This window comes from Beta vulgaris, chromosome 7 (assembly GCF_026745355.1).
Source record: "Beta vulgaris subsp. vulgaris cultivar EL10 chromosome 7, EL10.2, whole genome shotgun sequence".
Lineage (NCBI taxonomy): Eukaryota > Viridiplantae > Streptophyta > Magnoliopsida > Caryophyllales > Amaranthaceae > Beta > Beta vulgaris.
This window is the reverse complement of record NC_079208.1, coordinates 8869483-8936735: the sequence shown is the minus strand read 5'-3', so window position 1 is coordinate 8936735 and position 67253 is coordinate 8869483. Positions and strand designations below refer to the sequence as shown.

General features: G+C 36.5%; 2 protein-coding genes across 3 annotated transcripts; one reads left to right on the top strand and one right to left on the bottom strand.

The window, feature by feature from the left end:
• Positions 1-6592: 6592 nt before the first annotated feature.
• On the top strand, positions 6593-19390 carry LOC104908843 (alpha carbonic anhydrase 8). Of its 2 annotated transcripts, XM_010698007.4 has the most exons (5): positions 6594-6749; positions 9780-9882; positions 9997-10158; positions 18853-18906; positions 19022-19390. In XM_010698007.4, the coding sequence occupies exons 1-5, from the start codon at positions 6637-6639 to the stop codon at positions 19139-19141; spliced, it is 552 nt and encodes a 183-aa protein (XP_010696309.2). In that variant the 5' UTR covers positions 6594-6636; the 3' UTR covers positions 19142-19390. The 2 variants fall into 2 exon arrangements, with proteins under 2 accessions (XP_048504617.1, XP_010696309.2); XM_048648660.2 differs by lacking the exon at positions 18853-18906 and having other exon boundaries at positions 6593-6749.
• A 40270-nt stretch (positions 19391-59660) lies between these two features.
• LOC104908845 (aquaporin TIP1-2) lies at positions 59661-62742 on the bottom strand. The gene is made up of 2 exons (XM_010698008.4): positions 62266-62742; positions 59661-60405 (listed from the first exon to the last, which is right to left on the bottom strand). The coding sequence occupies exons 1-2, from the start codon at positions 62647-62649 to the stop codon at positions 60025-60027; spliced, it is 765 nt and encodes a 254-aa protein (XP_010696310.1). The 5' UTR covers positions 62650-62742; the 3' UTR covers positions 59661-60024.
• Between the last annotated feature and the right edge of the window lie 4511 nt (positions 62743-67253).

The window sequence follows — 67253 nt, the reverse complement described above, 5'->3', positions numbered from 1 at the left end:
TTACAAAACGCTAAACAACATATTCATTCATTCAAGATTCTTTCTAACCATTGTTTTCCCTAGAAGAGACTTTCTGAGGCATGACTAGCTTTATTATGAGTTGCACAAAATTCTTCATTCGTTTGAACAATGTCTCAGGCCCCAGACTACTTGATTCCACACAGCTTCATTTCTTGCCCACCATATACTATATACCAAACCAGAGAAGACAACAACTATTACTCTCTTCTGTAAGCCAGTTCTCCTACTTTTCTGTAGGATGAACCACTGTCTTTGTAGCAGAACTTGTGCGGAAGAAAGGTGCAGCCAACTCTTAACCAGCTCAAGGCACTAAACTGAGTAAGAGCATTGAAAAAACAAGTGATTGTGAGACTCCTCACCATCAGCACCTAACAGGCACTTATTTTCCTCCAAACTCCTAACATAACCAATAGGTCTAAGGTTCTCAGCCTTTGGTGCATAACCAGCCAACATATCATTCTATACTTAGGAATAGATAACCTATTCCAAACCAGTTGATCCCAATGAACCACATTACTTAGTCCAATCATCCTCTGGTATGTACTACTAATGCTCATTCTAGGCATATTCTTAAGTAACTGCTCACTGTAGTACCTCTTTAGTTCAGTCTTAACTTTGCATACTTGCTTCCAGTACCAACAACAATTTGGTGCCTTGTATATTACTATTCCAAGTACCACTCACTGAAATTCTTGAGGTTCCATGGTTTTCTAAAGTTTGAAACATCCATTGCATCATAGATAAGTCTATAACCCCTCATCACCTTCCTCGTCCCCTAGGTACGGTTCAAAGTGAAGATCTGGTAGGAATTGTGAGATGTTCCTATACAAAATGATTTATGCTATCCATAGCCTTATACACGCGACGCATGTGTTTATTGCTTGTGTCTGTTCTTAAATTTTATCTAAATATCATTTTGAAAGTGTAATTTATAAACATTATAGCATAGACTAATGTAATTTTTAAAGTGTAGAAATTGTCATGAACACTTAGATGTAAAGTCTTATAGTCAAACTAAACTTGTGAAATTTTTTTAATTGAGAAACCATTTTTCTCATTATATCAAGTTACTTTGTTAATGCTTATTTAGTTTATTATTATTATTAGAATTTTAAGGAGACACCGATACACACCATGACCCCATCTTTAAATTTGGAAAGGATATAATTGTAGAAAATCTAAGAATATACAATTATATATTTAACTAAAGATAACAAATAAAGACATTTCATGGGGACACCATAACTCCCCGCGTAGCTTAAACTAAGCTACTCATACAAAATTTAAATGTGTTATATTAACCTTACATCAAGGGTGTTTAAAAAATCCGATTCAACCGATCCAATCCGCAATCCGATCGATCCGATCCGAAAACAGATATTTGATCCGATTTTTTAAGTTTTGGATTTCTCGTATCGGATACCAGAAAAAACGGATCAGATACTAATCGAAATATATTAGTTCGGATATTTGAAATATCCGAAACTTTTAAATGTATTAAAATTTTCTTTCAATAATGTTAACCTAACTTTCAGATTTACTTCCTTACTTGCAGCCCACTTCCCCATTTTTTCAGTCTCAACTCTCATATAAAAGCTCTGCTAAATTACAATATGATGATATTATATTTGGGAGCATTGTTTAAGAGTAAGAGATCAATGCACCCCCAGTCCGTTAATTGCATCAACCAAAAGTTTTGTGGGATACCAATTTAGGACTATTCATTTAAATATTACTAGAAATGGTTTTCACTTTTTGACCAATTGTCATTATACGTTTCCTTTTACCTAAATACAGGGCTCCGCCTGGTTGATGGAAAGTAGGATGTTCATGCAATGCTTGACGACCAGTTGACTATAAACCTTAAAGAACTATAATCAGAATACCTACCTAAAAAATAAAATGAGGGATTATTCTTTTTAGAGAAGCATTTTAGTTACCTAAAATAATAAGGTTCTAACATATTTTAGCTACTAAAATTATTAGTAGTGTTTGGAGAGTAGACATCGTCATAGGCCAGGTGGGGTCGGTTCGTAGGTCGGGCCGGTTCAACTAGGTGTGAAACTGAACTGGACTGGTTAGCTGACCGGTCGGTCAGATTCAGGTTAAGGGTTGGATTTTCTCAAGATGGAACTAGTTCGGCCCTAGTTCAAGGCTCGAGCTAGGCCGGTTCAGGATTGGTCCACCGGTTTGGTGTTTTCTTTTCTAATTGAAAGAAAATGCGTTTTGATTTTCAAATTGTAATCGTATATGCATTGCATTTATAATACTACCTCCGTTCCAACTTCCACTATATAAGTCTTGATTCTATTTTTGGGAAATAAGTTAAGTGGAATCTTATTTTATTTGGATAAGTAGAGCCATTTTTATTGGGAAACACTTATATTAATTTTTTCTTTTTAACAAAAAAAAATGAACACTAAATGTTGCACAGTGTAACATGTAGAGAAGTTCAATGGGGTAAAAGATTTCATTTTATCATTAATAATGGTACATTGGGAGCTGAAATTATGAGGATATTTTGGAAATTAAAATTTTCATGTGGATTTTCTGGGCATAATTATTGATTGACAATAGAAATAGAACTTACATTTTCGGACACCTTATAAGGAAATAAGACTTATATTATGGGACAGAGAGAGTATATGATTTTCGATACATTTTCTCGACTGGTTTGACTGACCGTTTCAGGTTTAGTACGGTTTAAGATCCGGTTCAGGATTGAGTGCGGTTCACGGTCCGGTTCAAGTCTTGGGTTCACTAGAACCCATTTGGTTGTCCTGTTCCGGGTCGGTTTAGGCCATCTGGTGGTTTGGGTCAGGCCGATCTTTTAACGATTCGGTTCAAGGCCGAGTCTGGTTAGACCCGCCCAATAGCCACCTTTATTAGAGAGCAGCTGAAATAAAATTTCATATGGTTAAGATGACTTAGATGATAAGTTAAAATTTTCACCTTTTCCAAATCAGGTGATTGAAATTATGAAAATCCTTTATAGATTTTGATATCAACTAATTTTGCTAAAATAATTTATCAACTAAAGCAACTACTTTTGTCAAACACTTAAGCTTTAAGCTACCTTATTATCACTTCCAACACCTTATTAATTTCAGCTTTATCTTATCAGTTTTAATTTATTTTCAACTACTATTGCCAAATAGAGCCATTATGAAATATATATATATATATATATATATATATATTATGGGATCTTGACTATTGGATCGAGTTAAGTCTATATATATGAATAAAGTTCACATGATTGTACTTATTACTACTCCTTCCGTTTCCTAAAGATCTTCCCTCTTTCCGTTTAAGTGCGTTTCCATAAGATCTTCCCTCTTTTACTTTATTCCTTATTTGAAATTTTTTTCCCTTTTTACCCTCTTATGTCCCTATCATATGGTCCACCATTACATTATTAATTCAATTTTACTCCCTTTCTCTCTCCTATTTTAACCTCTTTTATTTGTTTATTTTTCTTAACCCTTCTCTCTCCTACTTTACCCACCTCACACCCCACATAAGTGGATCCTCCTTGATATCTGTAGGAATAGTAACAAGGAAGATCTTTAGGAAACGAATGGAGTATATGACAACAATGAAATTGTAATACGGTACATTTTAGTGAAAATTTAATCCATTTTAAGATATTACATGATAATCATTTCAAAGATTGGTCCCGTAAGAAATAAAATATTATAATTTAGCCAAAATAAATTACATATTGGCTGAAAAAGATAATAACATAGTGTTCTCATGTTATATTTACATGAGAACTTTTTATATGAGAACAACAAAAATATATTATACTTTAGTAAAAAAATAAATTTGACATATTACATCATAATCCTTTTTCCTAAAAATTGAAATTCATTTGGAAAATTAACTCCGTAAGACAAAAAAGTTTTAATATAGCTAAAATAGAATATATATTGGTTAAATTGAAATTATAACAAAGTGCGCTCACTAAAAAATTATTTTCATGGATCTATATATATATATAAAGGGACAAAATCACATGAGAATGCTCCTTACATAAGAAATGAGAATGAATCTCAACCACACGAGAGCAAAGTATAACTATTCTTGCCTCTCTAGCGAAAGTAATGTAACATGAGAGGCAAGGGTAGTCATAGTTTCCTATACTCTATTGACAATAACATAATACAAACAAAAGAAATTGGGTTCAAAAGAAAGTTAATTCCCTTGCAACCAAATAAAGAAAAATTAATTAGAATTGAGTTTTCTTGTGGAAAATGATTTTCATGTAAAATCACTTTTCGTGAAAAATGTTTTCCATCCAACCAAATACACCCTTATGTTTTCTATAGTAGAATATGTTAACGAATTGGAGATTATCTAGCACCTGTGGCTTCTTCTTGTATAATTTTTCTCAAATTTCATTTTCTGCTAAAATCAAGGATGGAGCTTGTCGGATGCTCAACTTTCTTAAATTGGGGTTAATCATGATGATGACAAACTTTTTTCAATTTCTTGTTTGAATTCGTGTTTCTAGCAGTGAAGATGATAAAATTCTTTATATTTCTCGTTCGAATTCAAGAAAAAATTCTCTTCTACTATATATTCCAAAAAAAGTTTTTCCTTTTATCATTTTTAGATGGGTAAGCTATAGATAATTTGCATGTGGGAAGAAAAGATGAGAGGTTGTTGATGACTTGATGGGTAATACTCAAGTTCCATTTCGTTGTTGTTGTAAGAGACAAAGTTTGGAGAAAAAAGAAAGATGAAGAAGGTGGCACTATTGGGAAAATATTTTTTTTAGCCTCCTTCTAGAAACTCTTTTGTTAAGAAGAATGTTCATCTTATTTCTCTTGTACAGGGTCACTCACTCAAAGGTCCAACAAGTACTTCAATCCCTTCCACCCCTAATATTGAAACTTACTTCCACTAATATTTAAACCTTAGTCTCCCATGTGTAAAATAGAAAATTATACAATCAGACACAATGTGAAAAACTTCATTGAGCCTAACGCAAACCCATGTAGCAGGATAGTTTGACCACATACAAGATTGACAGAATTTTATCCTAAAACCAATTGGTATAGGTGGAGTAACCCACTAATCAATATGTTAGTCATTCTCTCTTTAATTTTTCAATGTGTGATAAACAATATCTATCTCACTCGTATTATACTCTTAACACTTCCCCTCATATGTGAGCCACCTTTAATCTTGCAATTTCGATAGGTCAAAACATCCTCGCTGGGCCTTCTTTAGACTTCCAACATAAGGTCAACCGAGTTCCTTTTTATGGAATTTATCACTTTACTTCCAACATAAGGTCAACTGGGTCCCTTTTTATGGAATTTATCACTTTTCATCTTGCATTTCATAACGGATTAGGACCGTTCGCTCTGGTGCCATGATAAATTTCATTGGACTTGATACAAGCCCATGCAGCAGGAGAGTTTGACCAAATACAAGTTCCCAGGGTTCTATTCTATAAAACTGATTGACGATAGGTGTTGTGACACACCAATCAATATGTTAGTCATTCTCTCTTTAGTTTTTCAACGTGGGACAAACTATTCCTAACTCACATGTGAGTTATACTATTAACAAGAGTCCTTGGTAGTATTGGGAAAATATATCACCACCTGAAGTTACTCTTATAGTTCCTCTATTTATTTTTAGAGGCTACACTTTTGGAATTATGGACTCCTATGTAATTTTAGAGAGGAGAGAGATAAAGAGAAAGAAAATTAGAGGACCCGTGTGATAGGAGAGAGATAGAGAGGATTTATTTCTCGAAAAAGAAAGTGATGCATATAATTTGAATTATTTTTAAAAAATGTAGCATCGAAAATTAAATGGATGAAGTACTAGTCAAAGTTACTCTTAAAAAAATTTACTTCAAGTTATCCTTAAATAATAAAAGTATGCTAAAGGTGGTAAAGTTACTCTTACAAAATAAATTAGCCCTTGAGATATAATAAAGTTATCCAAAACTACTAAAAGTTATCCTTGTATTCAGTTTTCAACATAATACTTATTTTTAGTTAGCAGTATATACTACCTATATTCTCTATTTTCAAATAGTTGAATTAGAATCCATTTTGAAAAGAAAAAAAAAATCCTTTTTGACATATTACATCTTAATTCTTTTTCCTGGATATATAATTTTTTTTTTAAAATGTTACATAAGGAAGAAAAGATTATAGTTTAGCCAATTGATTATATATTGGTTAAAACGAGTCATAACGAGATGTTCTCATGTTGTCATATGTAATTTATGTATGTGTATGTATATATGTGTATAAATGTGTATGTATATATGTATGTGTATTTTTTTTATTATTGGGAAATTAAGTCAGCCCAAGGGCTAACCCCTACCAAGGCTACTAGCCTTGTAGTAACTACCAGCACATTGGCTGGTAAAGCATGCAAAGCATGTTAAGGAAATACCCCAACATAATGATGGGGGTAAGGATCGAACCCCTGACCTCAAGGATCAGAGGGGAGTGCTCTACCACATGAGTTAGCTCCTCATCCTTTATGTATGTATGTGTATGTATGTATGTATATGTATGTATGTGTATGTATGTATGTATATGTATCTATGTGTATGTATGGCCCACTATTTTGGTTATTTGCATGCAGCTTGAATGGACGGAAGGAAGCAGCAGCATTCAAATCAATGGCGTTGATTATATCCTTCGCCAATGCCACTGGCACTCTCCCTCAGAGCACGCAATAAATGGCAGAAGGTATGTGCATGATATACTACCTCTATTCTCTATTTTCTTATAGAGTTATAGATGTAATATTTTGATTTTTATATTTGTTAATATATAAGTTTAATTATCGATCTCCAGTCTCCGACATATCCCTCTCTAAGGGCCTGTTCTCTTCGGCTTAAAACAGCTGAAATGAACTGAACTGAACTTATCAGAGCTGAACTGAACTGAATGGAATTGAATTGAATTAAATTAAACTAAATGTAATAAATATATAAATAATATTTTAAACAAGAATAATATGAATATTAAATCATGAATATAATGATAAGTAATAATAATGAATAATAATAATAGTATTTTGGATATTTTTAAATGATAGTTATAAATAAATAATATTAATAATCATAAATTAATAATAATAATAATAATAATTAATGATAATAATGATAATTAATAATAATTAATAATAATTATTTTATATTATTTGTATTAATATATTAATACTTGATGATGATATATAATAACAATAATATCTAAGAAGTAATTAATATTACTATTTTAATAATTAGATTTAATAATATAAAAATATTTAGTAATAAAATAATGATTGGGTTGGACCGCAAAGAGTACATCATAAACCGTCTTGACGCGATTTGATTGGTTTATGGGCTAAAAAAAGTGGGTTTATTTGTGCTTTGACCTAAATCATGTTCCTCCTAATAATAATAGTAATAATAATGAGTAAATCTATAATAAACAAAATAATATATAGAAACAACAACAACAACAACAACAACAATAATAATAATAATAATAATACTTAATAGTAATGATATATATTTAAATAATAAATAATAAATGATAATAATGATAATAATAATAATAATAATATTTAACAAAATGGTTATAAAAGAATGGAGCTGAACTTAACTGAACTGATCTGAACTGAACTGAACTGAAGAGAGCTGAACTGAACTGAACTGAACTGAAGAGAGCTGAACTGAACTGAAAATAAGCTGGGGAGAACAGGCCCTAATTATCTATTATTCTACTCGTCTTTTTCTAATTGCTACATTCTACTGGTGTGTACTATTCACATGCTAATTTTGACCTTCTTTAAGTTCATATACACAAAGAATTACATAGTCATACGGGATCTTGTTTGATTCTCCCCAATTTGTACATTCCGAAAATATAATTTTTATAATTTTCTCTTATACATAACTCAACATATTAAGGTTTAAAGTTGTATACTTGTATTATCTCATACTCCTTACAACATTTGCATTTAACTACTATTCATCTACCAATTTTATCTCATATTCTCTTAAAAAAAAAAAAAAAAAACTAGTTAAGTGGAATCTTATTTGATTTGTGTTAATACTTTCATAATTTTTAACTTTTTGTAATTGTTACTTATACAAAATTAAAGATATCAACAAACAACATATGGTGCATTGGATTGAGTGTACAAGGCATTTGTTGCATCCTTTAAAGAACATAAGACTAAAGGGTTATGATTTTTTGGCTTTTAAAAGTGATGTTTATTAAGGGCCTGTTCTCTTCGGCATAAAACAGCTGAACTGAACTGAACTGAAGAGAGCTGAACTGAACTGAACTGAACTGAACTGAACTGAATTGAACTGAATTGAATTAAATTGAATTGAATTAATTTAATGTAATAAATATTTAAACAATAATAATATGAATATTAAATAATGATTAATTATAATAATAATAAGTAATAATAATGAATAATAATAATACTAGTATTTTGGATATTTTGAAATGAGAGTTATAAATAAATAATATTTATAATCATAAATTATTAATAATAATTATTATTTTATATTATTTGTATTAATATATTAATACTTGATGATGATTATATAATAACAATAATATCTAAGAAGTAAATTAATATTACTATTTTAATAATATAATAATATTTAGTAATTAAAAATAATGATTGGATTGGACCGCGAAAATTGCATCATAAACCGTTTTGACGCGATTTGATTGGTTTATGGGCTAAAAAACGTGGGTTATTTGCGCTTTGACCTAAACCATGTTTCTCCTAATAATAATACTAATAATAATGAGTACGCTATAATAAACAAAATAATATCTAGAAATAATAATAAATAATAATACTTAGTAATGATATAAAAAATAAATAAATAATAATAATAAGATAATTAGTAAATAAAGTATATCCGACATAATAATATTATTTAACAAAATGGTTATAAAAGAATGGAGCTGAACTGAACTGAACTGAATTGAACTGAAGAGAGCTGAACTGAACTGAAAATAAGCTGGGGAGAACAGGCCCTAAATCTTGTGACCAATTTCTATGTTTTCACTTATTATGGAATGGAGGAAGTATTACCTAATATAGGTATTTTATCAGCTTATGTATAGTTTTCGTCAGTTTATGTTTTTGAATGTCATTAACTTATAGGCATTTTCTATCATTAGTTTTTAGTTCTTTTTTGTATTGTATTAGCTTATCGACAAACCTTATTAGTGTATGAGCTGTGAGTAAGGGATGCAAATTCGGACCGCAATCCGGTTCCTTTTAAAAATTTACTTTTATGAAAAAAAAATTAATTATGTATATTATTAATATTAAGTTATAATGTGTCTCATACAATATTAAATTTTACAATGTGTTTGTATTACGTAATATATATATATATATACAATTTAATTTAAATAAACAATTTCAAAAATTAATTCTTAAATGTAAATCACGAAGCGGTCTAAAATCGGACCAGACTTGATATTTTTCGAGTCCAGTCCAGTCTCTAGTCCAAGGAAACCTTGGGTTCAAGTTTGCCGGTTCAACCGGTCTCGGTACAACACATCCTTAGACTACCTATGAGCATAACTTTTTTATTTTTTTGAGGGAATTTCATGAGCATAACTTTTAGTTCTGAAATTGCATTAGTCTTGCATTTTCTAGATTCAACTTTATCTATATGGCTCCCTACACTACAATCCTCAATCCCTATTATATTTTTGTGTGATCTGTGGCTTATCGTGACAACTTAGGTATGCATTGGAAGCGCACTTCGTACATCAAAGCCTAGACAACAAGGTGGCAGTAATTGGTTTTCTTTACCACTATGGCAATCCTGATCCTTTCCTTTCTTCGGTAATGAATTTATGGATCATATAATATTAATATACTCCTAGTTTGATTGGTAGTTCTAAAATAACCAACTCATTTCTCTGTTGATGGAATTTGATGAATGAAATGAATTTGCAGATAGAAGATAAAATAAGATCGATTTCAAACAATGCATCAACAGACGCTGGGGTAATTAGTCCATCACAAGTGCGGATGGAAGGATCGCAATATTACAGATATAGTGGGTCACTCACCACCCCTCCTTGTGATGAAGGTGTCATATGGACAGTCGAAAATATGGTAATTTCAACAACCCCGATCTCCCAATATATATGTTGTTTCTGTCTAGAAATTAAGGGTACTGATTCCTTTGCTTAGGGAATACCGGGTCAGATTCGAATGTCCTGAGTCCAAAGTCCGTACGCCGGAATCCTGCAAAAGTAATGGTTAGACTGCCCCGGGGGTTGTTCCGGGATCGCCTCTCCGACGCTCAAGTCAGTGATCAAGCTTAGAGAGATAAAGTCTAGAGAGAGATGCTCTGGTTTGTTAGGTAGGAATTCAATACTTTCTCATTGATGAGGGGGTTGAGTATTTATAGTGCTTGGGATATCCCAACTGTAAGCCAGCTGGAGGGCACTGACAGCTGGGAGGCACTATCACAGGTGGGGCCCTTTGGAGGTTTGAGGCTCTATTGGGTTTAATTGTCTCTGGCTGGCTTAGCCCAGGAAGCTGGCTTAGCCCAGGAAATAAGCCCAAACAATTAGCCCCACGCCAGGAATGGGAAACATCGAGGCCTTGCTGAAGTGTCTCCCGTTCGTGGCGGAACCTAGACAGCCCTGAGCCCAGGCTGACCTGGTCTCCTGGAGGAGGGAGGCACGTGCCGACCCAGTCTCCTTGAGGAGAGGGAGGGCATGTGCCGACCCGGTCTCCTCAAGGAGTGGGGTGGCAAGTGCCGACCCAGTCTTCTTGAAGAGAAGGGCGGCATTGCCGACCCGGTCTCTTCAAGGAGAGGGGTGGCATGTGCCGACCCGGTCTCTTCAAGGAGAGGGGTGGCGAGTGCCGACCCAGTTTCCTTGAAGAGAAGGGAGGCATGTGCCGACTCGGTCTCTTCAAGGAGAGGGGTGGCATGTGCCGACCCAGTCTCTTTGAAGGGGGGGGAGGCATGTGCCGACCCGATCTCTTCAAGGAGAGGGGTGGCACGTGCCGACTCGGTCCCTTCGAGGAGAGGGGAGGAGAAAGGATGCGCCGACCCGGTCTCGTGGGAGAGAGGGGAAACGTGCGTACCGAGCTGGTCTCGTAGAAGAGAGGGGAAGCTTGCGTGCCGACCCGGTTTCATAGAGAAATGGAAGGGTATCATTCATACATGTCTCGGACCAGGGGCCATTGAGCCCCATGTTTGTCCGAGCCGGTGCCTACTCTTGTTAAGCCAATCTGGAACTTAGGAGAATTCATCAACCAAAGAAGAGGGCCTCCTTGGTCCGAGCTGGTTGGACGCGGCTCGGATGAGGGGCCAATGAGCCCCATGCTTGTCCGAGCCGGTGCCTGCTCTCGCTAAGTCAATCGGGGACTTAGGAGACTTACTCAACCAAAGAGGAGAGCCTCCTTGGGCCGAGCTGGTTGGACGCGGCTCGGATGAGGGGCCAATGAGCCCATGCTTGTCCGACCCGGTGCCTGCTCTCGCTAAGTCAATCTGGGACTTAGGAGACTTACTCAACCAAAGAGGAGAGCCTCCTTGGGCCGAGCTGGTTGGACGCGGCTCGGATGAGGGGCCAATGAGCCCCATGCTTGTCCGAGCCGATGCCTACTCTCGCTAAGTCAATCTGGGACTTAGGAGACTTACTCAACCAAAGAGGAGAGCCTCCTTGGGCCGAGCTGGTTGGACGCGGCTCGGATGAGGGGCCAATGAGCCCCATGCTTGTCCGACCCGGTGCCTGCTCTCGCTAAGTCAATCTGGGACTTAGGAGACTTACTCAACCAAAGAGGAGAGTCTCCTTGGGCCGAGCTGGTTGGACGCGGCTCGGATGAGGGGCCAATGAGCCCCATGCTTGTCCGAGCCGGTGCCTGCTCTCGCTAAGTCAATCTGGGACTTAGGAGACTTACTCAACCAAAGAGGAGAGCCTCCTTGGGCCGAGCTGGTTGGACGCGGCTCGGATGAGGGGCCAATGAGCCCCTGCTTGTCCGAGCCGATGCCTGCTCTCGCTAAGTCAATCTGGGACTTAGGAGACTTACTCAACCAAAGAGGAGAGCCTCCTTGGGCCGAGCTGGTTGGACGCGACTCGGATGAGGGGCCAATGAGCCCCATGCTTGTCCGAGCCGATGCCTGCTCTCGCTAAGTCAATCTGGGACTTAGGGGACTTACTCAACCAAAGAGGAGAGCCTCCTTGGGCCGAGCTGGTTGGACGCGGCTCGGATGAGGGGCCAATGAGCCCCATGCTTGTCCGAGCCGATGCCTACTCTCGCTAAGTCAATCTGGGACTTAGGAGACTTACTCAACCAAAGAGGAGAGCCTCCTTGGGCCGAGCTGGTTGGACGCGGCTCGGATGAGGGGCCAATGAGCCCCATGCTTGTCCGAGCCGGTGCCTGCTCTCGCTAAGTCAATCTGGGACTTAGGAGACTTACTCAACCAAAGAGGAGAGTCTCCTTGGGCCGAGCTGGTTGGACGCGGCTCGGATGAGGGGCCAATGAGCCCCATGCTTGTCCGAGCCGGTGCCTGCTCTTGCTAAGTCAATCGGGGACTTAGGAGACTTACTCAACCAATGAGGAGAGCCTCCTTGGGCCGAGCTGGTTGGACACGGCTCGGATGAGGGGCCAATGAGCCCCATGCTTGTCCGAGCCGGTGCCTGCTCTCGCTAAGTCAATCTGGGACTTAGGAGACTTACTCAACCAAAGAGGAGAGCCTCCTTGGGCCTAGCTGGTTGGACGCGGCTCGGATGAGGGGCCAATGAGCCCCATGCTTGTCCGAGCCGATGCCTGCTCTCGCTAAGTCAATCTGGGACTTAGGAGACTTACTCAACCAAAGAGGAGAGCCTCCTTGGGCCGAGCTGGTTGGACGCGACTCGGATGAGGGGCCAATGAGCCCCATGCTTGTCCGAGCCGATGCCTGCTCTCGCTAAGTCAATCTGGGACTTAGGAGACTTACTCAACCAAAGAGGAGAGCCTCCTTGGGCCGAGCTGGTTGGACGCGGCTCGGATGAGGGGCCAATGAGCCCCATGCTTTTCCGAGCCGGTGCTTAAGATGTTGGACCGTTGGCTAGAGTGACCGAGCTGGTAACCTTGAGCTGATGAACTAGTAGTCTTCAGCTGGTGAACTTAATAGTTTCTTGAAACCCAAAATGCCACGTGGCAATGGTGGATTATTGGGGTGCTTGAAAACATGGTGGCGATTCAACTTTTGGTCATTTATGACCTTTGTGACGATTGATATTCCTTGGAGCTGTGTCTTTTGAACAGTTTTGGGCCATTTGAGAGGCCCATTAAGGTGACGAAAACGCAGGTTCCGGTCCAAGATGCGACGCGCGACACGAAAACCGAGGACTTTTGCCTATAAGTAGGGGGAGAGGGGAGAGATTTTGTCACTTTTACAATTCTCTCTCTCTCTCTAAATTTGAGATTTCTGCTCTTTCTCTCTCTACTTTTAGAGCTCTTTCTCTCTCTAAGTCCGGGTTCCATCTTCTCGTCCGACCAGGTACGCACTTGTTTTGCTTTTTCACTAAGTTTTTTTCTCTTTCTTTTAATAAAATCGGCCGACCCCCTCTGTTGATAAATAATGGGGAGCTCGTCCGAGTCAGTGACACCCCCTCCCTCACCTCCTTATAATTTAGCCGAGGAAGTGAGAGGTATGGGAATGATATTGGTGTCAACTTTAATAAGTTGCCCGGATCCCTCGACTGTGCCTGAGGCGCTTTCCCTCCCGAGTACTCCTTCGCAAGCCGAGGAGGAGGAGGCCGAGGGTACCATCCCCTACCCTGGAGGTGTCCCTGGCCTATCCCTCTTCGAGGAGTTACTTAGACAGATATTTGTCTGATGGTGTAGTTAGGATAACTATGCCGGGAGAAGAAGGTGAAGCTTCGACGTCAGGGCGGCTCGCGTACCCTGAGATCGACCCCAAAGGCGGTCCGGGAGCAAAATTTCCTCTCCCTTCTTTAAGCGGCAAAATTCCAAATAAAGGACCCATATTTGTTGGTCCGACCCGATGCCAGCCACACCATTCTGAGCCCACCCCCTGGGTGCACTGCCTTCTACTACAAAGCCATGGAGATGGGCTTGAGGTTTCCGCTGACCCAGTTTGAGAAGGATATATTGAATGCCTATAACCTGTGCTTGGGTCAGCTGTCTCCAAACTCCAAGGGCGGCATATTGGCGGTTCAGGTAATATGCGATATAATCGGTGTTAAACCGACCCTCACCCTCTGGCGCCACTTGTATAAGCTGTTCGAGATGCCTGCCGGGGATCATGGACCTGGTTGGTGGTGCTTCCAGGCTCGGCGAGGGTATCACACCGTCCTCGACCTACCCACTTCTCAAAAGGGTTTTCGTCGAGGGTTTGCCTTTGTCTATTATGGGGGAGAATGGGGCATCCCCATCGTACCTCCAGCTGCCGACCCAAATCACTGCCTTAACTTCAAAGTGCCGAGCTATCGGAGGACGAAGCAGTGGCCGCCATCTACATGCAATTGGAGGCAAAAATAGTAGATGGTGGTGAAGTTTTTGTAGCGGGAAATTGGCTCCCGAGCTGCAAGTTGTTCAAGAATGAGCACTTCCTCGCAGCGTTTGGCCTGAGTCCGGCCTTCCCTAAGGGTAATTCGGCAAGAGGGTGTCCGGTTGACTTGCTTTTGTTGCTTTACTTGTTGTATTTTGCTAACTGTGTTTTTCCTTTTGCAGAAGCTTCCTTATCATTCTTAAATGAAACAGATCAAGAGATGGCCGAGCGATTAACTTCCGCTGCCCTTAAGGCCGCTCGGATCTTTTGCTAACCGTGTTTCTCTTCTTACCACCCTCATCCGAGTAGCGGCAGATGTCCGTTGCCTGGATGAATCTTTGGGCCCTAGCCATGGCTTCCGAGTAAGTTTTTACTTCATTAGCGGCCAATGACCATCTGAGCTGACCCGGTTGGAGCCCGGACATGAGGGCAGCGAAGGCTACAGCGTCTTGCAGGTCGGTTATTTTGAGAGACTCCTCGTTGAACCTCTTTATATAGTCCGACAAGGATTCATTCTTGTCTTGCTTTACCCCCATGAGATGAAGGCTGATTTTTCTTTGCCTCTTTCCAGCTACGAACTGGTGGATGAAGAGGTGTTCCAGTATGGCGAAGTCAGTGATGACCCCGCCGGTAGTTCTTGGAACCAATTGAGGGCCAGACCTTTGAGGGTGGTGGGGAAGAAGCGGCACCAAGTGGCCTCGCAACTTGTCTGAACGCTCATTTGAGCCTTGTAACTAGCCATATGATCATCTGGGTCGGTTAGGCCCGCAAATGGCTCGATCAGGGGGGTTTTGATTTTCCCCGGGGTTGGGTCCCTAGATTTCTTGACTGAAGGGGATCAAGAACTTGAGTCCTCCTCCAGTTAGCCTAGGAGGCTGAGAACGAGCCGAGTCCCCTTGGCCCTCTCGGTCATTTGCCTTCTTTCTGAGGAACTCCCGGGCGTCATAGCCTTGGCTGAGGCGCTTCTTGTTGTTAAGGAATTCTCGGGCATCTTGGGGTTTCCGACCCATCCCCCCCCTTGGGGATTTAGATACATGGGTCTCTGCACGCAGACGGGCCGACCCCTGTTGCGCTGACTTTTCTTTTTCCCGGTGGCTGGGGTCTCTCGCATCGGACCGTGGCCGGCTAGGCTGCGGATCCCGATTAGAACGAGAGTGGTCCCTGTGGGAGCGAACGACTGTGCGCTCTCTGGGCTCATGCTGGTTGAGCGGGACAACTTGTTGCGGCTGCCTCTGTTGGAGCATGGCCATCATGTCCATCATGCCCTTTTGGAAAGTTTCCTGGAGCTGAGCCGTGATAAGGGCCAGGTCAGACGCAAAGAGCGGCTGAGGCTCCACATGCTGAATCTGCTGTGAGACCGACCGAGGGTCCAGAGTTTGGACGGTGGGTGACCTCCGACCCGGGGAGGGGGTCTGCTCGGCCTCCCTATTATGCGCAGGAGAGTGACCTCTCTCTGGCCGAGGGTTCATGGGTTCCCTATTATGCGCGGGGGAGTGGCCTCTTTCCGGCCGACCAACTTGGACAGAGGCTTGCTTAGCGCGAGTGTTCTTAGTTGGTGCCATTGTCAATTGGCGTTCGGAGCTGAGTAGCTGAGTGAGTAAATCTGAGTGAGTGGTGGCGAAGTAATTTTTTGTACCTTCCCCACAGACGGCGCCAAACTGTTTCTGTCTAGAAATTAAGGGTACTGATTCCTTTGCTTAGGGAATACCGGGTCATATTCGAATGTCCTGAGTCCAAAGTCCGTACGCCGGATTCTGCAAAAGTAATGGTTAGACTGCCCCGGGGGTTGTTCCGGGATCGCCTCTCCGACGCTCAAGTCAGTGATCAAGCTTAGAGAGATAAAGTCTAGAGAGAGATGCTCTGGTTTGTTAGGTAGGAATTCAATACCTTCTCATTGATGAGGGGGTTGAGTATTTATAGTGCTTGGGATATCCCAACTGTAGGCCAGTTGGAGGGCACTGACAGCTGGGAGGCACTATCACAGGTGGGGCCCTTTGGAGGTTTGAGGCTCTATTGGATTTAATTGTCTCTGGCTGGCTTAGCCCAGGAAGCTGGCTTAGCCCAGGAAGCTGGCTTAGCCCACGAAGCTGGCTTAGCCCAGGAAATAAGCCCAAACATATGTATAGGTCGGTAATGTATGAACAATAAGTTATACAACTACAAGTACTACTTTGTAAGTTTTCAAAGTTTTGATATTTAACAGTTCTTGTCCGGGGCGATACTCCCCAAATGATTTACCAACGTGCATTTGAAGTTTTCAAAAAATAGAAATATTATGTGTCTTTAAATGATTTTTCCCTCACAAGACCAACATGAGTATTGTAGTGTAGTTAATTGGTTAGTGCATTATCATATCAAATGAGAGGTATTGGCCTGGGTTTGAGTCCTTCAAACATACATTTTTATGTTTGATGTCTCATTTGATTTGTGTTGGGGAGGGGAGAGTACATGTGACAGCATGATATTTGTTTGTCTTGGATTTTAGATTTATATATATAGATTCGTATCTTTGATTACACATTAGAAAAAGATGCGACAATTTGAAAATCCAAATAATAAATAATATTAACAAGGACTATTTGGGAATTCAAGTGGCAAAAGCTCTCACTTCCTAAAGATGCATGAGATTTTCACTTTTTGGTAAAATTTCAAGATTCTAATCTTAATAACCATATATTTCTTGTGAGTCGGGATCCCCTTACTCCCCACCTTAAAAGGATTATGCTAGTTATGAGGCTTGAAGATTTCCTATAAAAAAAAGAGTTTTTTGTTAGAAAGGACCTAATAAAATACATGTTTTGTGGGGAAGGACCTAATAATTTTTTTTTTGTCAAAAAGGACCTAATAAAATACTTTCAATTGTGAACAGGAACCACTTTATGAATTTTCAACCAAATTTACCATTTACCGGCGTTGACCCGTTTTTTACCCCTAGTTGACTCTTTAATGTTCTGTTTCTATTACCGTAAAATTAGGAGGAGAAGAGAAATTACCGTAAAATTAAGAACCCTAATTTGCAATTTTGGGAAAAACGTATAATAGGAGCCCTAAATTTCAAAAACCCTTAAACATTGAGAGAGAAAAATTTGAAGAGCAAAACATACCTTGGATTTGATGAAGGTTGTAGGATAAGATCGAATAGGTTGATGCTTCCCTTCAATGGAGATTGCGTTGTTGGGAGGAAAGTGTGAGAATTCAATATGTTTGGGTCAATTAAAATAGGAACAAAACATTAAAGAGTCAACTAGGGGTAAAAAAAGGGTCAATGCCGGTAAATGGTAAATTTGGCCGAAAATTCATAAAGTGGTTCCTGTTTACAATCAGAAGTATTTTATTAGGTCCTTTTTGACAAAAAAAATTTTATTAGGTCCATCCCCACAAAACTTGTATTTTATTAGGTCCTTTCTGACAAAAAACCCTAAAAAAAATAATAAATTTGACATGATTCCACCCCACATATATACTGTTACACTAAAATGAAAAACTTGAACATTCTTTGATAAGGTATGAAAATGACTAGAGATGGCCAACAGTGCGGGCCAATCCAGCCCATCCAACCCAGCCCACCTCGTGTGCCGTGTGGGCCGGACCAGCAAAAAGCCCGGCCAGCCCAGCTCGAACCGTGAAATTGGTGGGTGGGCTGTGGGCCAGATTTCTTGAGCCCAGCCCACTAAAGCCCACTACTAAAACCGCCCAGCCCGGACCATGAAACCGGTCCAACCCGGCCCATGAACCAGCCCAGCCCAATCCAAGTAAATATTGAACCAAATTGTGTATATTTTAATCAAATTGTATATATTCTAATCAAATTGCATATATTATAATTCAATAAAATTTAAAAATAATGAAATTATTCATTAATATTAATATTTGTATATATTTTAAATTCATTTTAAAGATTTTATATAACAATAATGAATAATTTCAATGATTATAATTTTGAAAAAAAAAACTCATGCCGGCCCGTCAGTCCGGTCCAGCCACCAAACCCACGAACCGTGAAAACCGGTAACAGACCGATGTGGGCCAAGATTTTTCAGCCCACAGACCAGCCCGCCCAGCCCATGAATTTCACGGTCCGGTCCTGGGCCGTTAAATCTCAGCCCAGCCCACTACGGCCCATGGCCCGGCCCGTCCAGCCCGCACCAGTGGCCATCACTAAAAATGACAAGTTGGGAATAAAATAATTCAAAACAACTAAAAAATAAAAGTAATTGCGAAAAAATGTGGATTAGAAGATAACTTAAATAAACATGCTAACTTTGCTCTATATCCATTTTCTACTTATAACACAGCTTGGAACTGTTTCAATTGAACAAGTGCAATTGCTCAGAAACGCAGTTGATGATGTAAGTTCCAATTTGTGGATCATCCATTTCCAATTCCAATTATTAGGATCTCAATCCTCCATTTTCAATCAAGAGACATAATTGTATAAAATTGCATTATTTTCAACTTTTGTAGGGTTCAAGGGAAAATGCAAGACCATTGCAGCCAGTGAATAGACGTTGGGTGCAACTCTATGATACAAGATTACGCGTGGACGATGAAACTCTCCACACGCCAAGTGCAGCATCTATGTAAACATATTTGGACATCAAGGAACAAAAATGTTCTAAATAAAAGAGCCTACGTATCTTAGCTATTTCCTACAAATAACGTGGGCATTACTTTGCTCTAAGAAACGCTATGCGGTATGATCAATAAGTCAATAAGAAGAAACTGTCTTCATTATGTTATATGTAAGATGACATCTATTTATATTAATCTGAATTCTAATAGAACCTGTGCGTAGCACCATAATGGATTTATATGTACGAGTTCTTTATCCTATTTTTAATGTTGAATATCGAGTTATATATACATGAAATATGAAATAATCCAATTTATAAAGGTAAACTTTGAAATTTACAAACATAATTATTAAACAAAAAGGACATATATATAATGCACTCTCTTCTCAATTTGGAAAACTCAAGTTTTGGACCCAATAGTACTTGGACTCCCGGGTCAAGTTAAAATTACTAAATTACCTTCGGGATAAAGCAAAGTCCAAGCATCTTCAAATATCGGCCCATTCACATGAAATTATGTGTGCTATTTATGACGTCCTCAATCTGATTGCTATAAATAGAGACCAAATTTCATTTATAAAGGTAATGAATAAATAGCTCCTGACCTAGATACACTCCCCCTCCCCCCTCACTAGACTTAATTCTTTAACATATACATACTTAAGCCTTGGAGAGGCTACCACGAAAATCCCCCGGAGTAGTTCGACTATTTTTTGCAAATTTTTGGGACATCCTGAGCTCCTTCCGGCAAGATATATTCTACCAAATACCCAAAAGTTTCCTACATGAAAGTTTCACGAGTTGCACCAAACAACTTACATGAATAGTATCCATCTCTCTTAATCTTAGCTCTAATTTTAGCCTTCTATTTTGGTAATATAATGATTAATTCTCCTTTCGTTTTAAATAAATATAACAATTTGACTTTCTACACTATTATATATTAAGTTGACCAATATTTATATACAAATACTTAAAAATAAATGTTATTATGTAAATTTTTTGGAGTTGTCTATCTCTATATACATTTACTAATTAAATTTATAACACTTCATACAAACTTTAGTAATGGATAATTGAAGATATTAAAGGTAAAATGTTGCATGTTAATGAGTGTAAAAGTCAATCTTCTCAATTTTCTAAAAATGGAGATAATATTGAGAGGACATTGTAATGAAGGTATATCTAATAAATGACTCGAATTATATAAAGTTTGGTTTTGTTATCGTCAAAAGTCAAAACTCAACTTCTCATTTGTGTATTATCATCATTGTCTATTTGCTTGGTTTTGTTAGCCCCCCCCCCCCCAAATTTAAAATCCTAAATTGGCCCCTAGATAATGGTGAAATTACTAAATTACCTTCAAGATAAAGCAAGATCCAAGCATCTCCAAATATCGGCCCTTCACATGAAATTATGTGTGCTATTTGTGACGTCAACATGACGTCCTCAATTCAATTGCTATAAATAGGGACAAAATTCTATTTATGAAGGTAATGAATGAATAGCTCCTGATCTAGATAACTCTCTCCACCCCCCCCCCCACTAGACTTAATTCTTGGACATATACATAATTAAGCCTTGGAGGGGTTACCACGAAATCCCCCGGAGTAGTTCGACAGTTCTTTGCAAGTTTCTTGGACATTCTGAGCTCCTTCTGGCAAGATATATTCTACCAAATACCCAAGTTTCCTACATGAAAGTTTCACAAGAAACACCAAACAACTTACATGACCTCCTTTTATATATACTAGCCTTTATATGCACGCGATGCGTGCGTTAATTTTAAAATTTGTTATTCTATTAGATACTCCATTCGTACTTGATTTATGATTAAACTTAAATGTGAAAAATTCAACAGTTAGATGAATTTAGATATATTAATTCGCTAATGTAAAAAAATAAAAAAAGGTTGTGAGTGATTGTTAACATTAATTTTTTGTAAATGAATATTGAACAGAAAGAACAAAAATAATGAGTTGGTTTAACAGAATTAAAGAGTATCAAAGGTAGTGAATGTTCAGACTTTTCATGCGCACGTTATCTATGCCATCTTTTTTATAAGGTATAAATATTTGTCCATTTAATTTTTGATTGAAGTATTTGATGCATATACCATTTTAAACTTGTTTTAAATGGCAAGTTGGAATGAGAATTTTTAAATGATTTGCTTTTGTAATTTTTTTCATTCCATTAATTAGATCATTAAGGGTATTTTAGTCACTTCAAAAAAGGACACCACACCTCCTCCCTTGGCTTATATAATAGAGATATAAAGTCTATGGTTGATTCCGGCCCATTTATGTAGGCCACTAAATAATCCATTATCACCCAAAGCAAGCAGACTAAGCCCAATTCAGACAATGATGCTTTTCGGCCGAAAGAAAGGCTCAGCTAAAATCCCCGGGTGCACAGATTTCTTTGGAGTTTGGCCCATCGTATTTGAGATTAGAAGTTATCATCAGCCTCCTCCATCTTTGACTCTTTGTAGTTGGCACATTATCATCATTCATCACCTTTAAACCAAATTCCTCACAAAAAGAACTATTAATTAGTACAGTTATCTATAACTCGAAATACAAATTCATTGGCGGGACTTAGTATATTTTTTTTTATTTTTTTTAGAGTAGTACACAAGAGTATCACACAATAATTTTTTTTTTTTTTGAATAATACTGGATACATAAATATTTTGTGCTCATATTTATGCCTACTCGATGACTTAGCATCGACTATGATTATTGTTATGGCTGATTTTTGCAGGACGATATTGACATGATGACATAGCGACTTTGACACTAAGACATGACGGGAGGATGTGAAGACCAAGTCGACTAAAACCAGTAACTAATTGTCCAAGAAAGGAAGGAGTTCAATGCGGCATTAATTCAGCCAAGGGAGCCGTTGATGAAAATAAATTGCACAAAGAAGGAAAGAAGAGTCTGTCGTTGGAGCTTGGTTAGGAGAATCCCCTATAATCAAGGAACCGTTACTATTGTAATTACTTAGGGCATTAATAGGATGTTTATTGGAAAAAAGCCAAGAAAAGAGGACATACAAAAAGAAAAGGCAATCTCATTAGAAAGCTCTCTTGACATTTTGTACTCAGAGAAAAAGAACTTAAGTTGTAATGACTGTGACGCATCTGTAACAACAGTCCTTCATAGTAGATTGGTGGAACCATCTCCACCCGCCGTTTTTACCCACCTTCGTTGGGGTTTTCCGCGTCACCATTTTTGTGTGTTCATTCCTTTGTTCCCCCTTTTGCATTCATTCCTTGCATTGACGTATACATAATCTGGTTAAATTGTCCCTAACTTTAATTCTGTTGTGAAAGACAAATTTTAGCATAAACAATTATATGGAGTACATGTCAAAGCACAAAACTATTTTTGTTTTTTATATGGAACATGTCAAAGCTATTGTTGTACATTCAATAAAATTTGTTGCATATTAATAAAATAATAATGAGCTATCTTATATATAGGGCCCGAGCATAGGTGTGCACAGGTCCAAAACCGGACTGGTTGGACCGGAATTTGTATTTTTTTATTAAATTTTTTTTTTTGCTAAGATTTAAACATACTAATAAATTCGATAGATTAAAAACTAATAATATTGAATACAATAATCTCAAAGTCAATAACAATGACGTTTTAACTTTCTAACTTTTCTAAGTTTTAAACTTTTTTTAAACTTCAAACTTATTTTACAAAAAAAAAAAAAAAATCCAGGCCATTCCGATCCGGACCGGAAATTTTCTTTGGATCGTACTCGACCGGAATCCCAAGTTTTCATGGATCGGAGACTGAACCGGAATTTGTCGATCTGGTCCATTCCGGCTCGGCTCGGTCCCTATTCGAATTCCGATCCCAGTCCAAAACTGCACACCACTACATAAGGGTGTTCATAAATAACCGATTAGATCCGTGATTCAGTCGATTTGATTCAATTTTTTAGTTTTCGGATATCCAAAAATTTTCGGGTGGGATACGGATGAGAAACTTTCAATTTCAGATATCCGAAAGATTGAGATTTTTTGAAATTTTTAGGATATTTTCACATATCTGATCCGAAATATTGTTTCCACGACCAGATATCTGAAATATCTGATGATTCGATCTCAAACTTATTTTATGAATCTTTCCTTTGAAAAATTTAATTTTTTAGTTTCCGAATATCCGATCCAATCGATCATAAATTCAATATCAGATTTTTCGGATCGGATTTAATTTCGGATCGTATCAAATATCCGAGATGAACACCGCTGCTTATGCAAAAGATATTTAATTACATCCAAACACCATCATGTATATCCAAAATTTGTCTTTGTACATCCATAAATTATCTTGTTCTCCATCCACATGCTCTGTTCTATTTTTTTAGGGGACACATGCTATGTTCTTAATAAAAAAAACTTTTTTATTCATTCAGAAAAAAATACGAGAAAAATAAACATATACGATGAATAGAGGTCTGTTTTTCTCGACCTAAAATTAAATTTTAACAAAAATGAGCAAATTTCATCATTATTAAGTTACGTTCAACAAATTTAAGTCCATAAGAAAAAAAAATTAAGTTTAACAAATATAAGTTCAATTAAAATAAGTTCATAAGCAAATATAAATTAATTTGAGCAGATATAAGTTTATCAAAAATTAGTTAGGTTATAAAATCCATTTCTTTCTTTCCCTACAAGGCTACAACTGTCTGCTGTCACGCAAGATTTATCATACATTGTGTTTTTTCGTACTCGTATATTTTATGCAGAAAGAGAAAAGATTGACCTATCAAGTGTCAACTGAGATTATCCGCATATAAATGGCGAGAGAAATTAGAGTTTGGATAATAATGCCATGGCATGCCAGATAAGCGAGGGACGGTAACACAGATATGAGATATTCCTGGTCCCTCAAGGATCTCCCTCGTGATTTCTTTTTATGAGAAACATGCTGGCATTGTGCCACTTCCTCTTATCTTGTGCCATGTTTCTCGACTATTTGGGTCAACCAAGGAATGAAAGCATTTATAAATTCAAATTCCTCGCCAAGGACCAAGAGTAGAGTAGAGTATAGTTTAGTTTTTCTTTAGAGAAATTCCAAATGATAGGATTCTATTTTTTTTAGAATTTTCAATCTTAGATTCAACTTTTAAAATGACCAATAAAAAAAATGAAATTTTATTATCCAATCATAAATCTTCATAATATCATTTTGTAAATTTGCCAATAAGACTATAAAAGCGTGCATGTTATTTATTCAACAAATCGAAGCTATCACTCGGGATTTGACTCTCACCTTAAACATATTACTCTCTTGACTAGTTTAATTTCTAGGCAGAAACAATAATGAATGCACTTATAGCATCCTTATAAGTTACTCCATCTGACCTACAATAGTCTAAACACTTCCATTTTGTGTTTGCCCAAATTAGTTTGAGCACTTTAATTTTTTTTTGACATGTTACCACTATTACTATATTATTTGTTTTTCACTCCTTTAGCCCACACACACTCTACATCTCTACCTTTATCAATAAAAAGGTATCCGACTTTTAACTCATCCAAGAATACATGCTCCACCTCTTATCATATTTACTTTTCTAATAAAATTACAATTGATAACCACACTAAAAATTTATCACCTTAGATTACATGTCTCGGCAAGTGTTTAAATCTCTCTGAAATGGAGGGAGTATAAAATCACCTTGGGAATTTGACATATGACATGACGATATTATAAAATGATTATGTAATTATCTAAAAAAAAAGTATTTCGTTAGGCATAATTGACCTCAATACCACAAAATATGGCGTGAGTATACCTAGCTTCATCAACTTTGATAGTTGCCAAAATGCCTCAAACTATTGGTATAGGTGCAGTGAGTGTCATAAATGATGCTAAATCTAATTTTTCTCGATATATGCATACATGACTTAGGCTTTTATCCAATAAAAAAAAGGATAAATGAATGAAAAAGGGGAAAATGGGAAAAAAAAATTAACATGGGTTCCCCGCCGTCGGCAAGAAAAGTTAGCGATGGACGAGCGCATCCGATTCGAACTTTACTTTTTCATGTTTATTTGTGACACTTAATGCACCCATGCCAATAATTTGGGTGTTTTGGCTACTAAACAAAGTTAATACTGGTTGGTGCATCTACGTCTTAGTTTGTGGTGCTCATACCAATTTTGCATATTTTTTACTGAGGAAGATACACAAAAAGGATAGAACTTCAACTTCTCATAAGTTATTATCACTGTATTACCAATCATATAGTTGTAGTAGTAATGCTATGTATAGTTCATCTCTTATATATTATTGATTGAAACTTATTTGATCTAATTATCAAAACTTATGTAATGAAATAATAATACTATTAATTATTTATTTTTATTATTATTGTTATTAATATTATTATTGTTCTTTTATTGTTATTATTATTTTATTAAAATAATTATTATTGTCTTTCAGGTTTTCAATTTGTTTGCAAGTTAATTTCAACATTTCAGTTCAATTCGTTAAAAAAAAAATTAAGTTTCGGTTAGTTCAGCAAAATTAATTTCAATTTAGAAAATTAATATCAATTCATTTTTAGTTCAGCACAATTGATTTCTTTTGAGTTTAGCAAATATCAACTCAAAAGAACATTCCGTCAAAAAAAAAAAACTCACAAGAACATATGGCCTAATTATTATCACTTGAAATCTTTTTGGTAATAATTAGTCTCAATGTAATTTCAAGATACCATAATTCATTAGAATTGTTACTAATACATTTTTAAAGATACCAAGGGTCAACTGTGTGTCTTGGACACCATGAAAAAAGCAATGCAATCCAACATATCTATCTATACAAATATATTAAAAGGTGTTCTTATCAAAGGAATAGTATCACGTGACACTATTATCAAACTTCTAATACATATATTTATAATCTCAATAAAAGAAAATTAATGTGTAGTTAATTACTATGATTTGAACATATGACCTTTGAAATAAAATGTGAGAGTTTGACCACTAATACACTGCAATATCAATGCTTAATGTTTCAAAGTAAAACATAATAAAGGGGAAGGTCGGGATGGTTCTGTGGCTTTGAAGCTGGACATGAGCAAGGCGTATGATAGAGTGGAGTGGATTTTTCTGGAAAAAGTAATGTACAAATTGGGTTTCAATCATCAATGGATAATGAGGATTATGGATTGTCTTGCTACAGTCTCGTTTTCTTTCAAAATAAATGGGAGTATTTCGGGTGCTGTGGTACCTTCTCGGGGTCTTCGTCAAGGTGATCCCATTTCCCCGTACTTATTTTTACTATGTGCTGATGCTTTCTCTACTCTGTTATCAAAAGCAGCTGATGAACGGAGATTTAATGGTGCAAAAGTTTGTAATGGTTCTCTGAGTGTCCCACCTTTTCTTTGCCGATGACAGTATTTTATTTGCGAAGGCTAATCTGCAGGAATGCTCTGTGATTGCTGATATCATCAGTAAATATGAAAGAGCGTCTGGTCAAAAAGTGAATCTTGATAAGACGGAAGTCGCTTTTAGCAAATGTGTGTCTGTTGACAGAAGAAGGGAGATTGTTGATACTTTGGGGGTTCGCGAGGTGATAAAACATGAGAAATATTTAGGGCTGCCGACTATTATTGGGAAATCAGATGGTTTTTTCATGCCTGAAGGAGAGAATTTGGAAGAAATTGAATGGTTGGAAGGAGAAATTGTTGTCGAGACCGGGAAAGGAAATCCTCATCAAAGCTGTGGCTCGGGCTATCCCCACATATATGATGAGCATTTTTAAGATTCCGGAAGGCTTGCTTGATGAAATTCACACTCTACTATGTCGATTCTGGTGGGGATCTAATACTGACGTGCGCAAGCTTCATTGGCATTCATGGGAGAAACTCAGTAGTCCGAAGGCTAAGGGAGGGCTGGGTTTTCGCGACTTAAAATGTTTTAATCATGCTTTATTAGCAAAACAAATGTGGCGCCTATATGATGGGGGTGATACTCTTCTGCATAAAGTGTTGAAAGCGCGATACTTCAAGAATTCTGGGGTGCTAGAGGCTATAAGGGGGCATGATCCCAGTTATGCGTGGCGTAGTATGTGAGGGGAAAAATCTTTGTTGCTTGAGGGTTTGACGTGGAGGGTGGGCAATGGTTTGAATATTAATGCGTGGACCGAGCCGCTGGCAAAAGATGGCGTGCCTATTTTTCCTTCCCCGCTACAGACGAGTGACATGGAGCTTCGGGTGGCTGACTTGATCAACTATGAGAATGGTGAGTGGGATGCTGAGAGGTGCGCCATTTCGGTTGGATGATAGCAAGATCATCCTGGCAATACCCCTCTCACAAAGCTGGCCGAGGGATAGGTTAGTTGTACTGGAGACAAGCAAAGAACGGATGCTACTCGGTTAAATCGGGATATTGGCTAGCCAAGTTGGGGCATCAACACGCAGATGAGGGGGTGGTAGATGATGAAGTGTGGTCTGGTATATGAAGTATTAAAGGGCCCCCAAAGCTGCAACATTTTTTATGGAGAGCTTACAAGGGGAGTCTGGCGGTAAGGGAGAGACTAAGGTATCGTCATATTGTTGAGCATACAACATGTCCAGTATGTGAAGCGGAATCGGAAACTATTGACCACGCGCTATTTGAGTGTACGGCTGCAAAAGCGATATGGGCTCAGAGTGATTTTGTCTCCTTGTTAGCAAATAATCCTCACGGTTCTTTTCAAGAAAGGTGGGTATGGATAACAAAACATCTGGATGCTGTGGATGTGCGAAAGATGGCGGCATTAATGTGGGCGGCTGGTTCTGTATAAATAAGATATTTTTTGAGCAAGCTTCCCCTGATGGAGTATCTGTGGCGAGTGGTTTGTAAGGATGGTTGAGGAATATCAACCTATGCGAAGAAGGTGATGTTCACGCCGGTATTACCTGGCCATGCGAGCTCTCTTACCTCATGGAAGCGTCCTGCTATGGGCTCTTTGAAAATCAACACGGATGCCCACGTGGTGGAAGGAGTGATGGCGGCTCTAGGGGTGGCAGTTCGCGATGCAGATGGGCGTCTGATGGTGACTGCCACGAAGAAGATCGCTGCTACGTCCCCGGCCATGGCTGAAGCTCTCGCTTTGAGGTTTGGATTGTTAATTGCCAGGAGTTTGGTTACGGAAAGCTCGAGGTGGAAAGTGATGCTTTATCTGTTATCAATGGGGTGAAGTGGATGGTTAAGGGCTCCTCTCCCATATGTTTAGTGCTTGATGATATTCGGCATGTTAGTAAGTCTTTTGTTTCTTTTGTGTTTTCTCACGTTAAATGAGGTTGTAACACGGTAGCTCATATGGTGGCTAGATTAGATACTAGAGATAGTGATGAGCTAGTATGTATGGGTGTCTTTCCTCAAAGCATATCTGCTTTGGTGGACATTGATTTACTATAATAAAACTCGTGTTACTCTGCTTCAAAAAAAAAGTAAAACATAATAAAGTCTTATAATTATATGTAATTATAAAAACATGTAGATAAGCTTTTTGATCTTTAACCCTTTTATTAAATAACATTCTCTTACCCAAATTTCATTGAAATTGTTATTTTTATCCCCAATTCCTTAGAAGTTTTTTTGAACTTATCATATCATCAAATTCATTTTGTTATCTTGATTCTTGCACCACGAAAAACTAACAGTATTAATTATGAAATTTATGAATAATAATACATTTGACAATTATAATTGACCCGAGGCATCGCTAGGGCCAAAATACTAGTTGGAGATACAAAAGTGTGCTGCGGCTGCCTGAGATTTAGCTTTCAATGTAGGACATGTAGAAAATCCCATATTACATTTATATCGTACTCCTTCCGTTTCTTTTTAATAGTTACATTTTTACTTTTGATACTATTCACAAATGTTTATTTGACTATCATTTGTGATGAGTGGGTAAAGAAAAATATAGTAATGTGGGATCTTGTTTGATTCTTTTCGATATGTACTTTTTGAGTCTCAACTTTTATAATTTTTACAAATGCAAATTTAAAGATATCAATGTTCAAACATTTACATTGGCAAGCGTGAAAAGGTAATGTAACTATTAAACAATTTGAATCTCACACTTGCCAACATACAATTTTGACCATTAATATTTCTAATTATGTATTTGTAAACGTCAGAAAAGTTGATATTGTGAAAATATTCATTGAAATGACAAATCCAACAACACTTTATTCGTTCATTTTTGTTTTTATATATTAGTAAAAAATACGATCAAAGTAAGGTGTGTAAAAAATCAAAGTGTTGCACATAAAAAAACAAAGAAAGTACTTGTTTTCATCCTAAATAAATTAGCGTAATTGAATCATATTATTCATATATACTTATCAATTTTTATACATGTGATAGTTGTTAAATTACTTTTTTTATTTTCCTTCATGCGCCGTAAAGATATTTGTAAACAATAACAACATAATCCGGGGCTAAGCCATAGGGAACTGACAGGGGATTGGCCCCTACGCCTAACCCCATGCCCCATTTAATTTAGGTCCCTATACATATTTCGTTTATGTATTGAATGAGGCATATATAAACATGAAGGAGATTGTTAGGTTGTTAATGATTTGGTGAAAATCCAAGTGGTTAGGAGGTTGAGCACTTTTCAGGGTCGGCCAATAGCCTGTGCAAACAGACCATTAGCACAGGGTTTCGAAATTTTGAGGGTCCAATATTGAAACCCAGCCTTTTACAGAAAAAAAAAGCGTCTTATCTCTTCCAACTGAAACCTAGAGCACCAGTTCAGTAATTCACTAATTCAGTATCAACTTTCTACCTTCTCCTAATTTCTCGGTCCATATATATTATGGGCAGTTTTCTCAAATTTGTTGATGTTCCATATTCTTAATTTCTCAATTTCTCTTACCTTTCCAAAATTCTCTCACTCATTCCCTATCAACAATTATGCATAATATGAAAAAAATCAAATTATGATTTTTCCATTCAATCTTCAAATAACGGCTAATACTTTTTACTCTTTAAATATCTTTACCCGATCCCAATTTTTTCATCAATTGTCAACTAATCTGTGACAAAGAAATTAAGATTCATACCTTCAAGTTCTTGTTACTAGAATTTTTTGCATGCGATGCGTGCTTGAATTTTTTTCGAAACAAAAACTCGATTTTCTTCGGCATAAGAGTCAAAATAAATTTGAACATTAGACATACAAAGTATAATTGTTTTTAGTTGCAAAATTTAATTGGTTTAGTTTCTGTCACTTAAGTCTCTCACCATTCTTTTTGTTTTTTTTTACTTTTCAAAGTTAAATTCTATGAACAAAATAGAAATTTTATTGAATTTATTTATGATTTCTAATATTATAATATTTTAGTTGATTTTTGAATTAAGTACAGTACTTCATAAATTATAAAGAAAGTAGACACTTTGATTTCAAGTCAATTTTTTCATAGGTTGTAGTTTGTAAGTAAATTTTTAAGTTTTTTATAAAGTTTCCTCATTTTAGTAATCTGCATAACGTAAATTATGCAATTTTATGATTTTAGTTGACTTGTGAGTGATTGTTATAATTATATTTTTGGTATTTTTGTTTGAAGCCCCCCTTTGATTGGTAAGTGAAATTGTAATTTAGAATGGGAAGGGGGGCAAAATAGACATTTCAAAAAAAGACACCATTGCTCCCCCCTTCCCTTATATAATAGAGATATTTAGGTTTATGGGAATTGGGGAAGAAGAATAAACCAGAAGACTGAAAATTCCTTCTGTTTCTTTGTTGTCCATCTCAGTGTGTGTATTTTGTTTCTTGATTCTCATTCATTCACTTAGAATTGAAATTTTGGGTGACGAAGGTGAAGTTCGAAGAAAGCAAAGAGTAAGGTAAATCCTAAATATCTACCCTAATACACTATCATGCACCGGTTATTCAATTGGATTATTAATTAATCAATTTGTTTTTACTTTAATTTCTTGGTTTAGAATTGTCGGAATGTTGGTCGTGCCTAATTGCTCCAATTTGATGAAGAAGATGACATGTACTCTCTAACTTGAAACATGTAACACTGTAATGTAATATTTTAAGGCTTTTAGTGGCATTGTGTGTAATCTCCATCATCAATTGAATTTATTATATATTAATGAGATTTTCTTCTTTAATTTTTTAGGTTGAAATGTTTGGTTAGTAACTGACTAATAAGGACAGATTTATCACAAGTAGAAGATAAATAATAGTTTCAAGTTGTATTGAGGTTTTATTTACCCCTAAAATAAAGTATTTTAAGTTTTTGGGGATTCAATTTGTAAGAATATAATTGTAAGATGAAGAGTATATTCTTAATACATACATTTTTCTTATGAAAATTGCATTGTTTTATATTAGGTGCCCAATTTTTAAGATTAGAATAGGGCCTCTAAAATGTTTAAGACGGCCCTGGCACTCTTGATAATAACAAACAAATTTTTCAAAATTTTGTTTTTAGAGCTACTCACATTCTCTTTCATTTTTGGTAATTAAGAGAAAAGCATAAACTAAAATAGACATACACCTATAAGGAGGGTAAACAAACCCACCAAACTACAAAGCTGGACAAGCCCATCACATTACAGAAGTTCCTCAAACCAACTTCTACCAACCTCTTTAACATTAGGACTAATAATCTGACTATTTCTATGCTTAACTATGTACTTGACATCCTTAATAGTATATTCATTAGTATGTATAAGACTATCCCAGAAAGTACTATTTCTATTCCTCCATATTATATATACCAAAGCAACCAATGTAGCAAAAGCAACATTTTTTTTGAATTTGGATCCATTATATCTGCTTCTGAGTCATCTACATATTTGCACCAAAGATATGTCGTTCCTCCTTACACCGTACCCAACCAATCCATGGTGGCTTGCATGCATCTGCTGCTGAACACACAGTCAAAGAATAAGTGGGGGCCAGTTTCAGCACTCTGCTGACAGAGTAGCCAAGCATCAGAATCACATAAGTTTAAAAGCATTAGTCTGCTTCTAGTCTTCAATCTTTCCTGTACAACAAGCCAAAAAAAAAATCTATGCTTAGGCATGTTGTACCTATTCCACACTCAATTACTCCATTGCATCTTGCTGGTGTCCTTCACTTAGTTGTTGGTAACATCTTTTAATGCTAAAATTACTGCAAGTCATCCATTGAGATCCTTGAGCTCTCCTAATCATCTCGTTTTTTGCATGACATACATATTTCAAAGCCCGTCTTGCTTGATTTGGAGCTACACATGTGCTCCAACTATCATCTTTAATGTATATGCAATTAACCCACTTACCCGTAGGTTGTCCTTCTTCTGAGCCACACTCCAGACAAGTTTACTCATTGCAATGATATTCCAAGTTAGAACATTTCTAAAACAAAGCCCCCCTGTACTCTTAGATTTACAAAGATTACCCCAAGCAATTTCCCCTGGCTTATTGTCATTAGAAGTCCCATTCCATAGGAAACATCTGCAAATACTGTTCACCTCCTTCAAGACACTTTTGGGAAGAAGAAAAATATAACACCTCGATAATTCTCTCTTTTCCAAAATACTTTTCAAATATAAAACTAGAGAATCATCAAAGCATTATCGCCCGTGTGATAACGTATCAACTTATTTGGAGTTTTACAGCAGAAAACATAAAATTAACTCTATAATGGAAATTTAATAAATAACAAAATCAACTTTAAAACCAACCAACAACGTTAACGTTAACTTTAAACCAAACTCAAATATAAATGTATCAACTAAAGTATGATGATAAATCAACAAACTACACAAGCTCTCCATTTTCGAACCCCCATGATGCATCATCTTCAAACCTATAGATGACAATGCACTATTGATCTAGAAAGTTTGCTCACCAAAATGGATCATCACATGATCAATAAGGCATAGCCATGATCAACATACACAACAAAAAGCACTTAATCAGCAGAGCTGAGTACTACATAATAAATAAATAAACAATTCCAACATGATACTAATAAATAGTAGACATGGATAAATAATAACATAACACTAGTGGAAAAAACCTTATCTATCACTTAGTAACTTATGCGGTTTTTTTAAAATCTGATGCGGTTCATAGGACCGCGTCAAATTTTCTTATTTTTTCTAAAAAAAACAAAAACGAAACCTCGTGGCCCATTTCCTTCCCTTATAACCCCAGCTCACCTAACCCATCTCCTTCTCTCGTGGCGTAGTCCTCTCTCCTCACTCAACCCTAATCCCTCCTCTCTCTCTCCTCACTCAACCCTTAACTAAACCCTAAATTCATTTCTCTTCCTTTCCTCTCTTTCTCCTCTCTACTCATCTCTCACACACGAGAACCTAAACCCTAAACTCATATCTCCTCTCACAAACGCCACCACCTCAGTCCACCTCACCCTCTCCTCTTTACTAATCCCTCACGAACGAAGAACGAAAACGAAGAAACGAAATGAAACAAAACGAAGAAGCTAGTGAAGAAACGAAAACAAAGAAGTGAAGAACGAAAACGAAGAAACAAAACAAAGAAACGAGAAACAAAAGAAACGAACAACGGAAACAAAGAAAGGAAATGAATAGCGAAAATGAAGAATGAAGCGATTTCGTCTCCTCTCTCAATATTCGTCGCTCATGATTCCAGATATGAGTTTTTTCGTTTTTTAATTTAGTTGTAATTTAATATCTCGTTGTAATTTTTTCGATTTTTTCATTTTTTTAAAATCTGAATTCCTCTTTTAATTTTCATTTTTAATCCGAAATTGAGTTTTTTCGCGTGTGATTAATTTTTTCGTTTTAGTTTTTAGAATTCAATTCGAAATTTGCTTGTGAGTTTTTTCACTCGTGATCTGAAGTCTTCTTTTTTATATATAGATTTGTTCGTTTTATTAATTTTCTGTATTTTAGTTTGTTTTTATTTTATATTTAATTGCTGATTTTGTATATTTTAGTTTGTAATTTCAGATCTATTCTTAGTTTCGTTGTTTGTTTTCGTTTTTAGGGTTTATTTTTTTAATTTTGTGTATTTTAGTTCAAGATTTAGGCTATTTCTGTTTTGCCATTCCGCTTTAGATTGTGTATGCTTAATTTTAGATCTTGTAATTTCGTTTTAGTTTGGAATTGATGTGAATTTATTTTACTGAACGTTTAGTTGTATTTTGTTTCATTTAGAACTTCATTTTGTTTTGTGTTTTGGTTGAAGACAAAAAGGTAGTGTAGACCTGCAACCTACAGGTCTGAAACTTTGTTTTGACATATATTGGAAACAAGCTGATGCGGTTCTCAAGGAAAATCACATCAGTTAATCACATTAACTGACACAGTTTTCCTGAAGAACCACATCAGTAAATCATTTACTGATCCGATTTTTGACCGGATCAGTAAATTAATGGGAACTACTGCGAGCCCATCTGATGCGGACCAAACCCGCATCAGTATGCCTGATTTTGGCCGTATTAGATTTCCACTAGTGTAATAACTTGCAGATAACTTTTACTGAACTAAACTTTAACAACATTTTCATTACTTTAAATGGAATAGTCACTAGACCGAGTTGTCTAACTAAAATCAGCCTTCCCTTTGGAACACTAAATACGGGCAAGACTCCGTATGTCCACGACCTACGATATCGAGGAACCTTTTAAGTAAAAATAGGAACGTGATCAATCCGAATTCAAAAAAAAGTCATGGCACGTACACCATGTACCCGAAATCCCGTTTGTCCAACTTTAGACATGCATCAGTCTAAAGTTTATTATTATCCAAGTTCCACTTTACATGATTTACCATTTATTACTTGTTATGACACACAAGCAACACAGATAATACATAACCAAACTATCACAACTTTTTATTTTTATCTTCGGGTTAAATATGTGATCACACAACTTACAGCCCAAGATTAATTCCTTCTTTAATCCAATCTTTCTTATTTGTTGAACCTAGACAACAACCAACTTAACTTTCCAAGGTATAAATTATCAACTTACCAAATAAAGCCCTCACTCCTCATAGAGTAGTGGAATAATAATAAAAAGGAACTACATGATTCAATCATGATCCATACTAATAAATATATTAATTTCCTCAAGTGAATTAATAAACTAAAGTTCCCAACCAACATGCTTGCATCAATCTTCCATACAAAAATAATATAAATCTCATAATTAATATGTTCGCACAAAGACATAAAATATACAAAATTCAACATATAGCAACCATATATAAACTCACATAGTTCCTATACATGATACTACATAACTTTCATTCTTAAAATCATGATACTACATCAATCAACACATAAGTATGTACGTACCTTGTGTAGGCAAATTGATAGGCCACTTTAACAATCTTAAAAGTCGCCTAGAGAGAACTATCCGCCTAAAACAACCAATAAAAACTCATAATCAATACTCAAATAAATTCCAGCAACTTTAAAATACTTTAAATATCCTTTAAAAAATATTGAAAAGTTGTTTCCATCATTTAAACTTCAATTACTAACACTTCCTAGCATAATACTATTATACTAGTTATTAAAATCTTTAAAACTACATCAATAATATTCTTTTAAAAATTCCAACAACATATAATTTATTAAAACTCCCTTTAAAACATACTTAAACTTATAAGAATAATCAATTACACAGTTTATAACATACTACTTTGATTTTTCAATCTTTAACACCCTAAAAACCCAATCTAAAGATAATAAATAAATCTAAATTTTTATTTTTTCAATATATAAATTATTTAATCTTAGATTCATAATCAAATCATCAAACTAAAGCTTTTAATCATAATCAAACTAAAAGCAATTCTTAAAATAAAATTTTTAAATAAAACTTAAGAAGGAAGAAAGGTAATCAAACCAAAGCAAAAGAAGAAAAGATAAGGGGACGCTGTCTCGACGGCAGCAATGCACAATGGTCAGCGGTAGTTTGATTGAGGATGAGAGGTTTCTTGTTGAAAAAGAAATCGTTTCTTGGAATGAAGAGAAGAAAGAAAGAAGGAGAAAAAATGTGACGAAGAAACAGAGAAATAGGGTGCCAGTTTTAGGAGAGTGAGAGAGAAAATTATGTGTGGGGAAGATTTTGGATTTAATGTATTTATGTATGTGTTTTCCTTGCAGGCTTAGGAAAATGAAATTGAGCTTAACTAGAGTTAATGTTATGTAGAATTGATGATTGAAACTCCTAACACAACTAAAAGTCATTTTCCTAATCCAACTAGTGTTTGGATTCCTCAAGCCCATTTAAACTCCTTGTTCAAATCCAAAAAGTATTTCAAATGTTTTTCAAAACATGTATAAACAAAATATTTTAACTTACTTAAATACTTCAAATAATTCCTTTGACTTCCAAAAGTCAACCTTTTAAAGAAATAAATTGTTTTAAAACTAAATTAAATTTAAATATAAATATATGTATATACTAAAATATATTTATAAAATTCATAAATTTACGGGGGATTACAAAAAATCTGCCCCCAATAAACATGCATACTCATAAAGACATTGTTGACCAACTGGCTTCTAGCAGCAAAGGAAAGGTTCCTTGAGCTCCAAATGTTAATTCTTTTAACCATCTTGCTAATGAGAATCTGGCAATCATTTTTCTTCAGTTTTGTTGTCAAAATGGCAACTCCAAGATACTTGAATGGAAGCTTCCCCATTGTAAAACCACTCACAACGGTTACTCTTTGAATCACATCCTCCCCCACACCAACAAAGTAAACCTCAGACTTGTGCTTGTTAACCTCCAGGCCAGAGACATTTAATAACATTTGCATACCTTGAAGCATTATGTAGATGGATTTGAAATTCCCATTACTGAAAAGGGGCAGATCATCCACAAAGCATAAATGAATGAGCTTTAAATCTTTGCACTTCACATAGTATTTAAATCCCTCTTGCTCACTCACATAGGACAACTTTCTTTCCAGGTAATCCATACAAAGAGCAAATAGCAGAGGAGACATTGGGTCTCCCTGCCTAATGCCTCTTTGAGCCCCAAAAAACCATAAAGAAACCCATTTATCATTATAGAAAATTTAGGAGTGGAAATACATGGCATAATCATCTTAGTAAAGAACTGGGGAAAGCCTAACCCTTCCAACATTTGTCTTTCAAAACTTCAGTTGACAGTGTCATAAGCTTACTTAAATCTAGTTTCATCGTGCAACTAGATTTAGTAGCTTTCCTTATATACAATCTAACAAGGTACTGGCAAGTTAGCACATTAAGAAGGATGCTCCTGCCAGCTATGGATGCACCTTGACTTTCGGAAATCACATCAAGGAGAATTCTATTTAAACTTTCACTAATGAGCTTAGTGATAATTTATATATAATGTTAAAACAAGCAATAAACCTGAAGTCAGAAACATGTTCAGGGCAACTAACTTTGGGAATTAAAGTAAGAGTGGTAACATTCACAACTTTAAGTAATTTACCAGTTTGAAAAAAAAATCAACACTGCGTTTGTTACCTCATCACCAACCATATTCTAACAATGTTTATAAAACCTGTTGTTGAAGCCATCTGCACCAGGTGCTTTGTCATTTGGATTGCTAAAAACTACCATCTTCACATCTTCTCTGGAGTAAGGGCTTACATAATATTCAGGTGATTCTCCTCTAACGTCTTCCCCTTGTCAAGAAGAGTAGGTAAGACCTAATGCTTCTGAGGCTTGCAAGAGAATAAATCTTTATAGAAGTTGATAAAAGCCTTCTCAACCTCTTCATTCTTATTTGCCCACGCTCCTTCATGGTCAAAAATAGCATGGACTTTATTATGATATCTTCTAGCTTTAATAACTTGATAGAAGACTTTAGTATTTTCATCCACACGCCTAAACCAATTTAATTTGGCCTTTTGCTGTAGTAGAGAGAACTGATTCTTCTGATACTTTGTAACTGAATCTGAGTCATTTTCTCATTCTAAATTAACTCCAGGTCACGAATTATCATGCATTGCATTATGAGCACCCACTAAATATTGTCTTGCTTGGATAACACATGCCTCTACATCACCAAAGCCCACGTTTCTCAGATCTTTCAGAGCTGCTTTGACCCTTCTCAGCTTCTCGATCACTTTATACATTGCACACCCATTGATTTCATCAGCCCACTCCTGCCTCACTATGCTTTGCGAGTGAAGCACCATCTAGGACAAATGTTCAAATACACATCTCCTAAATGATGAGTCTTCATTCTAGTCTCCAAGAGGTTAAACAACTTTATATTATTAGAGGCTATGAAATTCCGAAACTCTGTCAGCTTTGCCTTGTTGTTATGCCTCTTACATTCCAGGCAAGATTGCTATAGGTTAAGGGGAGCCACCCCTTGTCCCCTTCCCACATTTACATTATTGTATCCAGCATTTTGTGTCCCAAAGCCCAGTCCAACACCAGAGTCCTTGAAACCTCCTATTAAGCTGCCATGTATCTCTTCCCCATTTCCACCAACACCCTCCTCTGCTATGTCAGTTGCCACCCCAACATCATAATTCGTAGCTTCCCCCGTATTATCAATCAATGTCATGAATGGATTGTGAACAAGAACAACAACCTTCGCTACCTCCTGAGTTTTCTTTCTATTGTTCACCAACGTGAACCCCTCTGCATCAGCTTACACCTTTTTCTTTTGCACTCAAACTCTCCTTCCTTCATGCTTCCTACAATTTTCAGTCTCATGCCCATAACCAGAACATTTACTACATTTTACAAGTCTCCATTCAAACTCAAGTTGTTGTTCTTTGTAGCATTATCCATCTTAATCACTTTCCCAACTTGTCCTACAACTTTGAATAAACTTTGTTCCCCCCCAATACTTGAATGGAAGTTTTGGTAATTTGATCCATATAGGAACCATACCAACATAAGTCTTATCTATCTCCATATCCGGTTCCCAGATACGAGTAATTAGAGGTTTCTAATCAAAGAAGTGAAACCCCTCTTGAGTAACTTTCAAGCAATTTTCCATAGCTATGAATCTAAATATGAAAATCTCCTTCCCTATTAAAGAAATTTTATCAATCCCGAGATTTCCCCAAATTCTTTAAAAATAACCTTCCGTTACAGACATCGGAGGATTTGCACCCAAACGTAACAAATAACAACTGAGGACCAATATTCAATTTCATCTTGTATATCTTTAGATTATATTGTTACCATGTTAGTTGGAGTTACCTGAGTATTTCTCTGATTAGGCACCATTTATTCCTCAACTTGAGCTGCCCATGATAATCGAGGCGTTGACGCTGGTTTTGTGGCACTTTGCATCACATTCAACGAATCAGTGAAGAATAGATTTCTCCATTATTTGAATATTGTATCCTATCTTCCAAAGTTGCTAGAGGTCTCCGTCGTTATTTCATCAACATCAATCTCATCTTCGCTTCTCGTTCTTCAATCGGACTCGGAATCTGTAACTCAGCAACCCCAGTCACTTCATCCACCGTCTTAGTTTTCCTCACCGGAGAAGATGAGGGGCTCTTAGCCTCCTTCTTTCTTCTGAGAACTCTTCTTTGCCCGCCCTTGCGCCATAGCGTCACTGAATCACCTAAATAATCGCTGAAAGGGAGAGAGAGAGAAAACGCTCATGTTAAAGATGAACTTGACAGATCAATATCATAATTCTTTCATTTATTTTTTGTTTTATTTATTTATTTTGTTTTAGATGAAAGTCAATATCTCTCGTTACGTACTCTAGAAGTTTCTTTTTTTTCCTTTCATTTTCCTTCTCTTCCTTCTATTAATCTCCTTTTTCGTTTTCTCCTTCTTTGTAAGCATTTAAAGTTGATTAAATTTTAAGGTAATTCTTCCTTTCATTTTTTAAGGTAATTCTAATGCAATTCTTGCTTAAATTTTAAGCTTGATAAAACAAATTGGATTCACCCTTGAACATAACTTTTAAATATAATGACTATAAAGAAAAATTGTGTACCACTACCTGACAAATTTTACTTTTTTTTTTTTGAAAAACTACTTTTTTTTTTGGCGACAAGTACAAACATACCAACTAGGAAACTAATTTACCTTGCCTAGCTACAATAGCTAAGCTATGTGCTGGATTAACTTCAATTCTACCTACTTTCCTTATCTCACAATAGCTAAATTCCCGACGGATGGCTCTAATATCGTGCATTAATGTGGATATCTCAAAAGCTTGATACTGATTATCAATGGCCCGAACTACGTCAGTGGAATCTGAATGAATTTGGATGTGTCGGACTCCTCTCGAGTGAGTCTCACACAGGCCTTTATATACTGCATAAGCTTCAGCTTGAAGAGACGACAAAGCCATGACCATTGCATTGCCCTCGAAGGCTTTAACCTTGTTCACATATGCTGACCACCCAACCCCAGCTCGTGGATGCTTATTCTTATGTCTTTTCCAGGCTCCATCCACTAACATGACACAGAGTTCTTGCTGCCAAATGTCATTCAGGGAATTCGTGATCTCCTGTTGAATGTTGGAGATTGAAGGGGAGTTATTTGAATAGGTTTCCTTTATTCTATTGCTTTCTATCCACTCTCTTAGAAGGGCGTCTTTTCTTTCTAAAATACCTATAGGGTCCTCGTATAGATTTCTGAAGACTATGTTATTTCTGTGGATTCAGATAGACCAGAGTGTGGCTTCAAATTCTTTGGCTCGCTCTGATTTCACTCCGTCCTCCTTCCAGAACAACTTAAGAAAGCTTCTAATCCATTCACTTAAAGGGATGATCGGGCTTGAGCACGTCTTGATCCCTAGGTAAGATTACGACCAAACTCGAGCTGAAATGGCGCAATCCCGAAACAGATGATTTTCGTCCTCCCTATGCAAATGGCAGAATAACATCTATCCTGAACAGGAATGTTTCTTTTGATCAAATTGGAATTGGTGGCTAGAGCCTTTTGTAGTAGTCTCCACAAGAAGAATTTCCATTTGGGATTGAGGTCCGAGGCCCAAAGTTTACTCCAAAAAGGTCTATTTCTTTGAGGTGATTCTAAGTTACCTCTATGGAGCAGGTAGTGGGCATAAAAATCTTTCACTCTCAAGGAGCCGGACTTGGACTCACTCCATGTAAAGTGATCTTGAAAGCTCTCTTTGGGAATATAGGTGGATAGAATCCTGATAGAGTATCCGGCGAGAAGACTTTCCAAATGAGTGTTGTATTCCATGTTTTTTGGGTTATATTTATCAAGTCTTTGACTTTCTAGAGGACTAGGGCATCCAGGCTAATGCCCGACTTAGTTTTAATAAGATCACCCTTCAACCACTTGTCATCAAGGATGCTTGTGTTTGAGCCATCACCGATTAGCTTTACGAACCCTTCAGAACAGTCTTGAATTGATCTGCAAAGTCCTCAGAAACCCCAAGAAGCTCTACCTAACTTGGTTTATTGCAAAACAATGTTAACTAGGGAATTTTTACATTTTGCGCAGTAAACTTGTGATATAAAGGATTGGCTTGAGTTGTGGATCCTAACTGCCTGTTTTGCAAGGAGAGCTTTGTTCAAGAGGTGGACGTTCCTGATTCCCAGCCCTCCTCCCCCCTTAGGAAGTTCCAGAGTTGACATACTCTTCCAATATATATGGGTTTTGAATCACGGGAGCCCGCCCATAAGAACCTTGCAAAAATCGAATTTAACTTATCCGCCGTCGCCTTTGGGATAAGAAAAACGCTGAGAATATTTAGGCTGAGCATGGAAAGGATGCTATTAATGAGAATGACTCGACCTGCTATTGAGAGAGATAGATGATGCCAGCTCGAAACGCGTTGTTCAACCTTCTCTATCAGTGGAAGAAAATGTCTACAACTTTTCCCATTCACCTTAATGTTGCATCCTAAATACTTTCCAATTGACTCCGCAGGAGGAGTATCTACTATGCTCCTCATGTGATGTCGACAACTTGGGGGAGTGTTTGGGCTGAACATGATGAGGGATTTGTGCTAGTTGATAACTTCTCCTGATAACCTACTGAATTTCGCTAAAATGTTCTTTACCCTTTCACAAGCTTCAAGTGTAGCCTTGAAGAAAACCAGATAGTCATCTGCAAAGAATAGATGAAACACAGATGGGCTCGTCCTAGAGAGTTTAATTCCTTGAAATATATTATCATCAGTTCCTTTCGTTAGCAGTCTAGATAGAATATCCATAACAAGAATAAATAGATATGAGGATAGAGGATCTCCCTGTCTGAGGCCGCATGAGGGCTTGAATCTTTTTGTTGGCTCTCCATTTATAAGGATTGAGTATGAGACAGTGGTGATGCATTGCATAATCCAATGATGACAAAAGGCGGGAATTTCCATTTGAGTCAATAACCAATCTAGGAAATCCCAATCGATCTTGTCGTAGGCTTTAAACATGTCGATTTTCAGGGCGGCAAAATACTGCTTTCCTTTGGTGCGTTGCTTGATTCCACTGACCAGTTCATGAGCTATGAGACAATTATCCGCCATGAGTCTCCCTGGGACAAAGGCATTCTAAAAGGGGGAGACGATGCTCTTCAATATTGGTTTACGCCTATTAGAGATGAGTTTCGAGATGAGTTTCGAGATGATTTTATAGATCACATTGCATAAGCTGTTGAGTCATGTAGTATCTTGATGATTGTAAACAAATGATGATTATCTAACTAACATGTGTGTTTGAGATGTGCATATTACATTAACATGAAACAAGTCTTCAAAGGTTGAATATATCACATCATGAAGGTTTTCCAACAAGTGAAGTTCCTAAAAGAGTTCCTATAAGGAACACAAATAGAGCGGTTCTTAGGTACATCCTATGAGGAACATTGAATATGAAGTTCTGGAGCAGTTCCTGAGTGGGAGCAGCAATATAACGTTTCAGAGTCGAAACAAGAAGTTCCTGAGCAGGAACTATGAGTGCGAAGTTTCTTAAAGGAACTAGCACACTGAAGTTCCAAAGGTGGAGCTATCAACATGCGGTTCTTGAGTTGGAGCAGCATGGAGCATGAAGGCAGAAAATATGAGTTTATTTTCTAGGATTCATGTAAGTATATGGAAACATGAAAGGTAATGGAACAAGGTCTAAAGGAACTCGTAAGGTCAAAGGAACTCGTGGAACTTAGAGTCAAAAGTATTTAAGAGTCAATAAATCTGATGCATATTATTATCTTAATCTATAAGAATTTATTAAGAGTTTATTTCTTAATAAATCTCTACGTGGTTAAATATTTATAAATAATATGTGTTAGTTGTTTTAGGATAAGTTTTAGTTTAGAAATAAAAGATAAGTTTTAGTTTTAAAATAAAAGATAAGTTTTTAATAAAATCGGTTTCTTTAGGAATCTGATTTTAATTAATTTAATTTTATCTTTTTAGTTTTTGGAAAATAAAAGGCTAGATTTATGATACGTATAATGAGTATTGTTAAAGATATTGTCTGTCTGTTCCTCTCTAAAGGAACAGACGTGGTAGTCTACTAATCTAAGTTAAAGGAACTAACTATTAAAAGGAACTAGACTTATGAAGCATTACAACGGTACAGTTATGTCAGTTGAGTAAATTATGCCTAGATTATAGGTAACCGTTTTATTTAAAGAAAAATCTGATTTTAAGGAAAATCTTTTTAAGGAAAATATTTTATTTTTCAAAAAGATAAATAAATATATTATTCTGTTTTTACGGAAGAAATTTAAAGATAATATTTTTATTAAAATGATTTAATTTCAGATTTAATAATTAATATGTTTTTAATTAAATCAGATTTTCAAATTAATGGTTAAAGTGGTTGCTAAAATTAAGGAGCAGTAATTTATTCTCTCCCACGTTTAACAGTGATCACGGAGATCATGGGATGTTTAAGGAACGTGTTCCTTCGAGTAAGGAACATCATGGGATAATGGTTTAACCACTAACACATGATTCATCCCACATTCATTCTAAAAGACTGCTATAAATACACAAGTTCAATTAAGTTTCAACTTGTCTGACTGGTGTCATTCCATAGTGTCTGACTAGTGTCTTTCCATAGTGTTAGACTTATGTCATTCCATAAGTTTGGCTTAAGGAATAGCGTTACAAAAGAAATATATTTTCTATTCCTTGTTTGAGTCAGTTCCTTTGAGTTTCAAGTTCCTACGAGTGCCATGTTCCTTTACAGTTATTCAGTTTCTATATACTAGAGTTAAACCAAATTATCAAGCATCTGTATTTGAGTTTGGGGTTAAAGGGTTTGAGTGAACTCTTGTAATGGAAACTTGGTAAAGGGTTTGAGTGAATTCTTGTATCAAGTTCGAGTTAGGAACTTGAGTAAGTTCGAGTTAGGAACTTGAGTATTAAGTTCTTATTGTGTATGCGTAGACTTAGGGTGAAGTCTATTGAGGGGTGAAGGGTTTGAGTAAACCTTTTGTAAAGAGTTGTGGGAACTCTTGAAAGACTTAGAGTTAAGTCTAGAGTATAGAGTGGAGATTGTGAGAGAGTTGGAGTTTCGAGTGGAACTTGAGTATGTAATAGGTTGAATCATAGGAGATTTCCTATTATAGTAAAGAGTTTAAATCCTGAGTAGGTCGTGGTTTTTCTTCTTGTATTGAGACAAGAAGTTTCCACGTAAAAATCTCTCTTGCACTTTCAGTTCCTTATTGCTTATGTTTTAAATTCCGCATTATTTGGGCAATAATTTCCACACTACAATTCACCCCCCCCTCTTGTAGTGTTCCAAGTGAAATAACATAAGCTTATTGGACGGTATTAACTTGCTTCGTCGGGCCGATCCGTCTTGGGTATAAGGCAGATGTTCGTATGATTCCATTCTTGGAGAAGATACCCCATAGAGAAGAAATGAGATACTGCATGCCAGATGTCACTACCCACTATTGACCAATATTTCTGATAGAAGATAGCGGGTATTCCGTCAGGACCGGGAGCTTTTAGACTTCCTATATGGAACACCACGTTCTTGACTTCCTCTAGAGTAATTGGCTTGACTAGGTCGCTTTGTTGCTCAGTGGTTATGTGTGGAATCAAATTTTGAATCGTGGAAAGATCTTCCCAAAAACTACTGTCATGTTGAACTCCTTGGTAGATTTGAGTAAAATGCTCGAGTAATTCCTGCTGAATGTCCTCCTTACTTGAAATTCAATTCCCTGCTGCAGTCTTGAGCATAAGAATTTCGTTTCCTCTTCTACGGCGCTTTGCTTTTCTAAAGAACCATTTAGTATTCGTATCTTCCCAGGCCCTCCATTTACTCTTTGCTCTCTGCTGCCAATACTTTAATCGGACTCCCAACTTTTCTTTAGTCGCTTTCGTGATATCTTCATCCAGGGCCTCTCCATTGTCGAAGGGAAGACAGGCTTAAACTTCACCACATTGGTCTAGGCATTCTTCCCAACTAATGTTATGAAGTTTTTTATATTCCTTGCACCATTTGAACAGAAGATATCTTATTTGACGACATTTCTGAGCAATTCTAAACATCGGAGATCCATTTATTGGAAGATGCCAATGATTTGATATGATACTAGAGATTTCCTTGAAACCTAGACACCATGCTTCCATCTTGATAGGCGTCTTTTTCCGTGCTTTTGTCGGCGAAGTGAGTAGTAAAATGGGACTATGGTCAGAGAGTAGAATGGGAATATTTAATATTGTGGCGTCCGAGTTTTTGTGTAACCAATCCTCAGTAGCATAAACTCTGTCCAGTCTTTCATATATCCTGTCATTTGCTGATCGATTGTTGCACCAGGTGAAAGGTTGCCCATGGAAGCTTATTTCTGATAGTCCCAAATTATTCCTCCATATGGAAAACTGTTCTTTGCCTGGAATGTGATCCGAGCCCCCCCCCCAATTTTTGGTTGAGAAATTCAACTTGATTGAAATCGCCCATAATTACACTATCCAATGAATTTTGGCTTAAGCAATGCGTTATACGTTCCCAAACTTCTACCCGGAATTCTATATAAGGCGATCCATACAGAAAAATGAGGTTCCATTTATATATAATTTTATCAACTACATTGTTGATAATACAAGCAAAATGATTAGTAGAACTGCTTCCAACTTCTATATTTACATCATTACATAAAAATATAGCCAGGCCACCTGCATTATTTATGGGATCAACGAGGGCGACACTAGGGAACCCTAAATACATAGTTAGATTGTTAATAGATGCTGCATTAGTTTTGGTTTCAGACAGGAACAGGACTGAGGTGAGAACTTGCGGACTATCCAACCCAGAAACGGAATCGTAGGGCAGTCCGCTATCTTAAGACCCCTACAATTTCAGGCCATAATCCTCATGGTGCTTCTGGAGACTGTTTGGGCCCATTCTCCAAGCCTTCATTTCCAAAAAAAAAGCCATATATTTAAATTTCTTAAATTTGTGTAAAATTTCCTGCCTTTTATCTGTTATCCATTTGTGAAGATCCAAAGTTACTTCACTTATAAAACCCTCAATTAGTGGCTCAAAATCCTCAAACTTTCTTTTTTTCTCACAAAGAAGGGCCTGAACTATCACCCGTTTGGGTCGCGGAGGGCGACCCGCTGCACGCCTTGGTGGCCCGAATTGCCCAGGTGAGACCGCTTTTTCAGGCTCAATAAACATTAGGAGTCATTGTCTTGAGTTCATTACCTGTTATTGGGCCAGTTTCCGGTTTGGGCTGAACAGAACTTACAATTTCCTTGGTTTCCTTTGGGCCAGCTGCCGCCTTAGATGAGTTGGACTTCAGATTTACCCTTGCATCAACCTCTTGTTCTACATTCAACTCTTCAGTGGGCTTGGACCCGTCGACCTCTTGGAAAAAACCAAGGCTACTTTTGACTGGGACTTCCACTAAGATTTCTTTAGCTTTCAAGGCAGAGTCCAATACCTCATTTAGTTCTTCAAACTTGCGTTTTCCAAGGGACTTCTCTTTTACAGCATTCAAGTCCATTGCCGGTCCTTGATAATTCTGCCAAACGGGAAAAATGCGAAGGTCTGCGAATTCCGATGCTGACAAACCTGCTACTGCGGAGTGAAACGAGCTTGATGAGCCTGTCTGCAGAGAGGAGTGAGATCCTGGGATTTGTAAAGGGGTTTGAGGAGAAATGTTAGAACTTTGGCCTTGCAGAAAATTTTGAATCTTACCCCAGTCCAGAGGATCACTTATAGAGAAAGGCTCAAAGAGTGGGTCCCCTCTAAATAAGGCATCTTCAAAGTTAAAAAAGGAGGATAAGCTGTTAGGGCCTATGGAATTTTCCCAAGAATTGCGCAAGTCATTACTGTTAACGTGGCCTTGGAAAACATCTTGCTGAAACTGTTCATTGTATTCTTCAAAAGGGACATGAATATTTATTTGAGGGGTATTTTCTCCGATATTTTGTGTGTGATAGGGAGTTAATGGTAAAAGTGGGGGTTGAGTAATAGAGTTGGAGGAGTGAGGAGATGAAGTATTTGATTCCATGATGCCAGGTGCTATTTCACGTGAAGGTGAGTGAGATGAAAGTGATTTAAATGAGGAGAGAGGGGGGTTAAAGCTATTTATGGTATTGTGATTTAAAGGAAGGAATGACCCTATATGGTGAGGCTTTACTAAGCTAAACGGGCTTGACGTTTTAATTTGGGTATGGGGAGATTTGAAATTATGAGAGAGAAGATGATTGCGATTAAAGCCAGGTTGGCTTTTCCCATCCACCGACTTCTTTACTGAACTAGCAGTGCACTGCAGTTCATTAATTCCATCCAAATTGTTCCCGCGATTTTTTCTCTTCATTTTCTTAAATAATGGCTTCTTTATTGAAATGATGCTTTTACCCTTATTATTTACGAGAGTTTTGGGTTTAGAATGTGACAATACCGACCCCATCATTTGCCCAGCCCATGTACTGGGCCCTCCTTCCTCGTAATGTTTGTGTCGTGGCCTGTAGGTTGTGGGCTTAGCGGATGGGCCAGACTTTGCGCTACTGTTGCTATCGCCTTTATTGGACTGTGTCTCTTGATCTGAGGATGCATTCTACATTTCTTCATCATTTGAATTGTTTCCATCGTCTCCATCACTATCATTATTGTCGGAGCTACTGCTTGAGGAACTGAAAGTTGGTGGACGTCGGGGTTCATCTAATTTGACTATTGTCGTCTTGAATTCGGGGGAGTGATGGAGACCTATTATTTTGTTCGAATACAGAGATGCATTTGGACTTCCAAACATCACAGGGGTTTCAAGAATGCACGCATTTGAAATAGCTTTTTCAATTGCTGTCTTAGCTTTCTCCCATGGCAGTGAGCATGATGAGCTCTTATGTCCAATTCTTCCACATCTCTTACAGAAAACATAAACTCCTTCGTACCTGAGGTCAATCCAAATTGTTCGGCCTTCTTGCATTTCAAGATACATCCCCGGAATTAATGGCGACTTTGTCTTGATCCAGACAAGAGCTCTAAAGTGTTTTTTAAGTCCAGGTTGTCCAGATGCTTCATCGAAATATAGGACTTTCCCAACACGAGAGAAAATCAGACTTTGCGCTACCGTTGCTATCGCCTCTATTGGAATGTGTCTCTTGATCTGAGGATGCATTCTGCATTTCTTCATCATTTGAATTGTTTCCATCGTCTCCATCACTATCATTGTCGGAGCTACTGCGTGAGGAACTGAAAGTTGGTGGACGCCGGGGTTAATCTAATTTGACTATTGTCGTCTTGAATTCGGGGGAGTGATGGAGACCTATTATTTTGTTCGAATACAGAGATGCATTTGGACTTCAAACATCACAGGGGTTTCAGGAATGCACGCATTTGAAATAGCTTTTTCAATTGTTGTCTTAGCTTTCTCCCATGGCAGTGAGCATGATGAGCTCTTATGTCCAATTCTTCCACATCTCTTACAGAAAACATAAACTCCTTCGTACCTGAGGTCAATCCAAATTGTTTGGCCTTCTTGCATTTCAAGATACATCCTCGGAATTAATGGCGACTTTGTCTTGATCCAGACCAGAGCTCTAAAGTGTTTTTTAAGTCCAGGTTGTCCAGATGCTTCATCGAAATATAGGACTTTCCCAACACGAGAGAAAATCAGACTTTGCGCTACCATTGCGATCGCCTCTATTGGAATGTGTCTATTGATCTGAGGATGCATTATGCATTTCTTCATCATTTGAATTGTTTCCATCGTCTCCATCACTATCATTGTCGGAGCTACTGCTTGAGGAACTGAAAGTTGGTGGACGCCGGGGTTAATCTAATTTGACTATTGTCGTCTTGAATTCGGGGGAGTGATGGAGACCTATTATTTTGTTCGAATACAGAGATGCATTTGGACTTCCAAACATCACAGGGGTTTCAGGAATGCACGCATTTGAAATAGCTTTTTCAATTGTTGTCTTAGCTTTCTCCCATGGCAGTGAGCATGATGAGCCCTTATGTCCAATTCTTCCACATCTCTTACAAAACATAAATCCTTCGTACCTGAGGTCAATCCAAATTGTTTGGCCTTCTTGCATTTCAAGATACATCCCCGAAATTAATGGCGACTTTGTCTTGATCCAGACCAGAGCTCTAAAGTGTTTTTTAAGTCCAGGTTGTCCAGATGCTTCATCGAAATATAGGACTTTCCCAACACGAGAAAAAATCAGATTAGCTAAAGTTTGAGCAGATAACCAACGGAATACCCCCTAGTTTTATCCACAAGGCCGATTCCGAGAAGTTAAAGGACTTAAAAGAGTCAAGGGGTTTCCAGGCTTTGATGATTAGCAGTGCCCCTCTGAAGTTCATAGTATCATATAACCCTAGGATGTCTGCTCTTTCTTGGATCTAACAGCAATGGAAAAAGAAGAGGTTACCTTCCTTTTTTACCGTGATGCGTCCTCTTGTAAACCATGAATCCACACAAACTTGCACATGTCTGACTGGGAAGTCCCTTTGGTCGATGAATTTGCCCACTAAAACTAGCGAGACATCAAAGGGATGATTGCTAAAATGTTCTATAGGAGTTTTGAGCACAGGTCCTTGTTTTCTATGCCAAACCACGAAGTTAGAAGTAGATTGAGACTGTTCCATCAAGACTAAATAAACACTCTAGTAACAAACATGAAAACTCAAAGTAAGAAGGGAGATTTGTTACTAAAACATTATTGATTTAAAACTTTTCTGATGGGAGTTTAGGAGAACAAGGAAGGAAATATGATAGATATTAGCATAGGAGGGAGGGGGATGAACAATAAAATTATATAGAGAGAAAGTGAGGATAATAGAGAGAGAACCTCTCGATTCTGGAAAAAAAAAAAACTACTTATTATTAAGTTTTTTATCAATAGCAAGGCCACAAGACGTAATTTGTTAGTTTTTAATTATCATTTGCTCTAGACTCATTTTAACTCTGAATGTTATTTTTATCCTTATATATAAATTTATTATATTCATGTTAAAATTGGAGGTGATTATGACGAGCAAAATGATGTTATGAACTTTAAACTCCAATTAGTAAGCTGATTGTGCTTAATATATGTAATAATTGAACATCCCCCATCCTAACACACACCCACCCCACCCCACCCTAGCCTACCCCAAAAAAGAGAGAAGAAAAAAAAGGGCGAAAGATACAGCATTAACTAAACTAATCACTCATGTGAAATAATATCAACGTGAACATGGGATGCTAACTTCCAAGCACATCCCGTAACGTGCTAATTAATCCATGCTGAAATTTGAAGATCATACTTAAAAGTTATAGCCATAGCCCATAGGAGCACTTAAGAATTCATGAAGAATAAATCTGCTCCTAAATTTGAAAACATTTTTCATAAAATCTGTGAGACACGTTAAATTGTTTCCCCATTGTCCTCAAAACTCCTCGCTAATTATACGTAGTGCTCAAATTTATTTTATTGTGTACATGATTTTTTTTTCCTCACAGTTAATACGATTGCCTAATGAGCGTTGCTGGAATCAACCGACTTAAATCTTTGACACTCGCATGATTAGTCTAAACTCAGCAAATTCAGTGGCGGATCTTGGAACATTTGCTATTGAAGAGTCAGATATTTCCACAATAACATATATGAAAGTATAAAAAAAAATATCATTTCCAAATTCAATGTAAACAATCAAATATAGATTATACCAAAGTAAAATAAATATCTGCTCAATAAAATCAAAACACAAGTAATCTAACTTTTGAAAAAAGAATGAAAGTAAGGCTTAACGGTCTTTCAAATTTTAAAATCATTAATAATGGACTTGATGTTAAAACACGTAGAATTATTTGCTTCTAATGTAAATTTAGGTGCTCTTTAACAACTTTACTAGAAAATCTACATTTTGTTAGCAAAAAAGTTTAGTTGAGAAAAACAAGAAAATGTTATTTTATGACTCAACTTATAATGAAGTAAAAAGGTCTTCCCCTTCAAAAATAAAGTAAAAAGGTTCTCAAATTTCAATGACATATACACAAATCAGCCATCAATAATTATAGTCTATCAACCGATTTTTATTTTATTTTTTTTAAACAAATCAAATATCAATGTCATATAGGTGATATACAATACTAGCAAGCAACAAATCAAACACCTCGAACAAATATGTCTGAATGTGAATCCTCTATTTATAGTTTAATTCGTTTTATTAGAATTCACAAAAGAGTTAAAAACATACGTCGAAATACCAAGCTACAACATCTCGAATAATAAAACGAGCACCCTAAGCGCCAGACAAAACACTCCAAACAAAACGAGAATCCCTGAACAATATAACCACTAGAATGAACTGGAAACATCATACAACTTTCAAATTGAAGAACCTAGAAACAACAGCCAAGCTTACCGACTGAAAAGCATCAAACTAAGACAACACAATCAAACAAAGCAACAAAAGAACCCGTGAACTCCTTAAACGTCGAAGTAATGACACTATCTAGCCATTAAAATACCCCTCACTGCACCATCTATTTGTTGGGTATATGGTAGTATATGGAGCTCATGGAGGTGTATGGGTGTGGAGATGAGGTTGCGTAAAGGGAAAACGTCATATTGGGCATAAGGCAAACTTTGAGTGGACATATCATTCAGTATATAAATGATTTTGAGGTGATTCAAAATGGAGGTGATATCTTGTTCCGAGAGCTTTCCAACGATAGGTCATATGCCCAATTTCGATAAGAAACGAAGAAGTTATGGCTGTTTTACGTCTCGCCCGATCTGGTTGGGCGAGGGAGCCCGATCAGGCCCGCAACGATTTACATGGCAGCGTGTGTTTGTGGCTCGCCCGATGGCATCGGGCCATCTCGCCCGAGCGGGCGGCAGGCCGAATTACGACACTGGCGTCTGTTGCCCGATCGGGCCCGAGAGCAAAATTCTTCGAGCGTTAAGCGCCCGATCGGGCGGGTCTCGCCCGACCTGATCGGACGGGGTCTGTTTTGGGCCGTTTTTGATCTGAAAACGCGGTTTTCTCAAGGGGGGTATAAATAGGTGCCCTAATACGCCTTTTATTGTATTATTCACATATTAGAGAGAGGAAAAGATATAGAGAGAGTTCTTGAGCGCTTTTTGTAATCTTTCTTGAATATTTCATCGATTCCTATTGCATATTCGTGGTTTTTCTCCCAGTTCTTGGGTTTCCACGTAAAATTTCTGGTGTGTTCTTCCTGCTTTATTATTTGATATTCTATTATTGTTTGATATTATTCTTAGATTGATAGTCAATAGGACTTACATTGTTTGCTACGTAAACCCCATTTTTCTTTACAAATTTCTGGCGGAACCTAAGATTCTGAAGCAATTGAGATTGATTATTCTTCTCGTTATTGTGATGGAACCCAAGATGATTTAGCAAGTGACATTAATTTTTCTTAAATGGCATTTGAAAAGGAGAACTTGGCACAACAGTGTTTATATTAGAATCAGGCAACAAAAATGGATCCTCACTAACATCATCAATTGAATCTACATTTCTGCCATTTTCTTTAACACAAGTAGAGACCTCATCTCCATCAACACAGACTGAACTTCCCTCGACACACATCTCATTTGCAAATGAAAGGACACTTGCATTGCATTGCCACTTAAACCAACACTTTCTATAAACTCTCTGGATTTGCTGATATTTTTTTCCTTGTTGACACTGCCATTTTTGAAAGGGTCACTGTTCAACAAGCACATTGCACCACAAGAGATATTTAGTTCATTAACATGATGAATCTTGCTCTCTAGCTTAGGATGACTATAGCCAATTTTCCATTTTTCTATGTTTAGCCCAGCATCCACTTCTAACATAAGCTCACCATCATTAGTGGGAGGTAAACTTTCTTGTCGAGGTAAAGCAAAAGAATTCAAACAGACATTCTGGCAATCCATCAATAGCATGCAACAACTAGCTTCAATCCCTCTTGAGCAACATGTAAAAAAAGCATGGACACAATTCCTCCAAGGATTAGCACTACTTAATATTGGGACAAAAATTGAATACCATAAACCATTAGTATTCACACTTAACTTCAAAAATCACCCCCATCGATTACAGCCAGATTGAATTTTCCACCAAAGGCAACCAAATTATCTAGAGTGTTCAAATTCAATCAACTTTGAGCAACCGTTAAGGACATTAGAAACCCATTCAATCAACTTAACCAGAAACTAATCCACCTTTTCCAATTTTTATAGAAGTCATCAATTTAAGAAACCATTACTCAATTTTAATTGAAAAGCTTTACCTTTGATTTGAATTCACAACAAGAATCCGCACTTTTAGCGTCTGAATTTACCGTCCGCCACACTCAGACACAAATTAGCATCCACTTTTCTAAAATTAGCGTCCGCTTTTCTAAAATTAGCATCCGTTTTTCCTTGTTGACACTAGCAGTAGTAGAAAAGGGTCGATTTGTGTCGGACCTGGGACCCCTATTTGCGTCGGACTTGGGTCCGGCGGCACAGGTCTCGACGCAGATAACCTATAATTGATCTGCGTCGTATGCGGAGACGACGCAGATCGTTTAGCTATTTTCATCGCACGTTGTATACGGTGCGACGCAGATGGCTCTCATCAGCCCAACAAAGAAGGGGAATTTGTGTCGCACATAGCCGAAGGTGCGACACAAATCACTCATCTGCGTCGCACCCTAGGCTATGTGCGACGCATATGTTTCATTTTTTTAAAAAAAAAAGTAGGATTTGCGTCGAATTGTGGGCCAAATCCAACGCAAATGGGTCATTTTTCAAAAAAAAAAACAAAAAGTCAATTCACCATTAACTCACTAGCTCTTCATATAATTAAAATTCATATTATACCAGAATCGAACCCAACATGAATGAAATACAAAATGTCAAAACAGAATGAAACACATGAATGAAATAAAACGAAATCATATCTAAAAACTGAACAAAAATAAAACGAAATTGTACAAAAAAATGAACGAAAATAAAACGAAATTGAACCTAAAAATTGAACAAAAATAAAACTAAATTGGATCTAAAAATTGAACGAAAATAAAATATTATTTTTCTTTTTGCTAGTTCTTTGTCAGATCTAAAAAATACAAAACGAAGAAAAAAAAGTGTACCTAAAAAAAACAAAATCAGATCTAAATCACCAAATTTTCCGTCATTTTGTTTGAACTCCTCGTTCTTCTTCAATTATCTTCTCGCTCTTCTTCATTTGTTCTTTGTCAAATTTTCTGGAAATTCGAACTGGGAAATGCCTATCTTTTTTTTTGTTGAGTTGATGAAGAAAGCGAAGAAATGTCGACACAGATGAAAATGAAAAAAACGAGGTCTTCAAACAGATCTCGAAAAAATGACAAATAACGAAAAATTAAGACAGGCGAAAAAAAATAAAATAAAAACTAAACAAGTTACCTTATTCTTGGAGTGCGAAGAACGAAATCGGTACTGCGAAGAACCAAAACGGTACTCCTTGTGTTCACGCATGCAATTCACGAAATTCACTACTCTTCTTCAATTACCTTCGAATGTTAGATCTGAGAAGTCGCATGAGAACAAACGAAATGGAGTTTTTAGGTTAAGGGAACGAACGAAAAGGAGTGAGAGTGAGAAGCTGCGGAGTTTTTTTCAATTTTCGTTTGTTGCTCATCTTCAATTACTTCAAATGTTGCTCTCGTTGTTGGTGTTTGAAGAGATGGTGTCGTTCGTTCGCCGGAAAATGGAGTTTAGAAGTGAAGAAGCAAATGGTTGAAGAGATGGTGAAGTTTGAAGAGAAGCGGCTGAGAAAGGGTTCAATGAAATTAGGGCTGAGTGAGGGAGGGAGAGGGAGAGGGGAAATGAAAGGTGCGAGGTATCTTAGGGTTTCTGAAATAAAAAAGGTAGTGGGCCTCGTGGCCTTGTATCTGCGTCGCACATTGAATAAGGTGCGGTGCAAATTGGGTCTTTTGCATCACACCTAAAAGACGTGCGACACAGATAGTTTGAATTTTTTTTCAAGGTAGAGACGATTTGCGTCGCATGAGTCAGGGAATGCGACGCACATTTGGCTTTTGCAACGCACCTAAGGCATGTGCGACGCAAATGGGGCGTATCTGGTGCTTATGTACCCATGTTGTGCGTCGCACTCCTCTCTACGTGCGACGCAAATTACGTTATTGCGTCGTTTTGCCTTTCATGCGACGCAAATGGGATGACTCAAATCGTCCTTTTTCTACTAGTGTAGCATTTTGAAAGGGTCGTTGTTCAACAAGCACATTGCACCACAAGAGATATTTAGTTCATTAACATGATGAATCTTGCTCTCTAGCTTAGGATGACTATAGCCAATTTTCCATTTTTCTAAGTTTAGCCAAGCATCCACTTCTAACATGCTCACTATCATGAGTGGGAGGTAAACTTTTTTGCCGAGATAAAGCAAAAGAATTCAAACAGACATTCTGGCAATCCATCAATAGCATGCAACAACTAGTTTCAATCCCTCTTGAGCAACATGTAAAAAAAGCATGGACACAATTCCTCCAAGGATTAGCACTACTTAATGTTGGGACAAAACTTGAATACCATAAACCATTAGTCTTCACACTTAACTTCAAAAATCACCCCCATCGATTACAACCAGATTGAATTTTCCACCAAAGGCAACCAAATTGTCTAGAGTGTTCAAATTTAATCAACTTTGAGCAACCGTTAAGGACATTAGAAACCCATTCAATCAACTTAACCAGAAACTAATTCACCTTTTCCAATTTTCATAGAAGTCATCAATTTAAGAAACCATTACTCAATTTTAATTGAAAAGCTTTACCTTTGATTTGAATTTTCATATTTAAACTTGACTAACTATTGTGGAAGCCCACGAAAAAATACTATATGCAATCTAACAGCATCAAACTAGAGTTAACTAAACAACCTAAAGAAGAGAACAAACCGAGACAAATACCTATTGGGAAAAATCTTATTTAAAGAAGATTTTTGGAAGTTAAAAGAAGAGAAAACTAGGAAAGGGAGTGAAAGAGGTACCAACAAAAGTTGGATCAAGAGCTAAGCAGCTTAATGTCGCTTAAGGGACATCTCGAGTTCGAGCTTATCGTATGCAGAAACTCTTGACGAGAGACTCACCTACCAAAGCCAGGTGTGCGACCCGGGTCAGACTCAGATGTAGTCGGAGCTAAGCTCTGGTGAACGGGTGGGCAACCAAAAAAAGTAAAGAAGGTGAAGCAAAACCATCGGGACGGGAAGTTGAGGTTGCAGCAATGCATGCTGGAAGAGAGAAATGGGGACGGCGCCACCACAGTGGAAGAGTTTGGGTTCGGGTAGGGTATCTAGAATAGAGGAGGTGAAGCTGAAGCGTTTCCAATATACTTGATGAAGTCGTATCCCTCAAACTTCTCTTCAGGCCGAATACGAAATTATATTTGTGTATGAAAGAGTCAAAATTCATCAGAAAATCATGTATAGCTTATGTGAGCTAATATTCAACCAATACAACCTCACTCAGATTATTACTACCATCTCACTATATCCTGTAAATTGAAGGAAATAGAAGAGATGCAGCTGAAGCGTTTTCAATATACTTGATGAAGTCGTGTCCCTCAAACTTCTCTTCAGGCCGAATACGATTTGATCCCGCAAAAAAATTATATTTGTGTATGAAAGAGTCAAAATTCATCAGAAAATCATGTATAGCTTATGGGAGCTAATATTCAACTAACACAACCTCACTCAGATTATTACTACCATCTCACTATCCTATAAATTGAAGTTATATTATAATAGGATAATTATATTTGCACGAATAAAAACTAATTAACTTAATTTATCAATTGTTTCTAAATCTCTATTGTTTTTTTATAATTCCTAATAATAGTCTGAACCGAATCTGAAAAATCATAAATCATAGAAAAGTTTGAAGCGACTCATTGCGAGTCCTAATTTTCGCTTTACAAATTTTGGAAAAGAGTCATGGGAGCAAAATTTGAAAAGAGAGGGACCAAGAAATTGAAAGGTAAAGAAGGAAAGGCTGGCAATCATTGTCTCTCTACCATAATCGTTGTGTACAACAACATGTAGAGCTAGTACGTTGACAGCTCGGGCGGCACATGCAAGCATGGTCGGTTAGCTATTTAGTTCAATTTCACGTGGTAGGGCCTTTACATTTGCATGAACAACATAAAATTCTATAGAAATTCTGGCTTCAATTCATCACAGGTGAAAATAATACCAAAAACTTAAAAGATTTTTGACTATTACAGTAGCTGTTCTGTCAATCAATGCATTGGTGGCTTTTTTGTAGCTACCATATTCATATCTCACTTTATTTTTGAATCCAATGTCCACTTGCATGCGTGATATTGATAGATACAGTCTTGTGCTTGTACTCTTGTAAATAGTTTTTGCTCCAATAATGTCTGAATTTTTACTTTTTATTTAGGATTTACTTCAATTTAACTTGACTATTGATTCATATTCGAAAGCTTATGTATGATGTTTGCAATATCCTAGCTTGAACAAAAATTTAAACTATGAACATGAGAAGAAAAAAAGATTTTCCGTGAATGATTCGTATTCAGTGGTAGCTATGTTATGGTTTTGAAGGATGATATCACCCTATGAAGTTATTATTAACATTTGTTCTATTCAAATTATTAGTTTTTCTAAACTTCTTTTTATAAGTTTTTGAACTTTCATCCTGTCAAAAAAAAAAGTTTTTGAACTTTCATTGATTTTCTATAGGATGATGCAAACCTTTTTTTAAGGAGATGATGATGCAAACCTATTATCTTGTTTGTCTTGACTTAAAATTGTTTTATTCTTATCTTTTAATTGTAGGACTTAATTTAATTATATTTTGTATTCTTATTTTATCTCTAATCTGATGATTTATATGTTGATTTAAATTCTTGTATCTATTAAAGAAAATTATGAAAAATTGACACTTTAATAGCATCTTTTTATTAAGATATACAATTAGGCTCCCTCTTTGATAAATCTCCGCTAATGTTATAATGCAAACAAGTGAATAGGGCTCCTCTCTCACATATAGGTAAAAACTAAAAACCCAAAAAAAAAGAGCTAAGTGCCTATTGATAAACTTTTGATCACATATAAAATATAGAGAACGTATTGTGTCGGACTCGTCCGACCATAATCTTTGGTCGGACGACTTTCAGGTGGTTCCAATTTTTTTCAGTTAGTCTTAATTTTTTTTCAGGTAGTCTTCATTTTTTTTCAGGTAGTCTTCATTTTGTTTTCAGTTAGTCTTCTTTTTTCAGTTGGTTTTTGTACTTCAGTTAGACTTACTTTGGGTTTCAGTTGGTCTTTATCAGGTAGTCTTTATTTTTTTTTAGGTAGTCTTCATTCTTTTTCAGGTAGTCTTCATTTTTTTTCAGGTAGTCCAACTGAAACAAAATAAAGTCCAACTGAAAGAAATCAAAGTCCAACTGAAAGAAAACAAAGTCCAACTGAAAAGAAAACAAAAAACTAACCTAGATCGAGTTCAGGGCCATGTCATTCATACCCAAGCATTTCTCAAGTAGTTGAAGGAGATTTCTCAAGTAGTTGAAGGAGATTTCTCAACTGAAAGAAGCCTTAATTTGAGTTGAGGGCCATGTCTTCCACCACTTCTGGAATTAATAAATAAAATCATGGCATTGTTATAATGAAGGAGCAGTAGAAGAAGATCCGAATAAATTCGGAGTTGAAGAAGAAGTAGCAGCGGAGGAGAGAGAAAAAGAAGGAGCCGATGATATTGGTGATGCGCCGAAGCCAAATGACAGAGCCGATCAGGTTGAAGAGGTAGCGGCGAAGCCAAATGACGGAGCTGATGAAGCTAAAGATGCGGCGCCGAAGGAGAGAGATGGTGAAGGTGAAGCTGAAGAGGTGGCGCCGAAGCCTTAATTTGAGTTGAGGGCCATGTCGTCTGACGAGAATATTGGGTCAGACGATCTGACCCAATACTTTCACTAAAATATAATATAGGGTCCCAATATTTCCAATAATTGATCACATGTATTAGGTACACCGTTATGGCCTTTGTGATAAACTTTTTTCAGAGGTTTGTTCGGGAAAGGACCATTAACAATTCTAAATTCTAAACCAAACAAGGATTAAGTATAATAAGCCAGGAAGTAGGTAGAAGTTTCAGGATATGATATACAAATCTTAGGATAAGAGCACATAATATTAAATAAATACATCCATGATATGAGACTCATGAGAATACCGCCCAAAACATCACCATCCATTCAATCCACTTAAAATAAAAGAACGAATCTCATAATAAATGATGGTGACGATTAATGAACGACCCACATAAGATTACCACCATGATTGGAAGAATTTGTCACAAAAACCAAAAGCCCACAAATTCAAATCCTCAAAATGATACAATAAAAAGCCAATAATATTCCATCAAACTACAAAATGAAAACAAACTCCCATCTTACATTTTAACTAAAAATTCACATGGATCAAGAACATGATTTTTTTTTTTTTTTGGTTTTTATTATTATTGAATTTTGAAAATTTAAGCAGAAAGTCTTTGGTAGTCAGCTGATGCAGGCTCTTGGTGACCAATGAAGATAAACTCATAGATAAGACCAGCAATTCCAGCACCAATGAGTGGTCCAACCCAGTAGATCCAGTGGTTGGTCCAGTTCCAGCTCATGACGGCTGGACCAAAGGACACGGCTGGGTTCATTGAAGCACCGTCGAAGGCACCACCGGCAAGGATGTTAGCACCAACGATTAAACCGATAGCGAGGGGAGCAATGATTCCGATGTTGCCCTTCTTTGGGTCGATGGCGGTGGCGTACACGGTGTATACCAATCCGAAGGTCATCACTATTTCCATTACTAGGGCGTTCCATGCGGATACGTCGGTAGCGCAAGCAAAGGCAGCAGTTTCCTACACAACATAAATATTCAATTCAAGAGCTTAATAATGATCATATACTAGTAACAATAAATTGTGATCACAATAAGGTCAAAAGCTTGCAAGTCGTAAACTATTTAATGATGGTTACATTATTGAGAGTATGCATACACTGTTTATTTGCTTTTAAGTTGCTAGTTATTAGGTCTGGGCTATGTTCCGGGTAAGAAAAATTTTCATTTATTAATATAATACGGGCCTGTTCTCCCCAGCATATTTTCAGTTCAGTTCAGTTCAGTTCAATTCAGTTCAGATCAGACCAGTTCAGTTCAGCTCTTGACAATACTTTTACTCTCACATATCACTATTCATTTCAGTTCAGTTCAATTCAGTTCAGTTCAGTTCAGATCAGTTCAGTTCAGTTCAGTTCAGTTCAGTTCAGCTGTTTTTTGCCGAAGAGAACAGGCCCTACTTCATGATAATAATAATACTATATACAACTTAGGCTATCGGTTAAAATTTTAATATATATATTTGAGATCTCGAGATCAAACCTTATACTATACAATTTCTTAATTTTTTTATTGTATAGATTTACTTACCCCATCTCCAAATACATATTCTTATCAAGGAATTTGTTCCAAAACACATCTTCTATCTTATCATTTGGACCGAGTTTACTTATCTAAATAATATTTTCCTTTCATATTTTGTTCTATTTTTTTTTTTTTTTTTGGTTGAATCATAAGATAACCAATTCTTTAATTTCAATTTAATTTTGTTGCAACTAAAACTCACCTAAACTCTTCTTGTACAACTATATGCCTAAAAGAAAAGAAAATGGTAGTGGGGGACAAATGTACTATATACTACTTATGTGGATATCCCAATTTATTATTGCTATGTATATTATTTTTCGGCTTGTGGTTCACATATTGTACTACTATCAATGTTATCTTTTTTGTCATTTACTCGTATTATTATTTGTAGTACTTATTTTGCCTTCATATTGTTATCTAACCATAAAGTCATGGTACCCACTATCTTAATGCACATTTTCTAAAACATTATAATATATCACAGTGTAGCAATTAAATTAAACAAAATATAAGCTTTTCCTGATTTAAACATCTCCTTTTGAGTAATTTTAGTTTTCTAATTTAATAAAGTATCTTTTTACAACTAAAAGAATCTTTCCCAATCGGGTGATACTAATCTGCGAGCAACAATATCAAACGTGGAAGTTCATCCATCCAATTGATAAACTATTTTTCTGTTTAAAATTTTCAGATCCGGTTGTCAGGGAAAGACAAAAACAACACATAATCTCGAATTTCTATGCATACAAATCCGTAAACTGTAAAGTTCATGTGTTACTAAAATCTCAAGATACCCCCCTTAAAAAGCAAACAACAATTACTGCAGATATATCCGTAAAATAAAAATCATTAAGGAATTTGATATTTCCATAAGTGACCAAAATATTCTTACTTACATAATAATTAAATTAAATTAAACTAATTTTAAAAAGGATGAATTCGTTATTTAATCCATGGATTTCACAACATATGCACGATCCACCTAATTATTTTATTTTTACTACATAGAAATGATGTTAATTTTTCTTTATTATTAGATATCTTAACACAATTTTGTTTTCTATTTAATTTCGCAAGTATTGCATGCATATAAGACTAGCACATATTCGTTATATATATTTTTTTTAATCAACACACTTTTTATCATGTCATTATTCACATACCAAACTTTGACTATTCCTTATCCAACTTAAAGCAACAAAATCATTTCAACATATTATACACCTAGTTAAAAGTTATACATTGACAAGCTTAAAAGTCAAACAGCGTAAATTAAAAAACAAGAAACACTCACCAAGCCACCAGTGGCAAACTTAAGCAAAGCGCAAGCCGCAACAGAGCCAAGAAGTTGAGCAATCCAGTAAACAATGCCATTAAGAAGAGTAATATTACCACCAACAAAAGCGCCAAAAGTAACAGCAGGGTTAACATGTCCACCAGAGATGTTAGCTCCGACAGCAACCGCAACGAAAAGCGCAAAAGCATGAGCAATAGAAGCAGCAACAAGACCAGCAGGGGTGTTAGCAGCACCTTCGGTAAGCTTAGCGAAAGCCATCCCAGAACCCTGTCCGGCGAACACGAAGATAAGAGTTGAGATAAACTCAGCCAATCCCGACCTTAGAGTGTCTGGGTGGCGGGCCTCATCCGGGGTACCCACAGAAATTCTGCTGATCGGCATAATTTCTTTCTTGTTAGCACTTGACAAAGAGAAGATAATTGTTTTTAATTTGGGTAGAAATGATGTTTCTAGTCTCCTCTTCACGGAGTTGGGAGCACGTACTTTATAGTAGAGTGATCAAGGGAAGGTAAGAGAGAGGGTGGGTAGTATTACTTGTGATTGCCGGTTATCCGGTTGTGGAATTATGATTTCTTAGCATATTTGGGAGGGTAGCCCATTGGCCAGCCTGTCAATTTTGTATATTTAAAATTTTTTTATTGGATTGAAATGTTATTTTTTTTGGGGGGGAAATGATTGGGTGGAACTGTTGTACTAATGTAGAGACTAGTTTTATATGTACGCAATGCGTGCAAAAATACGTAGAAAATTAATTTTTTTTAGAGAGTGTAGAAAATTAAATTAATTATTAATTATATCTAATAAATTAGAAATTATTAAAAATGTTGACTGTTTTCTTTTTGTAATGTCTTTTTTTTAAAAAAAAAAATTTACTTTTTTTTAGTTAATTAGGTTGTTCTCTTTTCTTTTTTTATTTTTTAGTGAAAGTAAATAATTACTCTTTTTTTTATTTCTGTTTTCTATTTTTTGGTGTCTCACCCCTCTTGACATATAAAATAGAGTTACTACTATACTAGTCTGATATGCATCCGAAGCATGTGAAATGCGAAAAGAAATTGCCTTGAAATTTTGATAGAATCATTGCGTGATTTAAGCTTATTTTTTGATTGTTTTTAAAATTGGTAAAAAAAAAAAAGAGAGAGTGATAATTTCTATATTAGAGTATATTTGTAATTTAAGGTGAACTCTAAGTTCTTCCCTCTTTCTTTATACTTCTCCCGTTCCATAATAAGCGAAACATTTACTATTTTAGAACATTTCAAAATAAATAAAACATACAATAAATGGAAAAAAAAGAAAGTGACAAAATGACAAGAGTAGCCATGACAAACTTGTGAGGTTTGTTTTTCTCTCTCCTCCTTTTGATAATGAAAAGGTATTTTATGACTTTTTGGATTTTAAAAGTGATGTTTATTAAATCTTATTCCCAATGTCCTATTTTTCACTTATTATCGAACGGAGGAAGTAATAAAAATGGTTTAATAAATTGCGAATTAAAAAAATTCTAGAATATGTATTCACCGGCCACATGACAACAAATATTTTCCATTTTAAGAAAAAGAAGAATTCTACAGTATTTCAGGTTGAAAGTTTTGTAATCTGACTAATTAAAAACACTTGGTGATGAGAAAATATGGTATAAGATCAATTCAAAATATTCTCTCCATCCTCAATTAAGTATCATGTTAAGCGATTGTTTGGTATATATGAAATTTAATTCTGAAGAAGTTCCATTTCCTAGTAAGTTATTTTCATTATGAAATTCTTAAAAATGACCTTAATAATATGTTTCGTTGAGATCAAGGAATTTGCAATTGCCATGAATTAATGCGGAAATTCTGAATGACCAAGGGAAAGTGGTGAATAAATTCCCTCATTTTGTGTGAATTCCAATTTTCCAAGGAATTTTCGTTGCCCCCATTTTTCCCACTTTCTATCAACCAAATTACTACTCAAATTAGAAAATCATGAAAATTTCTATTGCCTTCCTAATTTTTTGTATACCAAACAACCACTAAAATTATTCGGGTTAGCATGCGTAAAGCTATTTTCTTATAACTTCTTTGATTTTGTTGACATTTATTATATTATAATATTATATTATATTATATTCAGTTATAAAATGATAAAGATATAATATTATATAGCTCAATGGTTAAGTTTTTATCATTGAAATTAAAGATTAAAGGTTCTAATCTCATATTATAACAAAAGAGTGTCGATTGTTTAAGTAGATATAGAATTAAAATTACAATATTATAAAATTGATACTAAGAAAAAAAATTACTTGAGGTTAAGGGTCCTACATCATATTAGATTTTGAAGTGAAATATTTTTTCGATCAATTTAGCATATCATAATTATTTAAGAACGCATCAAAACAGTATATTTAAGTTATTTTTTCATTCTTTTTTTATTGTAAAAATTGAGATTTTGAATTATTCATCCATCACACTTTTATACTATCTATTGTGATTTTTACGCAAAGAAAAATATAATTATATTATTTATAGATTTATATAAAAAGAACAAAAATAATCTAAACTGTAGGTCCTGTTTTTGGATAGAGATGCAATCCTGAAGTGACACGTGTACCAAGTTTGATAAGGTGAATTCTTGATCTCAAATTTTCTAGTTCTTCTCTAGAATGATCTATACTTTCATCTCGTGTTTATCAAGCTTTTTTGGTCGGTATACAGTGGTGGCCGGTGGGTCACTCAAGCCTCATGATGGAGATTGGATGACAAAGAAACAAAAAAACAGCACCTCAAAATTTGAATATGGAGTCTGACAAATACAAATTACTTAGGCATTCTCCCGCCAAATATTCATAATCCATTGTGATATTCATGGTAGATGGCAATTGAGTTGTTCGTATTGGCTTATTTTGAATTTCGTCCTTTTGGGCGCAATTTAGATCCTGCACCGAGGTGTAGGATGAGGAACCTACACCTTGTCCATGTGGCTGACTTTTGGCAGTATTTTTGAAAGTGGGCCAACTTTTTCTCTCTCATCACGTGAAACAATTTTTTTAATGTACAGATGCATATGGTTTGGTGTACAATAATTTACGAATGTACATTTGGGGATTTTCAGTGATCAAAGCAATGACCATCAATGTACATTGTGATTTTATTGAATTTCGGTATGAGATTTTAATTGTACATATTGAATTTCATTAAGTGAACAAACATCAAACACACCAGTGTACAAATAATGGAAATTACTCACTTGACATATTTTGGTATGGGACTGTAATTGTACATATTGAATTTTATTACTGAACAAACATCAACACACCTAGAGTACAAAGATTGCAAATTACTCACTTGACATCAACTTCATGAATTGGGTTACTTTCAGCTGGGGGGTTGTCATTGTACATTTTGATTTTATTAATGAACAACCACGAAGCCAAGGATGTACAAGGAGGTTGAGTGTGGAAAAGAGAGAAGTGGTGAATTTCGGTATGAGACTGTAATTGTACATATTGAATTTCATTAGTGAACAAACATCAACACACCCAGTGTACAAAGATTGCAAATTACTCACTTGACATCAACTTCAGGAATTGGGTTACTTTCAGCTGGGGGTTGTCATTGTACATTTTGATTTTGTTAATGAACAACCACGAAGCCAAGAATGTACAAGGAGGTTGAGTGTGGAAAAGAGAGAAGTGGTGAACAGTATATGGGTTGTCATTGTACATTTTGATTTTGTTAATGAACAACCACGAAGCCAAGAATGTACAAGGAGGTTGAGTATGGAAAAGAGAGAAGTGGTGAACAGTATATGGGGGACATCAAATCAGTTATTAAATGGTGAACAGTAACTGTCAAATCAGTTACTTTTTGTATTTTTGACATGTACACTGGAGGTAATGGGAATGTACATTAGCTGTCAAATCAATTACTTTTTTGCATGTTGAATGGTGTGTTTCATTCTTATTGCCTTGCGTTTTGGACAAGGTGTAGGTTCCTCATCCTACACCTTGGTCCATGATCTACTAATTGAATATAATCAGGTTAGGTAAAATACAGGGCAATTTGTTGTCTGAATTGGGTCGGTCTGATAGAAGTCGGGTGACTTTTTGAATTATAAATTTTCGATCGAATTGAGTACTCCTTCTGTTTTATTTTAATTGTTACACTTTGATATTTTATACCATTTATAAATTTCATTTAGACCATCATTTATGATTTATACGCCGATGAAAATATAGTCATGTTGGATCTTGTTAGATTCATCATAACATGTATTTTATTAATATGTACTTTTTATAATTTTTACAAATACAAAACTAAAGATATATGTCCTTAAAGTTTTGCATTGGCATGCGTGAAAAGTGTAAGTGTGTAGATTAAAATGAAACGGAGGAAGTAGTAGATAGGAATAATTTCTGGCCAGATCAATGCTGGTAAATAAAAAATTAAAATATGCTAATAAAAAAAATTATGAAAGAAATAAAAGGTAATTAAACAATCATAATATAATAGATATTGATGGGAACACTTTCCATTTTGGGATGTTCCAAAATATTTGCAACACTTTTTTTCTTTCCTTATTGAGTAAGTTTAGGAGGGTGGAAATACTTAAATATCCTTACTTTATAAAATAGATATTGATTACATACTCTAATCTAAAACAATTAAACTAATTAAGTAATTAATCTTTCCCCACAACCCACAACCCACAACCCACAACCATTCTTTCATCCCCACCACAAAAACCGAACCCATTCCCCACCACTTCCTTTCTCTCTCCTCCCTCACGCCCTCTCTCTCTCTCTCCAACCCTCGACACAACCCTCACGCCGACCACCGAACGAACGAACGAACACCCCCGACGAACAAACGACGTCGACCACCGCTACGAACGAATTGACGAAGAAGACCTGATGAAGAAGATGAACTAATGAAGACGACGAACTGACGAAGAAGAATACGAACACGACCCGTGTCCTCCTTTCTCTCTAGTTTGTTCTC

Coding starts and splice junctions, on each gene's coding strand:
- LOC104908843 (XM_010698007.4), top strand. CDS start 6,637: ATGCAGCTTGAATGGACGGAAGGAAGCAGCAGCATTCAAATCAATGGC. Junction 6,750..9,779: donor CACGCAATAAATGGCAGAAG/GTATGTGCATGA, acceptor GTGACAACTTAG/GTATGCATTGGAAGCGCACT. Junction 18,907..19,021: donor TCAGAAACGCAGTTGATGAT/GTAAGTTCCAAT, acceptor CAACTTTTGTAG/GGTTCAAGGGAAAATGCAAG.
- LOC104908845 (XM_010698008.4), bottom strand. CDS start 62,649: ATGCCGATCAGCAGAATTTCTGTGGGTACCCCGGATGAGGCCCGCCAC. Junction 60,406..62,265: donor AGTTTGCCACTGGTGGCTTG/GTGAGTGTTTCT, acceptor TATGTTGTGTAG/GAAACTGCTGCCTTTGCTTG.